Below are 72,089 nucleotides of genomic sequence, written 5' to 3'. Positions count from 1 at the left end.
CTGCCAAAATAAGCTCTCTACTTTATTCTTACTTTGAACTGTCTGCTTTATTTCTGCTACTGTTTACGCATTTATATTTCACTTGAATTTACTGTTCTCTCAGTGCTATTTTGAAAGTAAATGTGTAATTATGTGGGCGCGAAGTCAGTATACAGAACCAGACATCCTGCTTATTGCTTAGTAAAACAGCGAAATTGAGCTTGCATTGTAATTATGAAAATAATTAGAAGCCACCTTAAAGCTGATAGGAAAGGGATTCGAGAAACATTGCTATACCAAATGACCTTTTTTTCTCATGGGCGTCCCAACAAGCCGTTTCAGTCAATTTTTCATAGGCACTAAATATTTTATTGTGTTACATTAACAAGTAAGTTGACGATACCTCATGCTTACTTGACATAGCTATTAGGGCTGCCGCCTGTATCGTGTTTCAATACTTATTCACGATGAATGTTTGGTACAGAACAGATTTTCTATTTTATTTACATATATTTGTTTCCCTCTTTTAGGCCTCCCTAATTTTTTTCTTTTTACTATTACTATTCGCCAGGTAATCGGGCAATAGCGTGAATAGCAGCGGTGTGCTGCGCCGATTTGTGCAACTATACTGCCACGTGCTCTTATTTCTTTATTGTGGTGTGATTGGGTTTAAACTGCAAAAAAAATATTAGCAGTGCTCGACTCAAGCCGCACCGCGATGTTTCGGAATCTTCGCGGTTGTTTCAGATTGCTCCGTTAAGATTACGTGCAAATCCCAGCTGCGGCGGCCACATTTCGATGGAGGCGAAATGCCCTAGGCCCGTGTACTTAGATTTAGGTGCACGTTAAAGAACCCCAAGTGGTCGAAAACCCCAGGTGGTCTAAAACCCCAGGTGGTCTAAAACCCCCATGTGGTCGTTTAGAACCCCGGGTGGCCCTCCACTACGGCATCCATCACAATCATATCGTGGTTTTGTGATGCAAAACCGCAACAATTACTATTAAAATTATGCGCAGGACGCGAGCACTGTAGTTCATTCGGGAGCTTACGCGAGCACCAGCGGTAACGCTGGAAGGTTCGATCGCTGATGTGTTCCGCCGATGATCACAAAACCGAAGGCCAACGACATTTATTGCCGCTATCAGTGTACAGCGTTCTTTTGCTTGTACATTGAGTTACTTATTTTTCTGGGCACAAGCTTGCCCAATGAGCAGTTTCGTTTCTACCAGAGTGACTGCCGCCTTCTTCATCGTCACCACCACGTCATATAATACAATAGGTATTAAGTATTTCTGGGGTGCACATGTTCTCTCGTTGAAGGAAAATTGTTAAAAGATTGCACATTAGTGAGCATATTGATAACGAACGTTTTACGCCAGCACATAAGTAGAACATGAAAAGTCATTGCAGTTTTATGAGCTCTATACGTATACACAATGCGTCACGAAAAATGTAGCGAGCAGCGCTGTCGCTGCTGTACACCGGTGATTCGGTATTGCGTAAACGGCCTTTTAAGCCAAGGTAAAACTCTACACCGGTATTTGCGCCATCGTGCGAAGGCTTCTTATTGAAGTTCTTGTGATTAGATGGCGACCGGCTACCTAGTCGGCAAGCTGAGCAGCGACTCTCATCAATTACAAAAATGACAAGCAAGAGGCGCTGTCAGTGAACAGCTGTCCTGTTAAGCAGCCGAAACAAATCCCAATAAGTTCTGTCGGAAGTAAACTAATGCACTTTGAGCAAGAAGGACAAAACTTTTGAGATACTAACAGACATTTCATTAAAGTGAAACAAAATTGGTCACAATAAAGCAATTTTCAAGCAAACCTTTTTGTGCATAGGCGTTCGCTATCCTACATTATGGTGGTCTATAATAACAAATTTGCGAATGTATCGAAGTATCTTAAGATACATTTGGCAAGTATCGTATCGGATACAATTATTGCAGTAGTATCTTGTATCTGTATCTCCAATACTTCTTGCCTGGGTATCTTGTATCGTATCGCGGTACAATTTCAAAGTATCTTTGCCCAGCCCTGAAGGTAACGATAGGGGCATCGCCTTCCTTCCCGAATTGCTATAAGGGGCACCCATTATAAATAGGACGTAGCAGCTACAACGAAAGTAGCACCGAAGTGCTATAAAAAATCACAGCATATCCACGGAGTGAATGATGATGAGTGGGCGAAGCTGCGGAGGTTCATCGGTAAACCGTGAATCTTCCGTGAATTCTGCCTAGTACATGATCATCGACGTGAGATCGGGCGCGTTTATACTAAAGGTTCGATGAGAGTTATGACGACTTGCAGCTCACTTTAATTTTACATGTACGCTGTGAATTTTCATTGTTTAATCACGCACAGGAGAAATCGCACACACGCACTACCTTGGAGGTCAAAATCCAGTGCCTATATATACGGGGTGGTCAGTGAACGGTTGTGCAGCGCGAGCGGTCGGTTTTTTCAATCAAGACGCTGCCGCGACGCTGCCTGCGTCGGCGCCGCTGCGCCGCGAGGCAAGATAGGGGGGGGGGGGCGGCGTACGAGAGGAGAAAGGGGGGGAAGCGTAGGAGAGGAGAGGGCGATACATATCACGTACTGTCGTAGCGCATTGTCTTTAGGGAGCCTTCATGTGTGCACGCCCCCTCCGTTTTTAAGACTGGTTATGGGAGAGGGGAAGCGGAGAGGGGAATGGGAGAGGGTGAGTAGAGAGGGAAAGGGGAGAGGGGTAGTGGACATGGGGAATGGTGAGGGGGAGTGGAGAGGGTATGCGCATGCGCCGTAAGGGTGGTCACGCCGCACACCACCACCACCACCACCGGACAGATACTGCCGGCTGCCGGGAGATACGCCAGACAACGGAGACGTAACAAGGTTAGAATAAGAGGAGCTACGCCCCTAAAAAGGAAGGAGCAGCGCGTGCACACCCAAAGAAAGGTTTACCGTCGTCGTTAGTTCCAAATCACTGACAAATAGGTAATTAATGCGTTGCGAGCAACACCTGTTCACGGTAGTATAAAAACTTACCCCAGTTCTACCCAATGTGAAATCTACAGAAACAGCAGAGCTGAGGTTCTCTTGCGTTTCCCTTGCGATTACCGCTTCGTCCGCGACCTAAAGTCTCTGGATATTTTTTAGAAAGTACCGTCTTTCTTTTAACCGAGTCGCCGCGCCGCCGCGCCACGCGCTCTCCTATCCCGCCTCTCGTCTCGGCGCTTTCCGCAGCGCCGCTCAGGCCGTCGCTCGGGAAACGCGCGCGAACCATTTTTTTTCCATAGTGTTTTCATTTCTCGCCGGCGCTAGCAGCTAGCAGGATCGGTATCACCTACCAGCCAACGCACAGGGTCGGCGCCCGTACGCCCGTACGGCGGCCGGTTGGGATAGGATATAGAGGTGGAGCGACCTGTTGGGAGAGGACGCTGGGCCTGTTGGGATAGGATATAGAGGAGGAAAGCGCTGGAGTAGAGGAGAGTGCCGCTACTTTTTACCGTGACCAAGGCCGTTACGCCATCTATAGGTGTACCTGGGAACAGATTTTTGCGGGACGACGTTAGGCCCTATTCACGCTCGAGCCGCGCTTGCCCGTTTCTCTGCGCGGCTACCGCTTCGCGTGCGACCGAGGCAGTCACGCCGTCTACAGGCGTATTTGGGAACCGGAGCGTGACATCCAGCGCGGACGCTCATCTGTCGTCAGGCCCAGCCCTAAAACAGGTCCGTTGTTAAAGATTGCGGCAAATTTTCCTTGGAGAGACCATTGTAATGTGCGAGACATTTATTAGAAGGAGGCAGAAACACAGTAGCACTTGAGCCTCCCAATTAACGGGCTCTTGTAAAACAAATGTAACCCTTTATTACACTTTTATATGAGCGGATAGTCAGCACTCACAGCTAGAGAACAATAGCTACTGCTGGCTCTATGCGAGTAAACATAGCACGCTTCGCACGAATTACGTTTTTTTTAAATTTACGCATTGTTCTAGTGCATATTCATTTCGTCATACTTGTTTCCACTTTGGTATAGTAGTTTGTACATCCTATTTTGCACTGCAAGGAAGCTTGCTCCGCTATTTTAGCGCGAAAAATATTTATAATGCTGATCGAAAACAGTCTTCTGAACCCCTGTTCACTTCCTATAAAATGTTTTGTATTATTCTTTCTACTATTATTGTGACTGTTCCCAGACAATGTTGGTGTGTCGTACTTGGACGGTGCCATAGTCATGACTCTGTACTGTCATCATAGGCCATTCTTCTTCTCTTTCATTCTTTTAGATCCGTTTTCCAATTGCCAAGTACAGGGTAGCAAACCGGAGATAGCCTCCGGTTAACCTCTCTGACATTTCTTCATCTTTCCCCCTGTCTCTCTTTTCCTACTTCTGTTAGAACATAGACAGCTTTCATCATATGATATCAACGGCAGGCTAGCCCCGAACTGAAGTTGTCATCTTCCTGTCTACGTTCAAGGGATAAAAAATTCGTCAACAGAGGGCGTCGCCGAAGCAGACGTTTCATCAAGTGGACTTGTCTTTTTCAAGGTGTCGAAACGACGGCTCCGGCGGCACCCCGTGCTGATGAATTTTTCATCCCTTCAAGATTCCATCTTCCACTAAACTTCCGCCTTTCTGGATATCTACGTTCAATAAACTCTGACCAACACATGACACAGAGGCGCCCGCTAGAATACAGTGTTGTCTGCAGGAGATAAAGGCGGGTTCGTAAATTGTCTTGCGAAATATACTGCACTAAGGAACAATCGGTCGTAAGTTGTTAGGACAGCGTCAAGAATATATTGATAAGAAAGTATTCGCGATTAATACTTCCTGTTTTGTTTACTGATCTTATATTGCTTAGCATTGCTTACCTACGTTAAGGAAGGTGGGTCGCGTATACATCCGCGGCACGAACGGCATTTCCATGTGGTGCGCTATAACGCTGCCCCGCATGTCGTTTCGCTTATCTATGGCATGTGCGGCGGTAATAAACTGTACCCTAATGTCATCTCGTTGAATTTCAGATCGATATACGTGGCGCATGCAATACCGAAGTAGGTCACATATGGCAGCACGGGTAGTAGCGGGGAGACCCGGATTCATTTTCACAAGCAGCTCGATAGACACGAATTATGCATCAGCCACTGTGTGCCAGAATGGTGCGCGTCTCGCTTCACTTAATCTGTATTTCTCTTGCATTGCAGTCGAACGGGGCACTCATTCTTCTTGCTTTTCAACCTATCCTTCCAGCAAGTCATATTACCCCCTACTTTTGTTAGTGGATCGCAGTACATAGTATTCTTTTTATGCGCGTCTTACGAGGTTTGCCTAAAGGTTGAGCTTGTTGAAAACCGATATCGTGAAGCCTGAAATACATGTTGGAAGTAGAGAACATCCTATGCATTCTCAAGATGCAGTCTGACATTGTGTTCACTGGTTGTTTATTTTGAGGGAGAGAAAATATTGTTGTGAAAGCAGGACGCGCTTGTTGGCGGCCCGTGTAGCAGACTGCAATGGGCACGATCATGACAAATGCAGAGAGAGAAAACGAGAGAGAAAAGTAAAGAGAGGAAGGTTAACCAGAGGATATCTTCAACTGGCTGCGGTGTACCTGCGAAGAAAAATAGGTCCTGGAAGAACGAAGGGCTTGAAAGAACGAAACAGGAGAAGAGTGTAAGATGACACGTGAAAGTACTTTAAACTATGGGAATATCCAAATACTGCCCAAAGCCATTGTGAATTGAGAGTCACAGTCTGTCGTTAGGTCGCGCTCCTCTTAGAAACCGCAGCAACGCTCTCTTTCTTATTCTCTCTCTCCCGTTGGAGAGAAAGCGAAATAGACAAAGGACGCGGGAAAGAAAGTGAGGTTTTATGGCTTACACTGAGGGATAGAAGAAGGGCAAATAAATGTGTAAGAGTAGAGATAATGACAAAGAAAATGAAGGGAGATTGACCAGTTTGCATGGGTTTGGTGTCCTACAAAGGGGTCTGAAATAGAAGCTGAAACAGAATAAGAAAAGAAAGAACGTAAATGGGCTACAATAACAGGGGTGTGGGATCCGTGTGGGAGAATAATAAGCCTTGTAAAAGAAAGCGAACTGTGTTATCGCAGTTCGCGTAGTATGACGAAAGCAAAACAGAGTTCGGGGTATAAGCATCAGAGAGAGAGAGAAGAAATAGTAGAGAAGGAAAGGCAGGGAGGTTAACCAGTATAGGACAACCGGTTTGCTACCCTACACATGGGGACAGGGTGGGGGAGATTTAAAGATGGAGAGGAAAGAGAGAGAGAGAAAGAGAGAAAGATAGCACATGACACAGCACACATAGAATCAGTCGGTCACTCTTGCGTGGTAGTTCGTCACTTCTGCGTGGTACGCGACATTTCTGTCACAGGCGCTTGGCCAAGTTCGTCGCTCTCAAAAACCTCAGCAGTGCCTTCGTCGCCTTCAGTTGTGATGTCTTCCGTTGACAACATGCAAGTATTGTTTGAACAGACATTGGTCTACTATCAAGGCGCGCTAGAACGGACGCCAATGACTGTCTCTGAGCATTATATACCGGACAGTCGCACAGGACGTGGTGTAGCGTCAGAAATTTCCCCAACACTTGGCGCATGCACGCATGCCAAATCTGGAAAATGAGTAAATGTTGAGCTCAGAAAGCCTACAATAATTCAGCCCCGCCACAGTGGTCTAGTGGTTATGGCGCTCGACTGCTGACCCGAAGGTCGCGGGATTGAATACCGGCCGCGACGGCTGCATTTTCGATGGAGGCGAAAATGTTTGAGGCCCGTGTACTTAAATTTAGGTGCACGTTAAAGAACCCCAGGTGGTCGAAATTTCTGGAGCCCTCCACTATGGCGTCCCCTCATAATCATATTGTGGTTTTCGGATGTTAAACCCCAAATATTATTATTATGAATCCCACTGCATGCTTTGAACCCTTTAATGTCTTTTTTGTTGTTTACAGAATTCAAACCAGTTTTTGCAAGCAGTGGAGGAAACAGGATCAATCACGCGAGAAATTTCCGGAGCCCTTCACTACGGCGTCTCTCATAATCATATCGTGGTTTTGGGACGTTAAACCTCAAATATTATTATTATTACAATAATTCAATTTGCTCGGAACGTAGCTGCTATAATGCACGCTATCACGAAAAGTACGGACAGGATTGGGGACGCCGATGCCGGCTCTTGCCAACCTGTCATTTATGTCATTCGTAAACAATCCCCTACGGCTAGAACTTTCCGAAATACTTCTCCGGACAAAAAAAATTGCGGCAGTAAACATGGTGATATCTAAGCGAGACGCCTAGACAATTTTCTTTGGTACCCTTTGCTAGTGTCCCTGTTTAAATTGCAACAAAAAACAAACACAGATAGACGTACAAGCATCTCGAAGTTACGCTTGAAGGTGAGAAACGGCGGAACAATCTCTCTAAAGCGTCGAAGGCTCGGGGCAACACCCAATTTATTTCGCCCGTGTCATTTGAGCTCCCGCTGGAGCGTTGTCGAACGCGACTGGAATCTCGTTCGTGCGAAAGGGGGACGACGACTAAAAGGGCAGAGCCGACGAAAGTGGCACCCGTGTGTGCAGCGGCTTGCTGGCAAGGCGTCGCAGCCAACTGGGGCGAGGATTGCGTGGGCAAAACGCCTAGGCGTGTCATCGTTAATTTGCATATTATTCCAAGTTATTTGTGCAGACCCGCTGCGGGGCTCTGCACGCCAGCTGAATTCAAATGACCACATTCGCCAATGTGCTCCCCTCACCACTTTCTCCTCTCCTCTCCGCGCTTACCCCCTCTTTTTTCTCTCAATAAAGCTTCCTTCGTTTCGTAGCCCGCGCGTGCGAAGCGTTTTCATCTGCTTACGGGCTTTGAATGACCTCCGCCATCGATTTGGTGGAACTGGGCAAGTCGCAAACAAGATGTAGGTTGCGTTTATTTTTTTAAAATGCGCAGTCGAAGTTACCATTCGTCTAATGTGGCGAACACACACGCACCAAAAGAAAAGTAAAAAGGCAAACTGTGTAAGTGTACATGCCCCACATATCCTGGAATTCGGCTCACGTACAAGCATATCCTTCGCTACTGGAGAAAAGCAACAGAAAGAGAAAAATCACGAAGCCGCTGTAAGGAAATCGTGTTGTCCTTTGTTTTTTCTTAGCACATTTCTTGTTTCTTTCGACTGGTTCACTCATGTGTACCAGTCAAGAAACAAAAAAAAGCGTTGCTGTACAATAAATGCTGTAAACCGATTGGTCGCCTCGTGTATAATACAGAACCAGGAGCACGCAGTTTTCTGTTATTGCGATAGCAATTATATGGACACTCTCGGCTGATTTTTGCCGTCACCGTCGCCGTCATTCGCCGGATATGTACATGTATGCATATATATAAAGAAGGCACAGACAAAAATAAAGGAGAAGAAAAAAATCCGAAGGACCCGACCGTGGATTCGAACCATCGTTCCCTCGCTCCCCAGCCCGCTGCATTAGACAACTCAACCATGCCCTATGCATGCGCCGGCGAAATAACGGCGAGCTATTTATATACACCATTTACCGCTGGGGGTAAGCAAATCTCGGAGGAGCTTGAGCGTGTTTTCTATCACGCAACGCTCCTAATTTTCTTTCAATTTGAAAACTGCCCTTGAGACGCGCACGACACCGTGGCCCTATTCTGTACCCACTCGTCATATGGAAGAACAAAAAAAAAAACAAAGAACACTGGGCCGGCAGGCTTGGTCTGACGGTCCCGACGTAGGAGTCGCCCGCTGCGCGCTGACGCGCGCCTTGCAGGACCCAAATAAAGTTTTTCAACCAACCAACCAACTTGGCACACCTTGCATCAGACGCCCCCGTGTGGCAAGAAACGCAGGAGGTCACTCTACGCGCCGCAGTTTAAAAGAAAAAGAAATATCTAAGAGCATCTGATTCTCCATTGGCGACACTTGCAGACGCAACGCTTCTAATTTTCTTTCAATTTGAAAACTGCCCTTGAGGCCAAGGAGCTTGAGGCGCGCACGACAAAGTGGCCCTAAAAGTAGCTGTCCGACGCTCGCCTGGCTGTTGACCGCGTTGCCCGCTTTCCCTGTGAGAATTAACGGCCAGGCTAGAGGGAAGACACGACTCGCGTAGCGTTCCCCTTCGCGTTTCACGACGCTTTGAATGGATGGATGCAGGTTACGGCGCGGGATTTCGCCCCAGCTTAAGAAGCCGGCGAGCAAGCTCTTAAAAGAAATATCTAAGAGCATCTGATTCTCCACTGTCGACACTTGCAGCGTGTTGCTCGAGCACAAAGCTATAATAACTGTGACAGGCGCTGCAAGTATCGAGCTTCTCCTCGTTCTTCGTGTGACATTCCAATTTATTGCTATCGCATCCATTGCTTCGCCCTTGCGGCGAAACTGTGACTTTTTATGTTGATCGTCCGCTTTCAAATCTAACTTTCTGTTTCTTCTACATAGAATAGTAATGAAAGCGCATGAATAGTCATGCTTTTTTAAAGCCTATCTGGCAAAGCTAACTGCTTGTAGATGTCCCGGTATCAATATCACTGGAGCAACTGCAAAGGCTGTATTATTATTATTATTATTATTATTATTATTATTATTATTATTATTATTATTATTATTATTATTATTATTATTATTATTATTATTTGCGTTCGCCAACATAATCAACTTACGGTTGTTCTTGGGCACATTAAATGATTGATTGATTGATTGATTCATTCATTCATTCAATCATTCATTGAAGTAAGCGAGAATGCTAAAGGTGTTTGAGAAAAGAAGCGACCATGTCCCAGATTCTTGGTATAGACTTCGCCTTCAAGTGGTTTTGTCCTCCTGGCGCACGGCGTAATTGTGGCAAAGTATGCTTTAAAGGCGCACACACACACACACACACACACACACATATATATATATATATATATATATATATATATAGAGAGAGAGAGAGAGAGAGAGAGAGAGAGAGAGGCGCAGCGTTTCCGCGGATGGTGCGAAGATAGCAATGCATCTGCGCACGCATCCTCATGCTTTTGTAGCGTTAGCCACACTGGCCGAGGCAAAGCAGTTTCGCTTGGCAGTTGGAGAGCCGTGCTGCGCATGCGCGAGGAGCAGTGACGTGACACGGCGCACAGCTGGCGCACCGGAGCCGCCACCGCCGCGCGCGCTTCGCCGGTCTGCGCATTCTAGAGGAGTGATGTCATAGCCGTGGCAGACGCATTGGCGCCGGCGCTCACCCAACTGTACGCCTCCGTTGCGCAGTGGCCGTCTGACGCTGCACCGGAGCCGCTTGATAGCGCCTCCCATTTTGCACGCATACGCAGACGTATCAGTGGGGGTATATATATAGCACGGAGGAGGATGAGGAAAAGAGAAACGGAAGGACAGGGAGGTTAGTCATTTGTCAGACCGGCTGGCTGGCGTTTGCAAGTGTGGTATTGCCATGGAGAAGGAGAGCGCGAATGATGCTAAGCGGCGCAGAAGAGCGGAGAAGCTTGACAACCAGGAAAGTTAAGAATAATCAGCTGAACCTTAGCTACCGCTACGTATATCCTGTCATAGCCGAGATGAGCCAATGCAAATTTTTTATACTTCGGTTCCACGTTACGTGATTTATACGCTCTGAGCGATGCCAGAAATGGATTTACCCTAGACACTAGAGTTGAACAGAACAAGATCACCAGAAAACACCTGCAAAATGATTCTGAGTTCATCTAGAGTGATTTTTGGTTGTTGGAAGAGTAAAGCTCCACTACCGGTATTTATTGCCACGCCCACTTCTTGTCTTGTTTTGATGTATTCGGGTTTGACCGGCAGGGACGGTTATCAACGCTCGACGCTGTCCGCGAAGCATTGTTCGAGAAGCTTCACGTCTATAGTAGATCGTTCTGTTAAGATTGCGCCCCGCACGCGAATGTTCCAGCTTTGTCTAGAGATAGCGCCGCCACCAGCGATATTGCTGGAAAGTTCGATACCGCCTGTATAAAAGCCGACGCGATTGACCGCTTGTCAGTTGATCGACGGACGACGCCCTGTTCGCCGCTATCATTGTACAGCGTGTATTGCTGTAGTTCTAGTTCTCAGTTTCTCGGCCACAAGTTCGGCCAAATAAACAGTTTCATCTCGGACGTGCTGACTGTTGTCTTCGTCGACGTCACGACCACGTGACATCTGGTGGAGGAGCTGCTTCTTCCATGATCCGGACGCCCCCGCGAAGCGCTGACCCAAGTCCAAGCCGCGAGGAGGACGACAGCAAAGAATACCCGGATCGTCGAATAAGCCGCAGGCAGAAGGGACTGCAGCCAGAGCACGGGCTCCTTCCCGAACAAACCAGGCAGCCCAAGGTCCCAACATCCACCGCAGCGACGATGACCGACCCCGTGCAGCCTGCGCCGATCCTACTCCGGCAGCCCAAGGAGCCGCCAACCTTCCGCGGGTCGTCATTCGAAGACCCGGACACCTGGCTCGAGACTTTCGAAAGGGTCTCAACATTCAACAACTGGGACTCCGAGGACAAGCTGCGTCACGTTTACTTTTACCTCGAAGACGCAGCAAGGACCTGGTTCGAGAATCGGGAGTCCACTCTTCGAACATGGGACGCCTTTCGCAGCGCTTTTCTGCAGACGTTTGCAAGCGTCGTCAGAAAAGAAAGGGCCGCAGCCTTGCTAGAGACGCGGGTCCAACTTCCAAATGAAAGTGTTGCCATCTTTGGAGAGGAAATGACCAGACTGTTCCGCCACGTTGACCCAGCCATGCCCGAGGACAAGAAAGTCAGGTTGCTCATGCGAGGGGTAAAGCAAGAGCTCTTCGCTGGGCTGATGCGGAACCCACCCTCGACAGTCCAAGAATTCATCTCAGAGGCGACGACGATTGAGAAGACCCTGGAAATGCGCAACCGCCAGTACAATCGCCGATCGATTCAAGACAGCCCAGCTGTTCATGCCGTCGGCTCCGACGACCTGCGTGAAACGATCCGAGCGATCGTGCAGGAAGAACTGCGCAAGCTTTTACCCTTACCACAGCCTGAAGTTGCCTCGATCGCTGATATCGTCCGAGAGGAAATACAGCAGTCTCTGGGCACCCCCGAGTCAGCGCAGCCACAGCCGCAAGCAGTGAGCTATGCCGCTGCAGCCCGACGCAACGCCCCCCCTCCTCGTCCACGTCAAGACGCAGCGCCACCCCAGCAGTTCCGCCGCCAGGCGCCACCGCCGCCGCCACCGACGTCATACCGCCCGCCAGCCGGCCAGCTATACACGCCGAGAAAGACCGACGTTTGGCGCACCCCCGACCACCGCCCACTCTGCTACCATTGCGGGGAAGCTGGCCACACTTACCGCCGCTGCCAGTACCGACAGATGGGACTGCGTGGGTTCGCCATCGACGCGCCGCGTCCACAGCGAGGGGAAAGACCACACGACATCGCCGACTACCTCGCGGGAACGCAATGGACGCCCCGACAACCTTCCCGTTCGCCGTCGCCAGGCCGCTACGTCTCCCCCCAACGCCGACCATACACTGGCCCAACGCGAGGCCGGTCACCCAGCCCGTATCCGGAAAACTAAGGGCAGCAACCGATGGAGGTGCGGTTGCTGTACGACGAAATACCGAAGATCCTCCGCCGCCGTCGACAACGCCGCAACGACATCTAAAGAACACGCCGCAAGCCAAACGAAGCCCTGACGTCGAAACTTCACGGCCCGAAGAAGACCTGATGACACAACGACGAAGCAGCGGGACAAACCGACGTAGCCGTGATCCGACGCCGCGACCAAATCGAAACGGTAGGCGACGAACGAGTGACCTCGACGTTCTCATCGACGGCCACAACGTCACCGCTCTCGTCGATACTGGAGCCGACTATTCTGTCATCAGTGGACCGTTCGCGACGAAGCTGAAGAAAGTCAAGACCGCCTGGGAAGGCCCCGAAATCCGCACAGCGGGAGGTCACCTAGTAACGCCGGCAGGAATCTGCACAGCGAGGGTCTCCATCAACAACCGGATTTATCCCGCAAGCTTCGTAGTCCTTCAGCATTGCTCCCGAGATGTCATCCTTGGTATGGACTTCTTAGGCCTTCATGGTGCAGTCATCGACCTCAGATCGAAGTCGATAACACTATCTACAGAAAAAGCATTACCGCGGTACACGCCGCCAGGGAAGCATGCCTTGAATGTGCTGGAAGACCAAGTCACCATTCCCCCTCGCTCCAGCGTCATCATTTCCGTCGGCTCTCAGAAAGTAGCAGACCTGGAAGGCGTCATTGAATGCGACCAGCACCAGTTGATTAACCGCGAGATTTGCGTCGCAAGAGGAATAGCAGAGTTGCGGGGAGGCAAAGCAACAGTGATGCTCACAAATTTTAGCAACGAGTATAAGCACGTAAACAAAGACACGACAGTCGCCTACATCGAAGAAATCACGGCTACGTCGATGGCTTTCGCCATCGCCGATTCTTCCGAGCCAACACCGACGAACCAAGCTTCTCAACCAGTTTTCGACGTTAATCCTAGCCTTCCGAAGCATAAACAAGAACAGCTCAAAACCCTGCTCTTGAAATACAGGGACTGCTTTTCGTCATCGTCAAGAATCCGCCAGACCCCAGTCGCAAAACATCGCATCATAACAGAGGAAAATGCCAGGTCACTCCGGCAGAGCCCGTACAGAGTTTCAACGCGAGAACGCGAATCCATAAAGAAACAAGTCGACGAAATGCTACGCGACGACATCATCCAGCCGTCGAAGAGTCCATGGGCGTCACCCGTGGTGTTAGTGAAGAAGAAAGACGGAACCCTACGCTTCTGCGTCGATTATCGCCGCCTGAACAAAATCACGAAGAAGGACGTCTACCCTCTCCCACGGATAGACGACACCCTGGATCGACTCTACAACGCGAGGTACTTTTCGTCGATGGACCTCAAGACCGGCTATTGGCAAATCGAAGTCGACGAGAGAGACCGAGAGAAGACTGCCTTTATAACACCAGACGGCCTCTTCGAGTTCAAGGTTATGCCCTTTGGTCTTTGCTCGGCACCTGCGACGTTCCAGCGCGTTATGGACACCGTGCTGGCTGGATTGAAGTGGCAGACTTGCCTTGTGTACTTGGACGACGTCATTGTGTTTGCCTCAAGCTTCGACGAACACCTCCGGCGCCTTGACACTGTACTACAAGCAATCAAGACTTCTGGCCTCACCTTGAAGCCTGAAAAGTGCCGCTTTGCATACGAGGAGCTGCTGTTTTTGGGTCACGTGATCAGCAAGGGTGGTGTTCGCCCAGACCCACGGAAAACAGCTGCCATCGCTGCCTTCCCGCCCCCCACCGACACGAAAGCCGTGCGCCGTTTTCTCGGCTTGTGCGCCTACTACAGGCGCTTTGTCAAGGAATTTTCACGAATCGCCGAACCGCTGACTCACCTCACGAAGACCGACGTGCCATTCAAGTGGGAAACGGCGCAAATCGAAGCATTTGAAGAACTGAAACGACGCCTTCAGATGCCTCCGATACTAGCACATTTCGACGAATACGCCGATACGGAAATCCACACCGACGCAAGCAGCGTAGGACTCGGGGCCGTCCTTGTGCAGAAGACTGACGGGCAGGAAAGGGTCATCAGTTATGCTAGCCGGTCGCTATCAAAGGCAGAAACGAACTATTCCACAACAGAAAAGGAGTGCCTAGCGATCATCTGGGCTGCATCCAAGTTTCGCCCCTACCTCTACGGCAGGCCCTTCAAAGTTGTGAGCGACCACCACGCATTGTGTTGGCTAGCTAACTTGAAGGACCCTTCAGGTCGCCTCGCACGGTGGAGCCTACGACTTCAAGAATTCGACATTACCGTCGTTTACAAGTCCGGAAGGAAACACTCCGACGCTGACTGCCTGTCTCGCACCCCCGTCGACCCACCGCCGCAGGACGACAAGGAGGACGACTCCTTCTTGGGAATCCTAAGTGCCGACGACTTCGCCGAACGACAGCGAACGGATCCAGAACTCAGGGGCCTTGTGGAATACCTCGAGGGCAGGACCACCGTTGTTCCGAAGGTATTCACGCGGGGACTGGCGTCATTTTTCTTGCGCAACGGTGTTCTCCTAAAGAAGAACTTCTCACCGCTTCGAGCCGATTGCCTTCTCGTGGTACCCTCGACATTGCGGCCAGAGGTCCTCCAGGCTCTGCACGACGACCCGACGGCTGGACACCTGGGTGTTTCTCGCACGCTAGCAAGAATACAGGAGAAGTACTACTGGCCGCGCCTTTCCGCCGACGTCACTCGTTACGTGAAGACCTGCCGGGACTGTCAGCGACGCAAGACACCGCCCACTAGGCCAGCCGGACTTCTGCAGCCTATCGAGCCACCTCGACGGCCGTTCCAGCAAATCGGGATGGACTTACTGGGGCCGTTCCCGACGTCCAATACCGGAAACAAATGGATCGTCGTAGCTACAGACTACCTCACCCGCTACGCCGAGACGAGGGCCCTGCCTAGAGGCAGTGCCGCCGAGGTAGCGAAGTTCTTCGTTGAGAACATCGTCCTGCGTCATGGCGCCCCAGAAGTTCTCATCACCGACAGAGGTACGGCGTTTACTGCTGGCCTAACTCAGGCAATACTGAGATACAGCCAAACAAACCACCGCCGGACCACAGCGTACCACCCACAGACAAATGGCCTGACCGAGCGGCTAAACAAGACCATCGCCGACATGTTAGCCATGTATGTCGACGTCGAACACAAGACGTGGGATGCCATCCTTCCGTATGTGACCTTCGCATACAACACGGCCGTCCAAGAAACGACGCAGATGACGCCGTACAAGTTGGTCTACGGAAGGAGCCCGGCGACGACGCTCGACGCCATGCTACCCAACATCACCGACGAAGAAAACCTCGATGCCGCCGCTTACTTACAACGTGCCGAAGAAGCTCGACAGCTCGCCCGCCTGCGCATCAAGACCCAGCAGCACACCGACAGCCGTCGCTACAATCTTCGACGACGCTTCGCGGAATACCAGCCCGGCGACCGTGTTTGGGTCTGGACGCCGATACGCCGACGTGGGCTTTGCGAAAAACTCCTTCGGCGATACTTCGGGCCATACAAGGTTCTTCGACGCCTCGGCGATCTTGACTACGAGGTGATCCCGGACGGCATTACGAACTCCCAGCGACGCCGCGCACGACCTGAAGTCGTCCATGTCGTGCGCCTTAAGCCGTTTTTTGCGCGTTAGCGAACCTGGGGACTCTATTTTTCTTCCTTTGTTATCGTAATTTATTTTTGTATGCACTTGTTTTTTCTCTCTCTTATATGTTCTTTCACAAGCATCGGGACGATGCTTTTTCAGAGGGGGGGCAATGCCACGCCCACTTCTTGTCTTGTTTTGATGTATTCGGGTTTGACCGGCAGGGACGGTTATCAACGCTCGACGCTGTCCGCGAAGCATTGTTCGAGAAGCTTCACGTCTATAGTAGATCGTTCTGTTAAGATTGCGCCCCGCACGCGAATGTTCCAGCTTTGTCTAGAGATAACGCCGCCACCAGCGATATTGCTGGAAAGTTCGATACCGCCTGTATAAAAGCCGAGGCGATTGACCGCTTGTCAGTTGATCGACGGACGACGCCCTGTTCGCCGCTATCATTGTACAGCGTGTATTGCTGTAGTTCTAGTTCTCAGTTTCTCGGCCACAAGTTCGGCCAAATAAACAGTTTCATCTCGGACGTGCTGACTGTTGTCTTCGTCGACGTCACGACCACGTGACATTATTCTAAGTTAAGACATGTCTCGTTTTGGTAATGTAATCAGATATAATATCATAAAGGCTTGAATATTATGTAATCAAACATAGCTTTGGTTTAGTTATGACAGTAATAAATTAGTGTGAAAATTAAAAAAGAAAAAGACGTCGCTACATGTATCGAACCTGAGGCCTTGCCCCCTTAAAATTGACGTCCCACTAAACTTGACGGCGACTACTTAAACTAAACAGGAATAATCAATTTATCAACGGTATTTAGAAGTATATATCGTCGCTTGCCTCACTGGGTATTAGCTCTACCTAAATATGAAACAGCAACTACACGATAGAAACGAACAAAAAATAATACGTGATAATCACAAAGCAATGACGCAGTTGCTGAAAGGTCTGACTTGACACGGTAGTGGCTCGTATTGATTATGCATACATTACAGTGACTATGCTGCACTCGGACTCTGCAGGTAATGAGAAAACTTCAGTTAATGCAAAACTAAGTTCGCACGAGGGTGTAATGCGCTGGAGCACGTGATACGTAGGATAGCTTAGCTGGTAATTGTTAGAGTTACACTTTTTTGTGTCAAAGGAAGATATTTGTATTCGACAGTAGCAAAGGACGGAATAAGGGGAGGATAAGGGGAGGGATAATATATCTAGGCATGGCTGATGACTGGTTGTCTGTGTAACCACATCTGCTTTGGAATGACGTCTCCCTTTAATAGTGAAGCTATGCAATGTTTCTGCTGACGTAGATAATGACGGCTATGCCTGTTGCAATGTCTCCGTTGCCCTCTGGAAAGGCAAAAAAAGGACAATCAATGTTTCCAACCAAACATTGGTTCAACCACAGATAGGCTTTTTGTCATGTAACATTTACGTTTGCTGTTCCGACCATTTATTATCCCAGTTGCTTATGTTCTGAGCATAGGACCGCGTAATCATTCAGTGTTCTAAATACTAGGGCAATAAATCATCCGGTAATGTTTTCCGTGAAAGCCTCTCAGCTAGTTGTCAGATCTTCGTCTGGAAACTCTTCCATCGCATGGATGTCGGAATGGTTCATTACCGCTTCTGCGTTTCTTGCTGCAACAAACTGGCAGATTCTCGCAAGTACACAGTCCACAACAAGGATGCCAGTCATTTCAATTGTACTTAAAAAACAAAACAAAGAAACCTCAGAGGGTCCCTTATGCTGCTGATGATGATGATGATGTCCTCGACTTGATGGCGCTCACCCACAAAGGGGGATGGGCCAAGAACCGGGCGGCAGGATGCTTAAGGTAATCACCAATTATACTAAACAAATCTTTAATTTAGGTTAAAAAATGTAATTGTATGCATTCGCTTGAGACGACTCTTCTTTTTCTTCTTAGTCGATGTATTGAACGTTCCCCGACTCACTTCGAAAGCTTTCTGCACCTAAAGTGGGTTTTCCTTGCGTCCAGGATCGGAGGCATTACGAGCTTTATGCCACTAGGATTTTGCATTGCCTCCGTGATCAGACCACCTTTGACCAAGCGATTGTCATGATATGACGTCATCATGTGACGTCACGTGAATTGACGTCAGTCACTGATGACGTCACAAATTTTGACGATCTGTGATGTCATAATTGACGTCATCCTGTGGTGATAATTTTTTGCATCACTTGTGTTGGTGCCGATGCCGCGGGACGCCGACAGTCGATTTTCGCGTTTGAAGAGGCAGCTAAGGCTGCTGCCGTAAAGGGCTACAGTAGAGGCAAATAACTGCTGCTATAATTTTAATTAGCCTTTGATGATGCTAATTTAATTAGTGCTTGATAGATACGCTACCATCGCTTCAACGTGATACAAAGAAGAAAGAAAAAAGGCCTTAAGACAGCAGTGCTCTTGCGTACAACGGAATAGAGTCAGCAGTAAAATAGAAAGAAAAAGAAACAAGAGGCTCCTATTTCAAGCTCCGGTGGGCGATCTGGGAAGAGTTCAAAGTTCTCGCATATGAACCCGCCGGCCACGGTTGGGTGGCTTCTTGCGAGAACGGGACGGAGATCGGGCGTACGGCAAAGCGTGCGCGTAATTTGCCGGCGCGGAGAAGACGAGACCTTGGCAGCGCGCACCTTCCTTTGGCGCGCAGCTGGGGCCCGCGCTCTAAAATGGACGAAGGCGAGGCAGGAGAAGAAGGAAGAGAGAGCACTGTCGGGAGCCTTGAGCTCGTTAGCATATTCAAATGAGCAAGACACTGGCGCGCTCTTTTTTACAGCTAAGGAAGCGTGGCATACAAAGTTTCCAATTAGCGCCCCCTCCTTGGTTTGCTGTGGACGAGCGACGCCACTGCCGTCTTTCCTTGGTTCAACCAGATTTCCCGCGTTTTCTTATGTCGCCTTCCTTGAATAAACACGGACGGATGAACCGCGGCGTTCTGCCGCTCGACGCCGGTTTGAATAGAAGAGAAGCACTCTATGGCATAGGTCGGCAAACTCACTCATGAGTCGACTCACTCAGACTCACTCATACTCAGATCGGGCCGCGAGTCTGAGTCTGTGTCAATAATATTTTCGTGAGTTTGAGACTGAGTGACTCCGGTTGATGAAAATTTTAGTGAGTCTGAGTTACAGTGAATCCGGCTGAGGAACATATGGGTGAGTGTGAGTCCGAGTGAGCCCTAAACGCAAAATATATTTCTGGAGTGAGTCTGAGTGAGCTCCACGTTTCATTGCCGACCTATGGTCCTATCTACTCATCTTCAGCATTACTATCAGCCTTATATCGGCTTACGTTTAAATTCAAGTCTACTGACACATATATCAATGCACTTGCGTTCATGCGCGACCTCAATATTTATAGATCAGAGGCCTGAGTTAGGGGGGAGGGAGCCATGACCTCCCCCGCAAGCTCTTTCACGAGAAGTTTTTAATAAAAATATCTCGTGTGAGTCGCGTATTTCATAAAAATGTCCTTACTGAATATAAACCACTGATCACTCGTATTTGAAGGTACAAGATCAAAAGGCGTATCGTGGAGCACCGATTATGTGAGATATTGGCGTTAAAGAGCATTGACACCTTGATCGAAAAAGCAAATTTTACGCTAACGGACTCATGAGCCGACTCACTCAGGCTCACTAAGACTCAGGTCAAGCCGTGAGTCTGAGTTAGTCCGACGGAGTTTTATGGTGGTGAGTTTGAGTCCGAGTGAGTCCGGTTGAAAAAACGTTTAGTGAGTCTTGAGTCCGAGTGAGTCCGGTTGAGGAGAATTTTGGTGAGTCTGAGTCCGAGTGAGCCCTTAGAACAAAATATATTTCGTGAGTCTGAGTGAGCTCGAATTTATTTGCCAGGACTCTATGGACACGTCATTTGGATGTCACCTCATAGCTCCTCGGCGTTCTAGCTTAAGAGTTGGATTAGCATGCAAGCCAAAGTTCCTTAGCGAGTCCAGAATAAGCGGGTCTTGCAGGCGGACGTAAAGTACCCCATTTTTCTAATATACAGAAGCTGGTTTGCTCTGAAGTGTGATAGGATGTTCCAGCGACATGCGTACGTGAGGAAAGGTGAGATAAGAATCAAAATTAGGGTCAGAACTTTATTTCCAACAATTAGTTACAATTTGCTGGGTATCCTTCAAGTGAAAAGCTATTGCAAACATCCTAAAGTGCCGGAAGGTCCTTTCTAACAGCACAGCAGTCAGCGTACAGGAAAATAAACTGAGTATATATGTGGGCATTGTATGTCTTAAGTTTTTTGTGACTGCCCGAGTTTCTGCTGACCAAAAGTATTATATTAAAGGACAACGGTATTGAAGGAAACAGGACAGAGGAGACAGGCAGGGAGGTTAACCAGATCAGAATTACCGGTATGCTACATGGGAAAAGGAAAGGGGGAGTTCAAACGTTAAGGGTGTAAACTAGAGGAACAAAGGGAGCACATACACAACGTCAAAGTCAGTCACTCTCGTGCGGTGCGCGACATCACTCGTTAGTCACGATAAATACAATGTACAGACGCTTGCGTGAAAAGCTGCCGGTAGCGCCCAGTAGCGTGCTGCTGTATACGCTAAAATCAATTGTCATTCTCCTGTGATGTTTCTTACACTGCTATGATCGCCAGATCAAGGGGGTCTTTTAACGTGAAACGGAAAGTTCTTTGTCCAGTGTTACAGAAGTATCACAAAAGATAACACTCGTGATATGCGAGTCAGTAGGTAGTCTGAGTGTGCGGGTGTGAATGTGCTAACTCTGTACAGCAGCAGGGGCCGCCTAGCAACACCAGTACGGTGTGGTCTCGTTGAAGCGTTAGTTTCCACGTCCCAACAATGTTGTGCGCTTGTCTGGTACAATTTGCGTGGTAATATCGTTAACGAATATTTTGTAAAAAACTGTATTTTCTTGCGTTCGTGCGTTTATTGCCAGTATTTATCGATTAATAAACTCCATGTACATAAGTAATTCCTGAAGTCCTGCCACGGAGGACACCGATGTATCGGTAGGTATACACCAAGAGGCCTTTGTCAGCAAGCTTCCACAGCATTCCGTGCAAACTCGTATACAAAACAGAGATAAATATTAAAGCGGATTGTCTAGCTTCGTGTGATATATCGCCCACCTACGCACTACACAAGACGTACGCAAATACCAGCACAACCAAGCAACAACTAATAACGAGCCACTTTAATTGCCGAGTCGCAACATGCAACAATCCATTATGAGAGTAAGTCGGCGTATAAGCGGGCCACGCCAAAGAACAGCGTAGGGATAATAGCACCGAACCTCGCGTCACAGTCATTATTAGGCGCTATTCCTGTATCAGCGATGCAGCTCGCGCGCTGTTGCTTTTAGCAAGGCGCAGGTAAGATCACTTCGCTCTGTGAGGTATAGAAGCATAGCCGGGACACTGGAAAGGAGCAAGCGGCACGGCTGGGCAAATGAGCGATCGCAGCGAAGTGTGGGTTAACATAAGAAGGTAAGGCATCTCTGCACATACGCACTCACACACAGCGGGCGTCTAGGCGCAACAAAGTCGTCGTACATCGCCTCGGCTCAGCACGAAACAGGGCGGAACAGACGGGGGGGGGGGGGGGTGTAAGCGCCGAAAGTCCGCACGTGGCGAGCGAGTTAGCGGCACCGAATCAAGATTCATTCTGCCTCGCGGGATTTCTTAATGGAAACAGGCTCCTGGGGTAACATGCATAATAAATCTCGGCGGCACCCCAACCACCCGCACCAGAGGTGGTTCCACGCGCGCAGCAAAGGCACCTGCTATTTCTGCCACCAGCTCCTCTGCCGACTTATGCGTCCGCCTTCTCCCTGCTGCTCTGAAGATCCTTTTGTTTACGCCTTGAATTTCCGTTCGTTTTTTTAGCGCTAACTTTGGCTCCAGACGCACTTTCGCTCCTACATATATTCGAGCTAAGAAGCGCCGAAAGAAAACTGAATGCTCGTCTCTGATTTCTTTTCATTTGCTTTTCAATCCTCAGTACTCGCGCTTTCAACTTTCCGAGGTAAACCTGGCTCTCCATTCTTCACTCCGTTCGCTTGAGGAACTGGAACTTTTAGTAATGCTCTGATGTTCCCAAAAAAAAAAAAGAAAAGAAAAAAGGAGGTGTGCTGGAGCTGGAAAGTAAAACGAGAAGATCGAAAAGAATATTTTTTTCTTCCTTCGCCTTGGCTAGACAGAGCCACTTCGCACTCAGGGAAAATTACCTCCCTCGGAGATTGCATTAATGCACACCCGAAGTACATCAGAGCAACATTGTTCTGGCCCTTTTGTACGCTCTTACCTTTCAAGAAGCAACGACAACCGTAATCATTCAACGTTATGTCCGTGCAAGAGAGTTTTCACTTATTCATGCAAAAACTTTTTTTTTAATGTGAACTGAGCTTATTCCTTCGTATATGCGCAGGAAGACGATGAAATGAAAACATATATATTGCAGGACCGGTTTTTTTTAAATTCCTACAACCCCCGGGTGAGGATGGGCGAGGGGCCAACGTTTTGGGAAAATAGCTGTCGCGGCAGGCCAGTAGACGACTACGAAACAAGAAGTACAGGAGGGTGTGACGTGATCTTGTTAGTTTTGTCTCGTTTTGTTTTTTGCTTGCGAAACATCTTTTTTACCACGACAGAAGTAATAGCAAGTGTAAAGGCGTTTATTGACGGCTGGATTGCCGGCGACGATGCACAACAGACACGACGGAGCGCAGACTCTCACGAGCACGAGCACGAGGGGCGTGCTCTCCGAGAAGAGGCGAAGAGGGCGACCCACTAGAAGGCGCTCGAGAGGACGGCCCATTACAGCGTTCTAATGCTTCTCTACAATTAACCCGGGTACGAAAAGGGAGCCGTCTGGCGACCTAGGAGCTGGTCACTATGAGCGGCTCATGGTAGGACTTGAGGCGCTCCACGTTGACAATGTCGCGCCCTCGACGGCGCATGTCCGAAGATGGGTCGATGGGTTCAATCAGGTAGTTGACCGGGGATGTGCGTTCGACGACACGGTAGGGGCCTTCGTATTTGGGCAGCAGTTTGGAAGAGAGGCCACTTGCAGTGGTAGGGAGCCATACGAGCGCTCCAGGTAAGAACGTGGGCGCAGAAGTGTTGGTGGCATTGCTAATGCTCTTCTGCCGCTCTTGGTCCTGCGTAGTAAAGGTCCTGGCAAGCTCGCGACACTCCTCAGCAAGTCTTGCTGCGGCAGAAATAGGGGCACACTCAGATCGATCCGGCTTGTATGGAAGGATTGTGTCGATTGTGTGCGACGTGTGCCTGCCGTACAATAAGAAAAATGGTGAGAAACCAGTGGTGCTTTGAGGGGCGGTATTGTAGGCGTACGTGACGAAAGGCAGAATGGAATCCCAATTTGTGTGATCGGCGGCGACGTACATCGAGAGCATGTCGCCGAGCGTGCGGTTAAAGCGTTCGGTGAGCCCATTCGTCTGCGGGTGGTAAGCAGTAGTTTTGCGGTGAACAACGTTGCACTCTTTGAGGATGGCTTCGACGACTTCCGACAGGAAGATAGGGCCTCGATCGCTGAGCAGCTCCTGGGGTGGACCGTGGCGCAGCATGAACCGGCGGAGCAGGAAGGAGGCTACATCGCGCGCTGTAGCCGCTGGGAGGGCGGTAGTTTCGGCGTTTCGGCGGGCCCAGATGATCGCCAGGCATTCCTTTCCGGTGACGGTGTAATTGGTTTCGGCTTAGTTGAGCGTACGACTTGCATATGCCACGACATATTCAGGGAACCCTGGTTTGCGCTGCGCAAGGACAGCGCCAAGGCCAACACCGCTGGCGTCTGTGTGTACCTCTGCAGAGGCCATGGGGTCGTAGTGGCGTAGTATGGGAGGCGACGTCAACAAACGACGGAGCTTGGCGAAAGCGTCGTCGCACTCTGACGACCACGTATTGAGGGGCCCGTTGCTGCCAAGGAGCTTCGGCAGCGGCGATATGATAGTCGCGAAGTTTCGTATGAAGCGCCGAAAGTAGGAGCATAGTCCTACAAAACTGCGCAGTTCTTTGACGGACGTAGGTTTTGGGGAGCTACCGCGCATGCGCGACTTGGCCATGTGGTGCGGTATCTGGTCGCGATGCTTGCTTCCTCTTTCTATCTTATTTTTTCTCTCTTTCGTTGATCTCCTGTCTTTCTCTTTTTGTGCATTTCTTTCTCTATATATATTCCTCTTTCTTTCTGTGCTACGCTTTATTCTCTCCCTTCCTCCTTTCCCTCCTCCTCACGCCACTTCCATTTCCCACCCCCTTGCTGCACTATACTATAAAAGGCTACGCTATGCTCTGCTAGCGTGCCTGCATAGCCGAGTGATTAGGATGCTGGTCTTCGGATCGAGGGTTCGCAGGCTCGAATCCCGCCTCGTGAGGAACGTTTTTTTCGGCAAGAATTTCTCTCGTTTTCTTTCCTTATATCTTTCTTTCTCTCTCTTTCTGTTTGTTTATTTCTCTCTCTCTCTCTCTGTACTCGTTCTCTCACCCATTGGGGTTATTACAGCCACGCCTGAGCAGTGAGCAGTGGGATTTACACAACTTCTGCGGCACATACACGTTCATGATGATGATAAATTTCTGCAACACCACTGCCGTCTTTATGGTTTGACTAACAGCTTCGCTGTTAAAAGGGAAAGGAAGGCAGCACCAGAGAAGAGAAAATTCAAGGTGATTCATCAATTTAAAGCGAAAACAGGGGTGATGGAAGCATAGTCGTGGACACTTGGCAGAATCTGTCAGCACTAAAGCCGATTGCACAGGTTCATTACTATTAAGAAACACAATGATACCTTCGTTACCATTTGCTTCACACAATGAATTGATTGGTACTCCTGGGCGGTCTTTCCCGACTATCGTATACCATTATTGTGAGCAAGCGTTGTCGCTACCAATTGGCTCTGTACTTCAGTACAATTACAAAGATTGCGCTCTATGGTCTGTCTGTTAAAGGAGCTAACGTTGCCATAATTATTCCGGCGTTTCTCATAATCAGCTCGTGGATCTGGCGAGTAAAATCCGAAAAATAACAACAACAAAATCCAGCCAGTTCCACCTTGTGAAAACCATCGCACAGTGAAGCTGCGATGATGACGACAATGACTTTCGGTACAAAAAGTCATCATCATTCATAAGTCATCAGCATGATCATGATCACCATCGTTTTGTCTATTTCTTTATTCACTCTCTCCTCTGGCCACGTGAGCTGCGTGACGCTTACTATTATTGCTACTATTACTACTATTACTACTACGACGACGACGCCACAAGGTAGAGTAAGATAGCTTCGCTGTAATACTAATAAAGCAGTTCATTTTCTGTTCATCTGCGCTTCACCATTCACTATTTACCTTCCTTTCTCTCATTAGAGAGGCTGGCCGTGCATTATAAGGCAGAGGAAAATTCCCAATTCCCACAGAAGTTGCGCACCGATGAGGCTTAATTGCTGCGCACGTACGACGTTTCGGGGGCAGTCCATGGGAGCTACTGTTAGGAAGTCGCGGCCAGGCTTCGTGGGTCCTATGTCATACTCTTTCCTCCCATACCACTTTCGCGTTTTGTGTTCAATCTTTTTTTTCCCGTAAACACTGACGTGCGATGCGCGCTGCCGGGAAAGACAAACTGCTGCTGATGCCTACGGAGCAACCGCGACTCCGCGCGTTACTGGCGGTATTGACTTTCGCGGCGTCGCCCCCCCCCCCCTTCCTCGCTCGTTCGCTACTGCCAGCAGTTTTGCGAAAACCACCGGCGTTCAAAAACAAACAAGCCGATGAACTTCAATCTCGCGCGTAGGCAGCGAAATACAAAAAAAAGAGGAAGAACAGGATTTCTAGAGTGACGTCAGGGAGCCTGATATGCTCGCATGGTCGGGAGGACAGGAACGAGTCGCGACACCAGGGCCTCGCTTTACTGCCGGCTATCTATTCGCAGTTTGCACCGTCGCAAAGAAGATTGGGTGCAGATATGAAACGGGCTGCCTGACAAATGACGGGATCATCAGGGCTGTCGGAGTTCTCGATCAACCGACAGGATGTGACTGCCTCGTCTGATGTTACAAAGTTCCTACCTCTTAATGAGAGTGAAACGAGTGTTCTTAAAGAGAAAACGGAGAGAAAGAAATGCAATGCCACTAAGAGAACTAGCTGCAATTGAAGTAACGGTAATGCTTTCCTTGCGTAAAATGTCTCCATAGCGAGTTATTGACCAGTAAGCGTTGCGTTATTACGTCGAATATTCGATTGAGCCGCGTATGCTTGAAAAAAGGTAATAATAAATAAAGCGATGTGGCTGAATCGAACGCATTACACTGACATTGCTTCAGGAGCTTGAGAGGAAATACTTTTATCAGACACTCGCATCAGAAGTGGCAAATTCATCCTGTACTCGCCATCACGTACGTTAAGCGACAAGCTGCAACCGAAATTTTCGACATCCCATCTTTCACGTCCCAGTAGCAGCCGACATCGCATGACAATCTTGAACACTTGAACGCTTATCGAATGCGCTTGTTCTATATTTTATTAAGTCTATATAAAGAATTACTGGCGCCTCTACACGTACATATTGTCCAGTGCAATGGCTTAGGCGCTAGAGCGCTGCGCTACTAAACACGAGGGCGCGCATTCGATCCCTTGCCACGGTGGGGTGGCATTTTGCTGAAAGTGGCGTCCAAAAACTCCCGAGCACTTAAACGTATTATGACGTCTTGGTTGAAACGACGTTTATTAGGCTCAAGGCCTCGGAAGAGAACGGGCAGAGCGCGCACACAACCGATGATGATGATGACAATGACACACGGTGACGATGAGGACAGAGAGACAAACGGATCATGAAGATCATGATAATGGACAGATGAGAAAGAAGCACATAACTAGTGCCCACAATATGTACAAAGGAAAGAATTCCAGTTGGGGAGTCCACTGCTGTGGTGCTCCTCCCAATCATTCAGTCGCCGTGTCATGTTGAACCCCTGAAAGCGACAGCTCTGTTCCTCCCAGTAAAAGCCTAGAAAACGCCTTTGTGTGCGCGCTTACTCTTCAAGCTCCAGCGAAGGTCATTTGCTAAATACCTTCAGCCTAAACTAATGTGGCACGTTTGATGAAGCGAACAGCAGCTCAAGGTGAGTGTTTCGTGGCGCCACCGGCAGAGGCGCTGGATGCATCCAAATTTACCCTGGATGCATTCAGGTTAGAGTATTGGTGGCAGAAAAGTATAGAGAATGGACAAAAAAGAATTGGGAAAATAAGTTCATTCTGCCGTAAGGGGCAGAAAGCTGGACAGTGATTTTTTTTTGTATGGTATGACGATTTAATCGAAGTAGACAAGGGATTAGGCTAACTTAAATATTTTTTCTTTTTCTTTTTTGTCCAGCCTGGTGGCACACATGTCACCGCCCGATTATACAGGGGACGCTCATAGCATGCATACATCCATCCATTCACTGAGCGTTCTTGCCGAGAGCACCGACGGCGCCGGGCCGCGTGTCTGTGTTGTCTTGTGGTGCAACACATTGACTCCCTTGTCGCGGAGAGTAATGGAAGCCTGTAGACTTCTCGCCGTCCTTACTTAAACCAGGACATGCGATAAAGTTAAATATCTGCGGACCAATGGCTTCGTCCTTTCCGAAGGCAAACAAAACCGAGATGTCGCTCGACAAACCTGGTTTAACCGCGTTCAACCACGGCAATTTTTTTTTCTTCACTACATCCTCGCGCTTCAAGCGTTGTTTCATTTTATTCACATGCTTTGTACAGAAGAAGAAACATTAGGCTTGCCTGTTGCTCTTTTTCTCTAATCACTGTCAGTGCAACGTTTACTCACTTCTAATAATAATTTCTAGGGTTTCACAAGCCAAGAAAACGATAGAGTTATGAGGCTGGTTGGTTGGTTTAAGGCGTTTAACGTCCCGAAGCAACTTCGGCTATGAGAGACGCCATAGTGGAGGGCTCCGAAATTTCGACTGTCTGGCGTTCTTTAACGTGCGCTCACATCGCATAGTAGACGGGCCTCTGGCATTTCTCCTCCACCGAAATGCGAGTGCCGAGGCCGGAATCAAACCCGCGACTTCCAGGTCAGCAGCCGAGCACCGTAACCAATGTAGTTTGCTAGTTTCATTTTGTCGTAAGCTTTTAAACTCGTGCACGTCTACTTGACTATCTCTAAAGGTAAGAACCAAAACTGCTATCCAGTGCTTCTGCAGCTTCTAGCATGAGTGCCTGTGAAAGTAATTTTCTCTCGAAATCTACGTTTATTTTTTTCTTTCCTGCCCTGGCTTCTTCTCCAGCGCCGTAGATGAGGCAGAGAAAGAAAACGGCAATGTCCCGGGGACCGCCGGCAAATCTATTTATTTTGAAGATTTCAAGACAGCGCGCGTAGATGGCGTAAAACTCCGCATCAAAATCGCCTCACGGACACGAGGCAAAAGCCATTAGCCGACGGCACTTCTGACGCCAGACGCCCTGCAAGGCATCGTTACGACGCCGGTGGATTGAAGTATTTGCTGGCTTCGGCGTGCGCCACATACGCTGCTCGTGTGGCTTTATTTGCGAAGCCCTCCAGTGGGCTCACGCTATGGCTTCGTTGGAAGGCGCATTAATGATTCTGAAAGGCGAGAGTGCAGCGCCTCGGACGCTTTCGTATTACACTATATATACTGCGTTCTCTCATTCAGGACTCATTCCTGATCGTGATATGTAAGTAAAACGATCTGTGAGCTACGCGATAGCACGATAGTCTACAAATGGCGCCAGAGGCGGCGAAGACCACTGGAGAAATATGCGATCACGTAACCTAACTGTCCATTCACTCAATGCGGTCCCGCATTTGGTATGGGAGACCTGGGCAGAAGCACCGTACATACCGTTATGACTGACCGTCGCTGGCGACGCGACGTGCTATGACAATAGACGGTGTGATGCGTTCTCACACTACTGGGGCACTTGCATCCATCCCAGAACGCCGACTCGCCGCGACGAGAAGCGCCCCACAATGGGAAGAGCCTCGTACGAGCTCCGTTGGGCGGCAGAGATAAAATGAACTAGAAGAAACGTCAAAGTCGGCGACGTCTTCACAATGGGCCATTTTGACATGATTCGGTGTGCTGCGTTGCCGATCGGTACTGTATGTTTCGACAAGAGCCATTAAGTCGCCGTAAACCCTTTCACTGATCCCGTTAATGGGGATTGGCAATCGCCGGGCGGATTCCGAGGGCGGACGTATCGGCCCCACGAAACGCACCACGAAAGCGCGGACAATTTAGAGTTGGTCCTTTTATTGCCCTAGCGAACGCCCAGTTGTGGTCCAAAGACCGAGTCAGAGCCGAGGGTCGATGACACAGGCGAAATATATTCTTAGTTAAGGGAGTACAAACACGAACACACGCACACTCGGCTGGCACCACTTACAACTTCACAATATAACTCAGATGGTGTTAACACAACGGGAACTAAACAAACAGATCACGCGCTACAATGCAATCTCATGCATTACAACTATTCAAGAACAGTTGAAGTCCTCAATATTCAACAGCGTATCCAGTCCACAATTCTTGGACGGTACTTGAATTCTTCTCTTCCAGGAAACACTCACGCTTACTCCAGCGCGCATCGTCGTTGTTTCTTCCGTCGTCGTAGCTTGTCACGGCTCACACGGCGTCGTCAGCCGATTCTTCCAGATCGACAATCGAGTGACAGCACAACATCACAAACACGTCTTCTTTGGCTGACGGAGGCACCCTCAGCATAACTTCATCTCTGGACCGACTGACTCACTCCGTCGTCCGTGCACGCTTTTATCTCCTCTTCCCCGGGTTCCAGAAGCGTCGGGAGTGTTTTCCCGGCATGCAGCACAGCCAAGGGTAGAAAAAGATCGAGATTTCTTTCGCCGCTTCTACTCGCGGCGGTGTCACTCGGCGTCGCGTCATGCTTTCCTTCGAGATGGTTCCAGGCTTTACCGGGCGTTTGATCTGGTGTCTGCGTCTGGCTCGAGTGGTGAGAGGAGAGCGCCGCGCCGGCGTCTTTAATACTTGTTTTTTTCTTCGTTGTTCGCGCTTCTTGGGCGAGCGGCTGGCGCCGTGCTATCCCGCTGCCGTTTGAAAGTGGCCGCGCGCGCGCTTTATTGACGCGCTCGTTTGTGACCCTGCCCTTCCGGGGAGAGGCAGATGAACTTGTCCGAGTATCCTGTTCTCCCGACTGAACCCACACGCGTGTCGTTGACCGCAGGTACTATGCTGCTTCAATGAGTGCAACAACCCCTCAGCGACAGTGTTATTGACTGGTGCCATGGTGGGTGGTGTCGTGTGTGTGATTGATTACAATCAAGAAGGAGGAGCCAGCCTGAAGTGTTATAACGACGGTGCGGAGTGAGACGAGGGGCTCTGAGCTCTGGGTAAAAGGCTCATCCAGTTCGCTCATCGCTGCAACTCTTACCTTTTCACTATGTAAGGAAGTATACCAAAAAGTACCAGTAAACTTTGTAATGTAGATGCGCTGAGGGAAATGCACAAACGGGTAACGGAATAAGTGGACAGGACGAGTGATGCGCAAACTCGTCCTGTCCACTTACTCCGTTACCCGTTTGTGCATTTTGCTCAGCGCATCTAAATTACAATGCCGTACCAACTAGCCCAAATCGAAGCTTTGCCAGTAAACTTGTTTGTTTTCGTTCTCCCAACTTGCTAGCACCAGTTCCTCAACACGCACACTGTCACGCCACCAAATGGAGTCCGGGTACGACGCAACCCTAACGTCGCAACAACTGGTTGCAGCGGTGGGAAGGATCTAAACCCCGGTCGCAACAATACCAATGAGAAAGTCATGCCAGATTTATCCCTCTAGGCTATAATGCTTTGTAAGAATACGCTTATTCAATAAAGATATCGAAAAGTTCTTCGATCTAAAAAAAATTTTGAATGTCCGGGCCCAAAATCCTTCATCTATTGCAATTCGTGCATGCTGAAGCATTAGAGTAGCACGGCAGGATCACGACCAAGCATCGAGATTTGTGGCGATGCCCTTTCTGATCTCGTCTTTTCGTGCTTTCCGCGCTTCATCTCTTGTATAGGCTACCCTAAGCTCGTCTTATCAATGAGATCAGTCGACCATGAACCTTCGGTGATAAACATAGCCCTGGATGGAGCGGAAACAATAATAACAATACTTTTCTTCGCTTCTCATGTTTCTGTATATTGCTGAAGAAAAAAAAAATAAGACCATTCTAAACAAAACCTAACTACGGTTACACATTTCGCGAGGCTGTCAAACCAACTATAACAAAACCAGAATCATTTCGCCCAAAAGCGCTTCCCTGCTTGAGAATGATGACTCCATTTCCTTATCAGAGCAAATACATTATTGAGTGAACTGTAGTAGCGTCATAACATCTTGGAAAGCCGAGTTGTACGCTAACAGCCAACACACTAGCGTCACGGGTACGTTTGCCGATAAGGCCCTGACGTCGGAGGGTATCATATCAGATAGATAGTGTGAGATATTCGGAATACAAACAGTGCAATGGGGGCCACTGGTAAAAAAAACAGAAAAGACCAGACTTCCTTCCCATATGGCAAAAAAAGGTCGGTTATTTTGCCGCTTAGAGCGTTACTAAGAGATAAAATCAGTCCCCACTAACGAATAAGCTTTGACTGTTGTATAGATATAATGTCTTATAGCTAAGTAAGTTTTTATTTTTATCATGGCATAATATATTGTAAGCACTATTAACGTATTTCATCGTTCTCATTTGCGTATGGCCATGATCATCTCATCTTCTTCGTGACTGAGCCTGCGAAGTGCCTGTGAAATGAAAGAATCTCCTATGGGGTCATCCAGTGTGGTTGACTTCCGTATTACAGCATGTCTACGGGTTAAACGTTGCAGCTCCATCTTCGTTTCCTAGTCCGATCCACAGTATACACTGGCTAAACTCGGGCTGAAGTCTCTGCGACAGAGAACTTAGAAATATGCTGGCACTGACCCGTTTTTTTTAAGTTACTCTCGCTAAGCACTCTTAATTATCATAAATTTTTGCGTCGGGCAACCTAAATGTATATCTAACTGGAGACAAAAAAAGAAGATGTTAGGCGAGAGGAAACGGTAAGACTTCAGGCTACTTCTGACTGAGACGGACTCTAAACGTGACACGCAGATAAATGAACTAGATCGAAGAATATTCGTCGCTGATGGCCTCTTTAATTGGACTCTCTCGTGGCATCGCTTAAAGCCAGTGATCCGAGACTAGATTGTTCCTCTCGGAGGAGTGCGCCTTCGTCTCAGTTCGGCGGATCGAGTCGCACCGCGGCGCAGAAATAACGGCGAGAATTCAAGTTCCTTCGGATCCGTTCACTTTTGAAAAGTATTTTAGTGCCGCCGCTATCGTTGAAACACAGGGAAAGCACCTTTGTTCATTGTCATACCCATGGACTTTCTTGCGAGACTTAAGCTATTTTGTTACTCGCTATTTTAGTTGTTTCGTTTTACATGTAACACTCTCAACTGACATTTTTACAAAATAGTGAGCACCACCTAGCGTCCACTTCGCAACATCTGCAAGTTCGCTTTCCTGCAATAATATTTTCCACACGAAAACTCTCGTTCCCAGATGGCTTTTCTCACTCTAAGCGCGTTCGCCCCCTCCGCATTCCACCGAATGTGCGCGAGCATCACAGAGCCTTTACAAAATTACTGCCCTTCATGTCGCGCCTCACTGTAGGCTCTCTAGTGGGCACAAAGAAAGGGAGAAACGGAATTAAAGAAATGCGGGGAAGTGCTGAATGAAAAAAAAATAGCGTTTTATACCTAGTTCATTGGTGGAGGCTGTGTTGTTTGAAAAACATACTTGCTGGCGCATGCGCAGTAGCTCATTTTGCAAAGTGCTTCATTGCCGGCTGAAACGCCACAGCGGTTGAACAATCAATAAATGAATAGTTCTCAAAGCCCTTGGCGTTCGGCGCACGTTCAAGGATACATCCGAACGGTACTATGAAATTTTTATACACAATGAATCGACTAATTGGAGCGAACGACAGTTCGGGAAACACAAAAACCTATCCTCTTTATACTCGCTCCTGTTCTCCTGAATTGTCAGTAACGCAATATGCTAGAGCTGGCGCCGACACGACTTGCACGGCGCGATTCATCTTCTTGTGGAAATCCAATGATTTCCCCACGATCAAATGTCGCTTGAACTACGCAACCGCGAACGTCGACGAGTTCGCGTAAACGACTGGAACAAAATGGCGACCAGTCAAAATTTCGTAGTCCACATCTTACGACTACCCGCCGATATCCGACACCAGTCACTGCCCGAAAGTCCGCTTAGTTACGTAGGTTTGTTAAAGTTCACCCCTTCTGCACCTCGGGACAGACTCCTGAGTTTTGTGATATTCGTGTTTTGCTCACCTTATGTCCTCCTTTCTCCCCGAAGCAAAGACTCTCCGCTGTCCCACCCGCCAAAACAATAGCGCCCTGTTTCCAGCGAGGCTTAGAGAAACTCCGCGCGCAGCCACGACCTCAGCTTCTCCAAACAGGGAACTTCAATGCCGTACCTCGTTAAAACTTGACTCAGACCTTCCACTGTTTACGCTACGGTGTCGCATTTCTGAGACCCTCTCGCGCGTGGTTGTGATCCTCCTCACCTCTCCGAACCATTCGCTGTTCTCTCCCCCAGGCGGTGTCCGATAATCGCCTTTCCGGAGATTATTAGTTCGCGAGAAGGACGCTGTACCTCGACCGCCGCTACCACGAGGCACTGCGGGTAACGAATGCATCGCGATGGTTAGGAGGAACGCGCTCGCTCGCGCAGCCCGCACAAATTGGAGCTGGACGCTTCTATCCTGTGAGTCTTGGGTTGCAGGGCTCAGTTATTTCACGAAGCATAAAAGCCGTGACGGGAGTGGAGGAGTGTGATGGGAGAAAGCAAAATAGAGAGAGAGAGAGAACTTCTAGGTTGTCCGGTGCGAATGGCCCGCAGCATCCAAAACCCCACCGCTTCTAGGTGGTTTGAGAACCGGCGGTTCCTTACTAATTGGCGATGCTAATCTCGGACGCAGGAATACGTCGCTAACTGCCTGTGGCTTAATGAAGTTGTCTGGGGCCCGCAGTGACTAGGCGATCGTGTCATATTTAAAGCGACTTTGATACTGTTTTTGAGTCCTGCCTTGTTGAGACCGGAGGCACAGGTTTCAATATACCGTTCGATGAGAGCGTGTTTGGAAGTACGAAAGTTTTTATGGCGTATCATTTTCCTATAGAGTACGTGGCAAGGGCTAAAGGTCTGTGCCGGTATTCACTAAAGCATCTTACGCTAAAATTGTCCGCAAGAAAATATTTCAGCCGATCATGAAGAGGAATATATCATTGGCGAAGCCGGCTTGACCAATGGACAAACGCACTTACGAAAGAGACGCTTTGCGAATTCGGCCCCAGATGCTTTAAGACACAACCGTACAAAGAATACGGCTACAGAAACCAGCCATAGGTGGCGCTAATACTAGGTTTTGTTAGTCATTGTGATGTAATCGTGACGTCTTCGGGCAAAAAAAAATGCTTCACATACGCATCCGTGGCCACGAGAAGGGCTGGTTAGCACTCCCAAGAAAGTATACGTGTGAAGAGCCACTGACGTAGCACAATGGTAATGCACTACAACGTATTGTGGAGGTTATAGGTTCTGTACCCACCAGCGGCGTGCATTCTGTTTTTTTTTTCATCATCCACTTTCATTCTACTTTACCTGACAATTACAAATCTTTACATGAAATCTATAAATAAGGTCCCCAATGCATGCTTTCCTTAGCTTCATATCTTGGCTTCATATGGCTTTGGCTAACAAAAACAGGCTCGCCGTCCATATCCCTTCAGCTCGTTTACATGTTGAGGGACGCTTTTGCGGCTTGCCTGTGGTGCTATTTTTACAGGACGCCGCAATACCGGGCTCTACGCCCATTGTGGCGTTAGCCTTTTTTTCCCTCCCTATTTCATTTGATGACTACAACACGTACTTCTCAAGTACTGCTCAATATACAATCGGAATGTCCTAAGCAAAAGAATATGAGCGTCGCATAAATAGAAAAGAAATAAGAAGTAGGTACGAATTCAACGAATACTGAAAAGTGGGAGCGCTGCTTTTTTCTTCGCTCCTCTTTCCATATTTAATTTCTCCTTCCCTGTCCCCTAGTTATCAGTATAGGGTAGCAAACAGGATGTTTCAATCCTGGTCAACCTTCCCGCCTTTCCCCAATTTGTATATCTCTCAATCAATAGTATTACAAATGAGTTAACAGCAACCCTGAGAAAACAAGTAAGCAAACCTGGAAACCAGCGATTCTGCCTTCTCCTTCAACTCGATTCCTATGTAGGTCGTGGCTCTGCTAACCAATAATACAACGTTGCGAGCCCGTAACATCCGCACAGCTACAATGACCCTAGCAGCAACGAGCCGGGCGCGACGATGGCAAAATTATCGGGAAAACCAAACAAAATTGGGCGAGAAGCGCAGTTCCACATCCCGCCTGCGTGTGCGTACGGTCGCAAAACGGTGGCTCCACACCCGGGGAGTCGTTATAGGCTCGTTTGCCTAAGGGCCAGCGAAGGAAGCAAACGAAACGTAAGAAGTCAGGGACTAAAAAAAACAAAACACAGTCTTCGCAGAAGCGAGCACTCGGAATACGATTCACAATTATCGTTACCTTATTCTGGACCAGCGTCCCGTAAGGGGTCTTATTCGCCGACATAGTTCGATTGCGTATTTGGAGTCTGGCACAAGTATTCCCTTCAGACAATAATAAAACTATCTGCCTCGGTAACCATACCGTGGTTCTGGCACGCAAACCCCAATATTATTATTATTATTATTATTATTATTATTATTATTATTATTATTATTATTATTATTATTATTATTATTATTATTATTATTATTATTGTTGTTGTTGTTGTTGTTGTGTTGGTGACAAAATATGTCATTTTAAACTTCAAGAAACAGATAAAGCAACACCGTTTGGAAGAGCGCTGCCATCGAGATAATAGCTAACAATGCTGCAGGAGCGATATTTCTTGGTCATTAGAAAAAACGCCATTGGTCATATGTTTTTTTTTTTTAAGATTAGATGTGAAAACATGGGGAGTTAGGCTTAGAGACATAATGGACGACAGAATGAAACACATGCTGGAAGAGCAGACAAGTAAAAAAATTAGATGATGGCGCCGATTATATGCATGTGCACATACATCTGCATTTCTTTTTTACAACGCCTTCCACATGTCCGTGAACTGAGATTCCACAACTGCAATAGAGAAAGTGGAACAAATTCTGCAACACATACAATACGACATTTATTTATCTCTCTATACATTTTTAGGGAACCCCATTTCTTTCTTTCTTTCATGCTCTCACTCATTAGTCGACTCACTCAGATTCACTCAAACTCAGATCGGGCCGTGAGTCTGAGTCTGAGTAAGTCCACGTGAATAATACTTGGTGAGTTTGAGTCCGAGTGAGTCCCGTTGAGGAAAATATTGATGAGTCTGAGTCCGAGTGAGCCCTAAGCTCAAAATATATATTTGAGTGAGTCCGAGTGAGCTCCACCTTTTGTTGCCGACTTATGGCCCGATGCACTCATCTTCAGCATTACTATTAGCCTTATATCGGCTTATGTTTATACTCAAGTCTATAGACACATATATCAGCACATTATACTCGGGGACAACTTTCTGTGGCAATGAAGGGAAAGCTACAGAGCCACAATGCACGTATCCTGAATGTAGTCCCACAATTGTGTTCGTATTTTCTGCGTGAGATATATAAAATACTCCTTCATTTCTACACGTAGCTTTTTGAGACGGAACGCAGCGCACACAAGCGAGATATTTGTATTTCTTTTACTTTATACGCTGTCACTGCGTTTTTGCATGCTTGAAAAAGTCGCACCTTTTACCCGTACCTTAGACGCTAAGCAGCGTTTGCGTCGAAATGCAACGCTAGCTATCACTTTCCACGGCGTTACGAGACGCGCGCCAAACCGGACTACTTCGCGTAGCAGTACATGTGCAGACGCTCCGCCCCCGTAGCTTTCCCTTCATTGCCACAGAAGGTTGTCGCCGGGTATATCATTCATGCGCCACCTCAATATTTATCGATCAAAGGCGTGAGTTAGGAGGAGGCGTGCCATGACCTTCACCCACAAACACTTTCCTGAGAAGTTCCTGATATTAATATCTCGTGTGAGTCGCGTATTTCATACAAATGTCCCCACTGGATTGATATATGATAATGATGACATATATGATATATGATGGTAACTCGTACTTGAAGGTACAAGATCAAAGCGCGTATCGTAGAGTACGGATTATGTGAGATACTGGCGTTAAAGAGGATTGACACCAAGATCGAAAAAGCTAATTTTACCCCAACGAACTCATGAGTCGACTCACTCAGGCTCACTCAGACTCAGGTGAAGCCGTGAGTCTGAGTCTGAGTGAGTCCGGCTGAGTAAGATACTGAGGCGCCGGACTGAAGCAAGTTAGCTGGATGCCCACGAAACGTGAAGATGGTTCTACACGCTGATTACTATTTTTTATTGCGATAGCAATTATGTGGACAGTCTCGGCCGAGCTTTTGCCGTCGCCGTCATGTTGCGAGTAAAGTTCAAATCAATAACATCGCCCCGCGCATCGCATGCTCTACGCGTTAGTGAAAACGCGCGAGCGCTGGGGACGAACGCGGCTTACGCATCGATAAAACGAGCCGGCTGTCTCCGTCGCACGAAGGGCGCATACGATAAGATCGCCTCGCGTGCGAAGCCTGCCAACGATGTCTACCCAAGCAGGGAGGAAACGCCCCGCCTGTCTTTCGTCGGGGGAAGGAGACTGGAGGGGCTCCTTTTGGGCTTCGCTCGAACAGCAACTGCAAACTTTGATCATAAAGGCAGGCGCGCTCGCCATCTCGCCAGCCATCATCAGACGGCACATACAGATGCTGCGCTTTTACGCTTCACGTTGAGACGACAGAGAGCACGAAAACCGCTTGGCTCCCTGGAGCGGCCGTATTCGTTTAAACCACTGTTTTGTAGAGTTACGCGAGATCAGATCCAATAGAGTTAGCGGCTAGCCTCACTTCGTATAACACTCCAATTTGTTGCTATCGCATTCATAGCTTCGCCCTTGTGGCACAACTGTGTTCTTTATTATCTTTATCTATGCCTGCTAATTCATCACGGCTATAGTAAATTAAAGGATTGCGTCTCCATTAACCCATCCGCTCGGTTTACCATTAGCTTGCCATGATTGCCGATGCACGCCACTCGTTCGTATGCTGATGCAATGGCCACAGAGTTTACACACAAAAAAAAGAGGATTTGCGAGACTTTCTAAAAGCAATAGAATGCGCAGACACGAAACAAAAAATGAAACAGAATGAAAAAACGAAACTTGGCCGAGAAAAAATGGAGCTTCTGGCTACGCAAACTTCAGCACAACAAAGATTCTTTGTGCTCCTGGTTAGTTCTGGCTCGCATCTGCTTTATAGTGATTTTTTTCCCGGGGCTCAAGCCATTCGTTTCTCTACTTGCGGCGCACTCGAGTCATTATAGAATCGTTCGGGCACGCTCGGTAGTCTGGAATAATGCGATAGGTCTTCCTGCCTTGGCTAATGTAATGGAAGCACTACATACCACGGGAAACGCCACGCGGAAGGCTTTCTTTACTTTGCTATATTTTATGAGCTCCGCCTCGTTGATTGGGACGAACAACCATTACAATGGGGCTGCCAAAGCTTATACCGAAGGCGAAAGCCATAAGCCGAAAAAAAATTTAATGGGTCTGGTTGCGCCAGAACATCCAGCTCCGCGTTAGGCACCGAGCCGAACGTCTTAGTACGCATGTGAAACTTTTCTAAAGCCCAATTTTGAATGGATACGCGTTGCTTTGCGAAATGACCTTAACCCTTTCAGACGCCACCTATGAAGAACTCTCTGTAAATGCGGTAAATTGTCCGTGACATCCGAGATCAGCTCCGGCAACGCGTTGTCTGAGCTAATCGCGGAGGCCACGAAATGACACAACGTTTTCTCAAGGCACTTGATATTCTATTGCAACAAAAATATTGTCATAATATGTTGATTCGTGCGTTTTATGTAATTAATCCATAAAATATAATTTAAAGCCTTTATCCTGAAATCATCGATGCTCTGTATGGTATAAATAAAATCAAGTCTAAAGCTAGAAATATACTGCAAGTTCGTGTTCGGGTATGCTCATTTTGATGAAAGAAAAAAATATTCTCTTGATGTGGCTCCCGCAGAGCTGCACGTCGAACGAATCGCCGAACTTGGTAGTGCCTTCAGAAGCAACAGTACACTGCAAAATGAAGTTATATGCGTGCACATTTATTATGCAGGAGGTTCACTTCATCCAAATCTCAATGTATCTTAGTCTTTCTTAGCCACTAATCGCAAGTACAAGTGGTGAAACGTAGCTGGCATGAGTGGCAGAAAAGGTTACGTGACTCGTCCTGATAAGCAAGAGTAGGACACGTGCAAACAGTAGTGCTCCTGTTCTACATCAGCACGCGTACTTGACAATACTGCAAGTGGTGCACACACTTGCGTACAAAACGTCTCCAGGGCGATAATCTAAAGAGTAAAGATCTCGCACAGAGACAAAAGCTTAAGAAACCGACTAGTATACGCCTAAGCCAAATCCGCAGCTCACAAGACCGAAAGCTCACGAGAACAAAAAAGAAACGATTCCTCGCAGTCTGTACCAGCCGTCTTGAACGAGAGGGGACAAGCCGCGCCAGTTTATCACATGCGGACCTCTATATCTTTACGCTCTTCGTTATATGAGTAAACTGGCAGGTCAGAAAGTGCAGGAAGCTGAATGCGAGAACAACTGCTATACGACGCGGAGCAGGCAACTCGCGCGCATGCGCACGTCCGGTTAGCTGGGATGAGAAATACCACCGTACCATAATTGTCCACCCACATCTCTCAGGCTTCAAACGCATCTATCTTAGTTAGATTAAAGCGCTGTCACGGGCTTGAGAATGCCAGCAGCGCCCTTCGTAATATCGCCAGAAGTGCCGTGCACCCGAGACGCTGAAACACCGCATATTTTTATTTTTACTGCTTGAAAAAGAAGGTTCACACTGGGACGGCCGAGCTAGGTCGTCACTCTTTCACTTGAGTAAAAGTGAGGTTTGTGCGCACGTATTTATCAAATAACATACGCCAGTAGAGAAACGAGGAATGATCAAAACGATCAGTCGCTACTGTGCAACGGATGGACACGTTATATATAGTTATTGGTCGCTTCAATTCTGTATGCCTGGCTGATGACGAAATGAGCTACTTATGATGCCGGGATCATGACGAGTGATGCAAAAGGTCGTCATTATGCGATGACGTTACAGGCTGCCAAATCTTGTTACGTCATGATGACGTCACTACAACGTCACATAATGTGACGTTCACAAGATGACGTCCTCACGTCTTTGCTTGGACAAAGATCACGGAAGCAGTGAAAAAACTACCTTAGGGGCAGAAACTTTTCAGAGGGGGCAGGATCAATACAATCGACTGAAAAGGGAAAATGCTGCAGTGGCTTAGCTCGGCTATGCCGGGAATAACGTAGCTTTAGCAAAGGTTCGGCTGACTGTTCTTAGCTTTCCTGATTGTCTAGGATTAGCTTAATTATCATGCTTATTGCTACTCCAATGACACACACATGGTATACATATTATGTGGCACATGTATATTCATTTTGCCAGCCAACTACTTCGGATCCGATGAGTTAACTTATCCGCTCTTCCGCGCCGTTGAGCAGCATTTGCACTCTCCTTCTCCCTGGCTAAAAGACACTGGCAAACGCCAGTCAGAGGCGTTATCAAGCGGCTCCAGCGCAGTGTCAGACAGCGACTGCACAGCGAAGGCGAATAGCTGCGCGCACGCCGGCGCCAGTACGTCTACCTCGGCTACGACGTCACTCCTCTGGAAAGCGCAGACCGGCGGCAGCGAGTCGCACGCGGCAGCGGCGGAGTGCGCGGGAGGTGCCGGCTCCGATGCGCCAGCGGTGTGACATCACTGATCCTCGCGCATGCGCAGCACGGCTCTTGAGGAGCCACGCGAAACTGGCTCGGCTAGGCCAGTGTAGCTAACGCTACAAAAGGAGGTCGCTTTCCCTTTAAAGTCGTCTTATGCTAATGACTGGAGGACCTTGTGAGCTTTTTTGCTGTGAAGATGACCGGACTTCACTTCGCCGTATATATTAAGCGACCTCAACGTTCTGAGTTTGTGTAGTGTGCGGTATGAGCACGCCGGATGATATACTTAAGGTAGGTCTTATATAAATCTATATTAGTTTACCTTAGCTTCACCCTCTTACCTTAGCAGTCCTAAATCTTAAACACCAAGCTAACACTGGGAGCTCCAAGTATTCTATTGAAGCAAGGTAACAAACAGGGGACGCGTTTGTCTGCATGCATTCCACCTCTTTTTTCTATTCAGGCCAATTGTTTGGCTCTTGAGGTTTAAGTACATAATTGTCCAATTCTTATTAATATTATTTCTTTAATTAATTACCTGGAGTAATTATTGAAGATAAGTCTTCGCGGTAAAATCGAGCGGCATGTACTAACTTTGTGATCTGGTTTTATCTTCATTTGGAGAAATTTCGTATACATTTCGTAAATACCCGGTACTTAGCGTTAATGGCGCCATGATGCTCCATAGTCGTATTTATTCAGACGCACAGCATGCCATAAGCAAAACACGCCGGCAAAGTATTTTGTATAATTAAATTAAGTAATCCTACTCGCTGCAATATTACGAGGTGGATTGCCTTAGGTGCACAAATGACCTTTGCCAACGGCCAGAAGATAAGCAAGGAACGAAAGACTGCATGGAAAGTGTTAAAAACTTGAGATGGATCAGTTACCAATATCTCAATTCGTGGCATTCGTACGGCATAATTTTTTTTCTCTCTTCAAAGACCAGCAAAACGTATACGATATGAATGAGAAAAGCTTTGCGATAAAAGAAAAAAAAAATAAGATAAAAAAGAGTTATTGCATCAACCCGCACCATGCAGCCAAGTTGTAAGCTGCATCCTATTATGGTCCTTGATGGCAGGTTCATTTCCCGGCGGGAACTGCTGCCGTCAATATGCAAACGAGCACTGCGCGTTCCTTATTACACGTGCGCCACCGCCATCATAGAGAGGCATTACTTTGCCGCCGACATAGCTGTTTGGCAACTGCTGTGCTCTTCTGGCGCATGAGGAGATTCGTTGAAGCAGCGAGCCGTTTTTTCCAGGGATGGGAGTAATTTTTGTTCGGCTGGGGCATCTGTTTGCACGAAATCGCAATGCGTGACCGGATCCTCGCAGCCGGTGCCGATCTCGCCAGACGAATCACGAAGAAGAAGAAGACGTTACCGTTTTCCGCAGTGAATGACGAAGAATTCAAGACGAAGAATAGAAAGAAGAGAAGTCGGAACGTGAACGTAACATTGTGTTTCAAGCGGCGCGGTGTGCGAGGGGGTTTTCAGGGAAAAACAAATGGCGCGCCGCGCATTGTCTCGATTTGCATGCGCCTAATTACCGGCTCGAATATTTGATTGTCTGAGGGGAAACAATTCAGACCAGAAGGCGTTCGCTACAAAGTGGGCGTCGCCCGGGCGCGAATTCACAGTCGGCCGGAGAAGAAATTATGTTTCTTCTTTTTTTCTTTTTTTTTGTCTCCCGTTTGTGGCAACGGGAAACTTGTTGCGTCCGTAGTTTTGCGAGTCGGAATAAGTCGCTATACTCGCGGACAACTTTTCTTGGCAATGAAGCGAAGGCTACAGAGCCACAATGCACGTATCCTACCGCTGATGAATGTAGTCCCACAATTGCGTCCTTATTTCTGCATGAGATATATAAAATATTCCTTCATTTACTACATGTAGCTTTTGAGACGGAACGCAGCGCACACAAGCGAGATATTTGTACTTCTTTTACTTTATACGTTGTCACTTTGCGTTTTTGCGTGCGTGAAAAAGTCGCGCCTTTTATCCGTACCTTAGACGCTGAGCAGCGTTTGCGTCGAAATGCAACGCTAGCCATCACTTTCCACGGCGTTACGAGACGCGCGCCAAACCGGACTACTTCGCGTAGCAGTACATGTGCAGACGCTCCACCCCCGTAGCTTTCCCTTCATTGCCAAGAAAAGTTGTCCGCGAGTATAGTCGCTGCTGGTTGCCATCACATGCTGAAAATAAAGGAAATCTCTTAGGTACATCGTCAGCATAGTTTTGTTGTTAACAATGATTGCGTGTTCTCCTCAATGCTATATCATGTTCTACCATAGAACCTCAAGTTAGTGATGATACTCTTTGTAACTCGCGTATCACAGAACGAGAAAGATGCGTTAGAGAATTTTCCACAGCTCGTAAGCATTTACCATGCATGAAAATTCAAAATGTAGGAAACACTAAGGGCAGGTGTTTCCGACGGCAACCGATATTGCCGTTGAATATTCTATCTATTTGCTGGTGGAAATGCACTCAGTATCGTGCAGTGCATAATAAAGTGGAACTTTCTTTACATATCCTCCCTGTGAGCTTACGTAGTGGTAACGAAATAAAAAGGGTAAGATATCGTGCGAGTGCTGCGTTACACCATTTTTGCTCATGTACTCGTCCTCTTACATCTATTTTACACTGTTTCCATTTTGGAACAGTCTCTTCCGTGAACGAATTCCGCAGATACTCCGTTCTTCAAAGAGAAATGGTCAGCAGTAATCTCCGTGCAAGAACTCGTCGATGCAATCACTGTCATTGTACACGTGGCGGGAAATGATTTCAGAAAAATATAAACCAGCGCGACTCAGTACAAGGAAGGAGCCACCTGTCGCACTGTAGGCTATAGCGCTGATGTATGTTATTCTTAAGATGTACCAACCAGCGCCAGTGCACACGTCGTGAAATGATTTAGTTGACTTTTTTACACGCTGTCAAAAAGTTTCACGAACTCCATAAACCATCTGCAGGGTGAACTATGTTGTGTGCACTAAACGACGAGCTCGACACATTCAGTTGGTAGAAAAAGAGTGAATTTTTCACCAAAATCACCGCATGATGATGTGTAGTGAGCCACGTCGACCTTTGAGCTCCACGGCTGTGTATGCCATAAATGCGAAGTCATCAGCTGTGGTGTTACAGTGCTACTGTACGTGCAAATACAACGCCACCGGGGCTGGTTGCTGTAACAAAGACGTTATTGAATATATTTGAGTGCTCTCACTCGCTTTTCATAAAAGAAAAGCGAATAACATTGGACAAGTTTCTACACCCAGCGCCTTCTACGCACAGTACAGATTTTAAGCAAACAACTATAGCATTATTCTGTTTTTCGTTGTCGCAGTAGGAGCTGCTTCAGAAATTGACGCCAGAAGTTGCGCATATACGTAAAACGTAAAGGCCTGTACGTATTCTTGGCATATATCGACATGCACGCGATATGCATGGAACAAGAAACTAAAAAAGGCGTGCAAGTACTCGACTACACGTTCGTGACCGGCGGTTCTTGGTGGTCGAGGTGTTGAGAAACGCAGCTTACGAAACAGCGGGCAAGATTATTCAGTACAGCGTGGACGGGGGCCAATATCGGACCACACGTGACTGACGCGGCCGGGCGTGGATGGCGTGCGTCATCGCGCCGAGTCCGTATCTAAATAGGACGCCTTTTTACCACAACGACCGAGTGAAAGAGCGAGAAAGTCGAGAAGAACACCGCTTGTCCCTGGAGCACGGCAAGCAGTTCGCCAAAAGTGGCCCCTTGTCTGTCTGTTTATGCCGTACGTGTCATTTTTACGTGCAGGCCGGCCAGCAGAATCGATTGGATCGCAGCAGCTGTTTTTTCTTGGCAGGTCCGCGGGGCCATTCCGCAAGCAGCACGATATGGTTATCCGACACAACGTGACCGCACAGCAGCCGAATGCGCTCGCGGAGTAACGTCGTTACTGCAGCGCCCTTGCGACGATTTACACAAAAGATCTCTGGTTTGTGTGGGCGAGCAATGGGTTCGTAAATAAATATTTTAAGGTGAAAGCCTTCGATGCCTCATCAAACGCGAAATGTGACCGTCGACGTTGACGTCAACACGAGTGATGCAAAAAAACATCATGATATGATGACGTACCGCTAAAACGTCATCATGACGTCACAGGTCGCCAAAATTTCTCACGCCGTCACCATGATGTCACTATGACCTTGCATAACATGAGGTCACGTAAAGACGTGATCACATCACCACTTGTTCAAAGGCGGCCCGATCTTGGAGGCACTGCAAAACCACGTAAGGTGCCATGCATCCGATCCCCGTGGTAGTGCAAAGCCACATGGGTGCGAAAGCCTTTGAAGAGGGGGGGGGGGGGGGGGGGGGGGGGCGGGAGTATCAATACAATCGAGTGAGACGAAAAAGAAGATAGCTTTCGCTTTCGAGTCGTCCGAGGCAAATGCATAAGGGAGCGTGTGCCTTTTGTCTTAAGAAACGTCGTTACATACTGCCTGTTTACTACCCTTACACCACCACCGCTAAAGCTATCTGTAGTGAAGGGAACAAGTGGAAACATTAAGAAGCAGAACTGAAACAAAAAAGTATAAGATGGCTCTCTGTACAGTTAGTACCACGACTTCTCTTGCCCACATAGAATTTTCTTTCTTTAACAACTGCGTTACGTGAGTGGTTCACAAATCATCAAATTTCTCTGACCCATTTCAGCATTTCACGCGCAAGCTCCCTGTGGTTAACGCAAAGCCGCAATAGTGGTGTCAGCATGTGAATTCACTACAGCTATTTGCTACTAAGGCGCTGGGTCTTTAGTTAATGCTAAAATACTTCGAATGCAAGCAAGAACACAAGTGTTTTCATGTTCGGATCTTAAGAGTCGACATCCGGTCCGGGTGCTGCGCTTCTACTACAACTCTAGCAACAGCCCTGCTGCGCCGTGAGCGGTTTCGAAAAGCAGTCGTGACTGTGTGCTCGGCTACAAGGGATCCGCACATCCATACCCTATAGCAGGTGCGTTAAGCGTCGACGTTGCGGACGTGCTGGTATAAGTACTATGGCCGCGTGAAAACTAACACAAAGTCGCGCACATCGACAGGACGTACGTCGTGATGATCATCGTCCACCACGATAGTACAAGTACAACGCCGCAATGCAAAACCAAGCATCTGCTACAGCGTTCGTTTCTAACATTGCGCACATAACTTAGTTCAGATGAGTTAACAATAAGCATTACCCAAACAGTTTGGTGCTTGAACACGATGATAATAATCAGAATTGTTGGGATTTTACATTCCAAAACGACGATATGATTATGAGAGAAGCCGTATGCTTCGGATCAACTCGCCGTATGCTTCGGATCAATTCGGATCAACAGGGGTTCCTTAACGTGCACCTAAATCTAAGCACGCGGGCCTCTAGTATTTCGCCTCCATCTGAATGCGGCCGCTGCGGCGGGGATTCGATCCCGCGGCCTTCGGGGAAGCAGTCGAGCGCCATAATCACTACACCAATGAATCGTTTGCTTCAACAGAAGAGTGTGCATGCACACATAGCTCAGGTGGAAGAAAATAGTCGGCGATGAGGGGAAAATGAAGGAGGTTAATCAGATGAGCGGCATGTTGGCTATACCTACTCCTGGGTTAAAGTAAAGAGATAATTAAGGGAGGAAAAAAAAAGAAACAGTGAGCACTGTGCACACAAAGGAGGGCGCCCAGAAAGCCGATATGGCCACCACAAGGCTGCGCGTCTAAAGAATTGTGGGTATTTCGCTATGTTCCTGCACGCGAAGCTCATTACTGATGGCACTGACTAGGGCCAACGGTGCAGCGAGAGTCAGTCATTGCCATCGGATAGCACAGGCTGGCACTTGCTGCGCGTCATTCTATAAGCGAGGAAATACACCTTAAAATAGGATTAACGCATCCAACTTCTATTCACAGCCGCGTTAAGACATATAAGGAGAGACAGAGAATGCCAACGGTGAGAAAGCAACCTACGAAAAAAGGTCATATTTAAATGTTTATTGAACGTGAAAGCCGTAATCATCCCCAAATAGAAGGCAGCCATAGTACTAACCCAACGTAATCCAACAACGTTATCGTGGCAAGTAATTTTTTTACGCAGACATATTACCAAGTATCGCAGCACGCACGCACGCACGCACGCACGCGCGCATGCACGCACACACACACACACACACACACACACACACACACACACACACACACACACACACACACACACACACACACACACACACACACACACACACAAACGTTCTGATATAAATTTTATTTAGAAGCCCCAAACAAGAAAACAACGACATCAGCATTATTTAGAGCGAAGAAAACGATTGACTGAGTAACCTTTCACTCTGCGCAAAATCTCGGCAGTTGCACAACGAAGCCTCCATTCTGCAACAAAAATCACTCATACAACTTACACGCACACGACCGCAAACACCCACGTAAAAATAAAACGTGTCCACTTATTCGGCAATCGTTTCTTCTTTTTTCTGTGAGCTATAGGTAGGTCAGTAAGAAAAGTTGGTCAGCAAAATATAATCTATGCCGGCACATCGATCACATTTGGTTTCTTCAATTTCTAGAAGGCCTATACGTTCCTTTAAGAACGATGACAGTTGACTGAGTTTTTTAAAGCGAACAAGCGACTTTCACCGGTGGTCCTCTCCTTTTGAAAGGTCCTTGCCTTTTTCCATAATGCAGAAAAGCCTCCATAGACGTGAAAAATTTTGTCATCCACAGACGCGGGGGGGGGGGGGTGCTTTAGGGGGTGAACGAAATTAATATTTATGAGCATGCTTTTGTAACACGTATGAAGATTTCATCGATGAAGACTAATGGGACACCGTGGAATGTCTGGACAAAATATTTCGGGTGCCCGCGGAATAGCGTGCGGCGAAGATATAGCGTGCCTTCTTCGCCGCCATCGCGATGAAAATGAAATTATTAATGGCACGCTCCTGCCTCGCTAACGAAGTCGAGGTTTCTCTCTCGGGCTTGTGGCTTACTTTTCTTCGAGGTGGAACAAGGTTAAAGAATACCGGCCGAGATGGGTATTGGCAAACACTGCGGCACTCTCTTTCACCGGAAGCGCTTGAGATTCAGAAAAAAAAACTACGCAAAGTATTCGAGAAATATTAGCAATGTAGTAGTCAAAATATATTCAAAAAATGAACTTTAATAGCTCGCTACTGAGCACCTTCATTTTTGATTGAGTATTCTTGTTTTGTTTGTGCACTGATTTGTGGCCACACATATTGGGAAACCACTCAAGACAAAGGAAAGCAGAAAACTCACAGGGTCCCTTATGCATTCAGCTAAGATGACTCGAAGGCGAAAGCCATCTTCTTTTCCTTCTCAGCCGATGTGTTGATCTATGTATCCTCCTTGGTTGACCCTGCCCCACCACCCTCTGAAAGCTTTCTGCACCTAACGTGGTTTTACAGTGCCTCCAGGATCGGAGGCACCTTGGCTGGTTTTGCACTGCTTTCGTGATCAGGCCATCTTTGACCAAACAATGATATAATGCCATGACGTCATCACGTGACGTCACGTGATGTGACGTCACAGCGACGTCATGACGGCTCAATAAATTTTGGCGATCTGTGACACGTCACGATGTCGTTAATGCATTAAGCTGGGTTAGTTGGTATTGATTGTAGGGTTTGCGAGGGTTGTATCCCAGCATATGACGCCACTTCTGTGATGTACGTTGTCGGGCAACAGAGAAAGAGGGAGATAGTAGGAGGCTGTCCAAATTCACAGGGCGGGTGACACATGTGTCAGCGCTCCCTTCATCGCGTTGTCGAAAAAAGAATTGGACTATCTGTGTAAGAAGAAACCACGTGCGAACTGGCGGTACCGATGGGAGGCGCAGAATTTCTCTTTCTTATTGCGATAGCAATTATATGGACAGTCTCGGCTGGATAATGTCCGTCCCCGTCGCCGTCATTCACCGTATGTGTATAAGTATGTATATATACAGAAAAGCCACAAAGAAAAGTAATTCAGAAATACTTTCCGACGCGCGAAATCGAACGGGCGACCTCTCGCTTTGCAGCCCGCCGCGTTAGACGTTAGGCCACGACACCACCGTCTTTCAGCCTGCTAACGGCGAGCTATTTATATACACCACGTACTTCAGCATGCTTTCTAGTGGCCACATAGATGGCGCGATGTGCGCGCGTGTGGTAGAGTGCCTCGATGCCCGCGCCCCCGCTTAGAGTGGTGTCAGCTTTTGAAAGGGCAGTTGCCGCCTCCTCGGCCTTGGCGGCAGCGTGGCCGCCATTTTGAATCCCCCGCCCGGTCACTTGTGCGTGGCGCGCGTGCTGTTATTAGGTCGGTGGTCGTTTCCCACCAGTTTTATGCGCTCGCTACCGTCACCATAGCCGGGTGTTGCGTGCCGCAGTGCACCAATCATTCTAGGAACGTTGGGAGCTGTATCGTTTTAGAAGATACGAGGTTTCTTTGGACAGCAAAAATCAAACGTGACAAGCGGCATCCGAAGGACACATTATGCACTTGCAGCGTAAGTTTCCGGCCGGTATTTCGAATGCACATGCAAGGATAACTTCTGCCGGTGTTAACCTTGCGTAATAAATGGACACACTGATATCAGCTACATGCTTGATATGCTTTGGTTCACGTGTGCATGAATCCTGCATTTTTATTCGCAAACATTCTTTACTGCACTTGGTTGGTCCTGTATCTGCTTTGATTTTTGCTTTCGCTATTTTTGTGATTTGAAATGTATCATGGAATATGTTATGCGTGTTTGTCTGCAGATCAGATCCTTCTTTTTTCCTAATAATAATTATTTGTGAGAATTTTACGTCCGAAGAAGCCCGATATGATTATGAGAGGCGCCGTATATAGCGGAAGGCTCCCGAAATTTTTACCATCTGTTGTTCTTTAACGTACACCTAAATCTAAGTACGCGGGCTTCTTTCATTTCACCTCCATCGAAATGGGGCCGCTGCGGCCGGGATTCGATCCCGCAACCTTCGCGTCACCAGTCAAGCACCATAACTAAAACCACGGCGGGTTCTTGTTTATTATATTCCTTTCCGTGTTTCAAGTACGCCTTCTGTGCTGGTCGGATGCCCACGTATGTATGTGTGCAGTTATATGTTTTCTATCCTTCCCTGTTTCTGTGTTTCAAGGTTGCATTTTCATCCTGTCTTAAATAATTACGCAGTTCCTGTTTTTTTAATCATTTACGATCACTGTGAAGCGACTAGTGGCAGTTGTGTTTTATTGTATAATTTGCGTTTTATTTGTGTAATTGCTTCTGTCAGCGAAGCATTAATGCGCACAAATAAATGGACTGCAAGCTGGATATAAACGCACACACAAACACACAGATCCAGTATTTTATTTCTTTGAGCAAGAATAATTTATTTATTCATTATTAATGTAAGCCCTGAAGGTTCATACAGGAATGCGCATACAAACAGTTCTCGCGAAGCGTCTATACAAAGAGGACGCATGAAAACAACAAGAAGACGGGGAAGCATTGTGTACAGTAGACACGCAATGCCAGTAAAAAAATACAAGAAACAAAGTCAAGTTGTACAATGAGTATGTCATGAAAAAACAGTTAATGAAGTTAAGACGACTCGAAGGCGAAAGCCATATTCTTCTTCTCAGTTTTTTGCGCACCTAACGCGGTTTTGCATTGCCTCCAAGATCGGAGGCACGTCACCTGGTTTTGCACTGCCTCCGTGATCTGCCAACTTTTGACCAAGCTACCATGTCATGTGATAACGGCATCATATGACGTCCCGCCAAAATTTGTGAAGTCATGATGACGTCATATGGTGACGTCCTTACGTGACGATTATTTTTTGCATCTCTCGTCCCTCACGTCGTGTTACGCTGACACCGTAGACGCAGGACGCCGACGGTCAAATTTCGCGTTTGATGAGGCATTTAAGGCTTTCGCCTTAAAAATACGTCCGCCACGGTGGTATAGTGGTGACGGAGCTCGGCTGCTGACCCGAAAGTCACGGGTTCGATCCCGGCCGCGGCGGTCGCATTTAGGTGGAGGCGAAACGCTAGAGGCCCATGTACTATGCGATGTCAGTGCATGTTAAAGAACACCAGAGGGTCAAAATTCATGGAGCCCTCCACTACGGCGTGCCTCATAATCATATCATGGTTCTGGCAAGTAAAACCTCAAGATTATTATTAATAAAAGAGACAAATAAATAACGCCGTGCATTTGCCGCACAAAGTATAAAACAGTATTGGAAACACTCAATAATATGTGCATGCAATTGGGCATGCAAGAAAACCTGCAGGTACAAAAAGAAGGAAAAAAACTGACACAATCTCCCGCTAAAGGGGATCATGAGGCGATGCGAAGCAGCGTTTCGGCATGGCGAGCCCGCGTTTCAGAGGGGGGAGAGGGGGAATGGGAAATGGGTGGAGAGGGAGAAAGGGGAGAGGAGGTGTGGGGAGAGGGTCTGCGCATGCGCAGTAAGGTTGGTCACGCCGCACACCACCACCACCGGATTGAACTCCGCTATAAGATGCTTCACATCTAAAACGCACTTATACTGCGCGCACGCAAGGTTTTACGGCGCACTACTCAACAACGTATTCATTGTTTTGATAAGAATTTAAGGTGCAACTCGAGTGCCGATACAGTAGCGGCTAGATTGTGAGCAAGAAATGGCAGCAGTAATAATGATAAAGAAGGTTTCATTTCATTTTACACGATATTCGCACCATACTTCCCCTCGGCCCTCTATATACAATATATATGATGCCATTTATATTAAACGAGTAAATTGTTTGCAAACTTAGCAAAATGAGCCACCTTAATCGCGCTTAGGTAGCTTCGCAGCACTAAATTGCGTGTGTTCAGATACATATACTGCTGCTACTGCTTACATGTATACAAATATTTAAACGATTATTTGTGTATTTGGAACGCAGAGCTTACGAGAAAATTAAGTAAGGCTTTAGAGTTTGTCGTTTCCGGCGTAAGGAAGAGGATTCGTTTTCAACATCACAGAGTCTACGTCTACCTCTAGCGCATAACACATGCACAGGCCGTCAGCTTACATGAATTACATGCTACAATTTAGGCAACAACAGCAATAAAAGCTGCCCAAGCTTCAAAAAAAGAAAAGAAAAAGAGAAAGATCACTATCGTGCACTTATTTCCGGACGTATCCGCGCACCGCAAGCGCTTTGTGTAGCGCATTTCGCATGCTGCCGAGCTGCGGCGGGATTCGCAATGGCGGCCGTTGTAGCAGACGACGCGCCTGTCCTCACCCTCAGCGGAGCGCGCGGGCATCAAGGCACCCTAGCGTGTGGTAGAGAATCGTGTGGGGCGCTTTAAAGATCGTCGCCCCGCTCCTTCGAATGCCGTTGCTCTTCGTCCTACATGGCGTGGTCGCTTTCGTGCGCTTATCTCGAGGAAAGAAGGGGCGGCCGGTGGGGCGCTTCGCTTCGCTCGCTGCAGCGGCCGCGTTTGCGATAGGAGCGCGCTGTTCAAACAGAAATAAGTAACAAGTGTGACAATTAGTTCGCGCTCGTCTTGTGTGTACCTGTTCGTTCGTTTCGTACTTCCTGCTTTATGTCTGAGCAGTGCGCTTCAAGTGTCGAGCTGTGACGCATTAGTTCGCGCTCGTCCTGTGTGCGTTCTTTTCGTACGTCCTTTGGGCTCGAGCGACGCGCTGGCAATTTCGAGCTGCTTTCCTTTCTTCGCGTTACATTCCGATTTATTGCTATCGCATTCATTGCTTCACCGTCGCGGCGAAACTGTGACTTTTTCTTTTTCTTTTTCTTCTGGGAGAAAAAACTTTTTCTGTGATGTAGCACCTGCGTGTGCGTAAAGAAATATTTTGTGCCCTTCATGTCGATTAAAAATCATTTGAAGTCTAGCGGTTGTCCTGTCTCTTCCTCTGTCGTCCTTGATGCGTGTTCGCTAGCAATATGGAAGCATACAGTCATGATGTCATATGATGATGTCATCACGTGTTGATATTTTGCTCCACTCGGGTTGACGCCGCCAACGGGGGACGCCGATGTGGGACGCTGGTCAATTTCCGCGTTTGATGAGGCATTTAAGGCTTTCCCCTTTTCTTTCTTTTCCTTTTTTGTTGAAATGATGAACAGGTGAGGTTGGTGCCATTATGGTTACCGGCTACTCCTTCTCGCTTAGCAGACAAATTATGTAGTAAAGACGCATTCTCTAATTTTTAAATAGTCACACCACGTATATTATGACGAACCTCTCACCAATACATGCTTGCATTATTGGTGATTCTCGCTCATGAGTTCTGCGACCCGCCTTGGCACACCGGGCCTGTGCCGCCCCCCCCCCCCCCCCCCAACACACCGATGTTTTTTTTTTTTTTTGCTGTCATAGCATACAGAGCACAAAATGACGCTCGACCACATATGCCTGCCAGGTCCCCACTTAAGATCAAGGAGGTGCCCCCCCCCCCTACCCCCGCCGAAAAAAATTGCCTACGCCCCTGGCCTTGGTGGTATAGAGGTAATGGTGCTGCACTGCTGACCCGAAGGTCGTGGAATCAAATCCCGGCCGTGGCAGTCGCATTTCGATGGAAGCGAACTGCGATAGGCCCGTGTGATTAGATTTTTTTTGTACGTTAAAGAATCCGAGATGGTCGAAATTTCCGGAGACATCCGCTACGGACCTCATAATCATATCCTGTTTTTTAAACGTAAAACCCCAACAATTATTAATAATTATTGTGAGCTCTGTGGGTACCAACAAGACGAAGGAAGGTTGATGAAGAAACTTGCCAACCTGTATACGCATACTCACAATATACGACGCCCTGTGCTGTATAGCTCGAAGCTATAAGGAAAACCGTAGTGATATATATTTTTGGCTTTCGAAGTATTTGCGCTCACCTGAATACACCTTACTCCTAACGTCTAGACGCATACATGTAAGCTGCGCACATCGCTATTCAACCAGAACTTGGTACGCATTACACGAGACACGTGACAACAGCGCTGAATAACGTGGAGTTCAAAACAGGGCCTTGAGTAGCGCTACAATGCGTGTAGTATTGAGATGTAGCCTCCGAGATCGTCCCCTGGAAGAGACACAATCTCAAGGGCCCTGACTGGAACTGCGGAGCACAGCTAATTTTCTTTCGACTGCGAAAATTTCACACTGAGAAAGCTTTACAAGTTTCGTCTGTAGCTTTTCGGCACTGTTGGGTGAATGACAAGCTCATATTTCGGTGCGCACGTGTGCGGTTTTCTATTCGATTGTACGCGTACGCCTGTGCTTGTGCGTTTGCACGTCAAAGACAGTCTTGAAGCACGTTTCTTTCTTAAGCTCATGCCCTCTACGTTGATCCAATGCTCGGAATTTGACACTAACACCCTAACCATCAGGAGCGTAATCCCTTGGCCGAGAGCCAGTGCTCGCTTGGATGCCCCGACGCCATAAACCACGCTGCGCATATATATCGAAGCGCATGACAGATACTCCAACTTCGCGAATCAATTTTGCGCAACTTGACCCCGCCGGTGTCGAAAACCAGGAAGGGATGAAAAGGGAACGCCGTTACTATTCCGTCGTGCTGAGACTTACCGGCAAGAAAAGGCAACAACCTCAGAAAAGCCGAGTCATTCTTTAGGCGCCGTCCGAAAACAGCAGCGGGTCAGAAACCGGCAGCGTCTGCAAACATCGATCGCTACTGATATGCCGCCAAGCCCTGCAAACAGTAACACCTCACCCCCAGCCCCTCTCGCATTTCTTTTTCTCTCCCTCGTCCTCTTTGCGTATTCGATACCAACTTTTGCTCGGTGCTCTCCTGGACGTGAAAGAAACACCGGAAAGCAGGAGAAACCGGAAGAAGGGAGCTCAAGCCCGGAGTCCAGACCACGAGATTTTGCTCGCGAAAGTACGTCCCCCTCCAGTGACTCATGACCTCCCGTTGGGCTTCTCCTCGGAGCCCGATACGCGTTAAGGGGGCCAAGCCCGTCAGCATGATCGTGCAGGCCTGTACCCCACTGTGTCGCTTGAACCCCGAGGAGACAGCATATTGGCCTGGGTCGCCGAATTTTTAAAGGCACTTCCGCTGGTGTTGGATCGCTTTCACTCGTTCTTTGTGTCGCTTTTCAAGGATCGGCTATAACTCGACCCGGCAGCTCCGCACGTCCACTCCTGAGAGAGTTTTTTTTTTACTTTTTCGCGTGTTTTTTTTTTTTTTTTCGTACGCATGACGTTGTGGGCGACAGTTCAAAGAGGCTTCCCTCTCGCGAATTTGTCGCTGATAATTCTTAAGTACAGCACTAGAGATGCTTGTGGTAGGGCCAAAATTCCTTGTCGACGATGATGCATCCAACCTGTGACGTGTTAAGTATATCTCAGAAGAAGGTAAAATATGCAAACTACATTTTCTGTAAGTTTTTTAGCAGTAAGGACTAAACTTTCCTGCCACAGCGATTACTGAATCGTAACTTTCCTTGTGCTTTTTTCTTATCGCACGACCTGCTCAATGGCGCGATATGATTATTTAAATGAGCAGTTATCACCAACAACACTACTACTACTACTACTACTACTACTACTACTACGACGACGACGACGACGACGACGACGACGACGACGACGACGACAACAACAACGGCGGCGGAGGCACAGGCTAGACTAAGACATTTTCGCGGCAAGATACTAAGGCGAGTGACTAAACCGCATTAAACAAACGAGAAATCCTAGTTAGAGGTAAGAACATAGAGCTAACGGGACGCTTCGTAGCCGGCAGAGAAAAGGACGAATGCCTGGACTTGCGAATACAGCCGCGGGGCCTGACAGCGTGGACCGCTGCTCGGGGAAGCAGGGAAGTTGGGAGTGAACAGAAGGGGGACACGCCGGTGTGCCTGCCGCAGCCTAAACGTGCGTAACTAAAGGATTGCCCGGCATGGGAGTCGCACGGCACGGCGACGTCATCACGGGGGAACGACGAGGAGGCTGATCGCCGAGCAACGGAGTCATCCAGAGGAAAGTCTCTCCAGCAACTCGCGTCACGTTCGAGTTTCGGACCAATTTGTCACGCGTTGCGCGCATCGACCACACCACCCATACCAGCGCCACCACAACGCCTATCCCCGGAAAGGCGCAAGCGCTATACTCCTATATAGACCCGCTAGTCTTCGCGGCATTGCAAGGAAGCCAACAGCCCCACTTTGCTTTCCTGTCGTTTTCCTTCCCGACTACTTGGCGCAAGCCTCGCTGTTCGGCGCTAGCAACATGAACGGAAGTGAATAGTGCGTCGCAGCCACGGAGGAGTCAGGTAAGAAAAAGAAATGCGAGAAAAGAAATGTGCAAGCTTCGAGGTTCATTTAGCCACTCGAAACGCAGGGGTTTTCCAATAAAGCGCGCAGCCTTCTACTGCCTTAGTCGCCACGCGAGCAATACAATGGAGCCCTTAGGAGGGGGGAGAGATAGAGAGAGAAGACAGAGAGAGGGAGGAGACAGAGAGACTGCCGCGCCAAGGTAGCGAGACCGAACCGCGTCTCGCGTGTATGGCTACGGGCCTGAATGCAGCCTGCTCGGAGCAATTAGGCTACTTTAATTACCGTGCAAGCCAGCTGGTTCCACAAATGGGGCTCGTTGCTTCGGCCTAGTTGGGTTGGTATAGAAATGAGCTTGTTCCCCGACAGCAAGAGTAACGTGGCTGCTGCACGTCATTGTTTTTTTTTTTTTTTTCTATGCAAAGTTGGTAAACCCTCATTTTTCCCGTACACGTGTGTTCGTAAGAAAAGGCCATATATGGATACACTTCTCGAGCTTCGTGTAGCTTTCTTTTCCCCTCCAGGCGCAACGTGCACGCTGAATCGGGAATAACTTGGCTTCGCTGAGACTGCCAGTTTCGTGGCTTAATGACTCGCAAACACTGTAACTAGCGCTATATTCGTTACAACCGCTGTCTGCGGAGATATTTGTTTTGCTGAATTACTTATGGGGCTCGCCGTCCTATAGCAAAACAAGGGCCATGGGAGATGCCACAGCGAAAGCCTTCACATTAAATTTAGTGGCACGAGTACTCTTTGCTATCTTCGAGACCCCATTATAAAGCGCAGATGCGAGTTGCCCGAAAACCCCGATAAAAATACAAAAAAAATTACACCATCTCCCACTAAAGAGAACCATGTGCGGATGCGAAGCAGCACATGGGTCGACTTAAAGTTCCGTTCATCACGGGCACCTTGCCCGATGTAAACGCGTCCTTGCAAGGGGAGCACACCATGAATTCACTGTAGTTGCTGTTGCTAATACTCGTCCTGAACTGTTGTTAGAGCACGCCACGTGGGTTCATTGCGCATCTGCAGAATCTCGTTCCCCGACGCCATCACGTGATTGCTGAGAGAGTGTAACGGGGAGAGGCCACAGCATCTTACCCAGCCCCTTACACAGGCCCGAACGCGCTAGTGCGTGCCGTACACATGGTGTTGTCTGCGTTACGCCAATCTAGGACAGCATACGGCAGCCCGGGCCCCTAAAGTGCTCTGCACGTATCATCATCAAGGCGGTCGAAGAACAAGAGGAAGAAGACTTCTCTTTGGCGCGAGCGCGCGCTCAGATGGCTATGCTAGGTGGTAGAAAACGGACGGTCACCAATGGAACTACGGACACAGCCTAGCGCAAAAGCTGCTTCACATCTTATATAAAATGGATGAAATGGGTTAAGCTAACAGCCGCATACGATAGAGAGGACATTAAGGTGTGTAATAAGTTAAAATTGGAGTCATGGAGCCATATAATTAGTAGAAATTAGTATAACCGCCTTGTCAAGCTGGCACGATACTGATGGTTGTGGTTCAACCGAAGAATTATATTTTAAAGCGAGAGCCATAGATGCCTCATCAAAGAAGAAAAGTGACCGCCAATGTCGGCAGCGGCGTCAACACGAACGGCGCAAAGACTCACGTGATCAGAGATTAGGACTTGATGACGTCATCATGTGATATTATCATGACGTCACCGATCGACAAAATTAATGACATCACTATGATTTCCAATAATGACGTCATCACACGAAATCATCGCATGGTCAAGGGTGTGCCGATCCCGAAGGCTGCGCAATAGCAGGTGTACTGCAGAAACATGGAGGAAAAAAAAACCAGGAGGGAGCGTCACGTGACATTTTTGAAGCCCAGCCAAAACAAATAAAACAGGAGCATGCTGGGAAATGAGCACCCTCACGTGATAGGCAAGCAGTGAGAGGGGTGGGGGGGCGGTGTCCGAGGAGGTTGGCTTGTGGACGCTAGACGCACGCTCGTCAATTTTTGTTTTTTGTTCATGAGCCTACCAAAAAAGGAAATGAAACGGGAGCATCATGGGAAATGAGCCTCGAACTCGAGGAGCAAGCGGCTTCAGAGGAGGTTGGCGCGGTTTCAAAGGAGGATGGCGCGGCTTCAGAGGAGGTTGGCTTGTGAACGCTAGGCGTGCTCCCTCCTATATTTTTTTTCTTTCCTCCATGTGCAGAAAGCTTGCGCTGCTTCCGATACTGAAGGCAGTGTGAAACCACGTTAGGTACAGAAAGCTTTCGAAGAAAAAGAAGAAGATGGCTCACAGTTAATCACAAGTTTACCAACGCAGTCAGTGCCTGTGCCCCTCTCAGACCCCAAATTCATTCATTAAGGTCACCTTACGTCTACCGCCCGGATTTATCTGATGTGTAAATGAAGTTGAGTCGCAACGCTTTTACATTCCATCCACATCGCAATGCGGATTCCGCGAACAGGAGTCTAGCCCCCGAGCTCGCGCTTAGCGGCGGATTACCACTAATAAATCATGGCGTCTACTGAAATATGTGTATACATAACACATATCTCACAGAATTCAAGCAAACACATAATATTGAAGTTTACATATCCTTACTGAAATTAGTCCTTGCACTTAATTACCATGATTTTGATTCGACCTAGTACCCATGATATTTTGGCACAATATGGGGACCCCTTTTTCACCAACGGCACGGCCAACGTTTCTATGTTGGCGTACGTTGGTGAAAAATCGATCTTATAGGTCATACAAGTTTATATCCCACTCCCTCTCTGCCTCTCCCTCTCGAAGCATAACGGTAACAAATAAACGATCAGCCCTCCGTGTCCCTTTTGTTAGAAGCCAAGCTCGCAGCCGTTCCTCCAACCAGGGACAAGAAGAAGTTCCTCAGTTTAATAAAATCAATGCCGCGCCTTTTCGCCGGCACAGAAATAAAGACGAAAGTAGCCTTGGAGCAAGGGTGGCCAGCGAAAGAACGGGACCTGTTTCCTGACAAGACCGCAACGGAAGATCCCGGCCGGCGCACCAGGGCTTTTCTTTGGGCTGGGCGTGCCCGCGTCCACGCCGGTGCAGCCCTCGGCGAGCCGGCAGCCAGAGATGATGGAGCGTTCGCAATTCCTAATGCGGGCTAATCGATCTTGCGAGCGCCGAGACCTCGCCTTCTCGGGCCAGCCTTCCGATGTGACGTCTTTCTCCTCGGTCGCACTGCTCCGCGGCGAAAGATGCGGGGGGAGTGAAAGGGGAGTCATGGGGGGGGGGGGGAGGAAGGGTGTATCTTTCTTGCCGCAGGGCTCACACACTTCAACCAACACGTGCCACGTATCCATCATAACGCGCGCGCGCTCTAGGATTCTGCGCAAACAAAGGCCGCCGTCACTCTTGCCATTTTTTTCCTTCCTCGACGGACCTCGTCACTCGGCTCACTCTGACCTAGAAACGCTGTGTCGCCTTCACTGGAAACGTAGACTAAGCTGGTCGACATGAGCACCACATGAGTGACAAGAAGGAGCAAGCTAAATAGTAGTGGAACGCGAATGGAACAGATTCTACGCTTGATGCACGACACACTGTCCTTGCGAGTTCCGCAGGCTTCATTTTTCTGCCCGTACGTGTTTTCTATGTATGTCCCAGAGAAAGAGGGGCTCGCGTAGGTCACTGTCGTGTCCACGGTGACGTTTTCGCGACCGTCACTGTCGTGGTAAGCTCGGCAGCGCATGAAATATAAGCTCCGTTTTATGCTCCTCAGAGAAACTTCATGCAACATATACTCGCTAGGGATTGCGAATATGTGCTCCATGAAGAATAACAAAGCACTTAGGAGGAGTTTCGTATTACCCAGTAGCGCACAAACTCTAGTCAATTTAGGCCTCACGTGAAGGCTACACTGGGCCCTATTCATAAGCTATGCTTGGATCAATTTCCAGAGCTACGATAGCTGCCGCACCGGTCTGAGGTATAGACTATGCTGCTCATTATATTTAATGCAAATATAGAATAGTGGGAAGAAGGCTCATGGTAATGTTGCGTTATTTGTTGGCTTCAAGCGAGGAGTACCGTGTAATCTCACGTGCATACAGTATCATCAATAACAATTTATTGCTGTTATTAGGGAGCACTCGTCTAATCAATCAATCAATCAATCAATCAATCAATCAATCAATCAATCAATCAATCAATCAATCAATCAATCAATCAATCAATCAATCAATCAATCAATCAATCGCACGTAATGTAGCTTGAATGTGTACGTGCGATAATAGAAGTGCTAGGATGTTACGCGCCAAACCTAAGATATGATTATGAGGCACGCCGTAGTGGAAGACTACCAGAAATTTCGACCACCTGGGGTTCTTTAACGGGCTCCTAAAGCCAAGTACACTAGCCTTTAGCATTACACCTCCATCGATCGCAACGGCGCCTGCTAAGGGAAGTTTAAAAGTTCACTGCAAGTAAATGATACCAACCAACATATATATATATGTGGCGTTTTTTTTCGAAATGGGCTAAATCCAGAAACCGAAACTAGCTCAAATATTGCTCCATTGGTAAGTACATTCTCTCAACTTTCCTCTAAAAGAGAGATCTGAACGAAATGAGTCAAATACCAACAGCTACGTGTGCTCACAGATCCCGTTTCAAAACGAAATTGAGCCAGATCCATGCGCTGTATGGATCGAAATGAGTCAAATCCAGTATGCCGATAGTAGAGCGCTTCGGCGATAACGTGATTCGGCGAACCTGGAAGCCTCCGTGTGATTTCCCGCCTAGCCTGACTACTCTGCCTGTTTTCTGGGTGTTTGTGCAAGTTTTTTTTTTTTTTTTTGCCCTTTCGGAGCTGGATTATCATGGATTCTGGGAAGTGAAGAGATCGGCGAGAGACCGGTCCCGAGACGTCGACGACATCGTGAACAGAAGCAATGTCGACGCCGACGAAGCAAGAATGTGCCACTGCCCGAATTTCAATAAAGTTTTTTCGAGAATACCGCATTGAATTCCATGTCTCAATTCGAAATGAGCCAATCCAAAGTTATCATGCTAATAATGGTGAAATCCGCTGCATATTTTTTAATTGATTGTGGCCAGAAACTTCCCCTAGTCGACATGTAAACATATCATAGAATAGCTTTGACAGCGTGTATTTAGTTTGCATAGCAAATTTTGCCGTTTTCTCAAATTCTCTTTGGATGGATTTGACCCATTTCGAAAAAAAACGCCTCATATATATATATATATATATATATATATATATATATATATATATATATATATATATATATATTGTAAGGGAAGAGAACAGAGACAAGCCCGTACGCTAGGCCAGCTGTTCTATTCTGTTCTGTGCCGCGTGAGCCCGTGACCCACAACCCAGTTCGGCTTCAATCATCACATTCGGCCACACTGCGTCGGTTCATTTCTTTAAAAAAAAAAAAAAAAACACCCACGAAACGCGACTTGTCAGTTCTGCCGAAGCTCTCTTTTCTTGAGAAGAGACACGTGCACAGAAAAATTGTTTTTCCTGCGTTTGTCCGCACTCGTTTCACAGGACGGATAACATACACGCCACGTGTTCTCACCCAGCCTTTCAGTGATGACGAAAGGTCCTTCATACTTCGGGTCAAGCTTTTTGCCCGGCGATTGCGCGCATCGTTGTACCCACACCTCGTCTCCGACCTTGTACTGCGGCCCTGGGCGGTGACGGCGGTCATAGTACCGTTTCTGGGCCTCTTGCGCGTTTGCAGCTGTCTTGCGTGCCCTAGCCCGGATGACGCGGCAGGCGGTCTGTCGTGAAGCGGTGCGCCCGACTTTTAAGGGGGTGCTCAAATTCTTGACGGCCGTCAGCTTCGGAATCTGTCCGTAGACAACTTCATAAGGTGAAGTTCCAATGGAAACCTGGAACGCCGTGTTAATCGCGTACGCGGCTGCCTGCAGGTGCTCATCCCAGTCTGCTTCATTTGGTTTCTTGTTGTTGCAGTAAGGAGTGAGTCGAGCCAATAGGGTCTGGTTGTACCTCTCCGTTAGGCCATTCGCTTGTGGATGGTATGCTGAAGTGAACTGATGATCGACACCTGCATTTCGGAGGTACGATCGGAGTTCACGACTTCGGTAAGTGGTTGCTCTGTCTGAAATGATCTTCTTAGGTAGGCCGTGCTTCCATTCAAAGCGGTCCTGTAGAAATTTTATTACAAAGCCAGCGGCGAGAGAGGGCACCGCAGCAACTTCCACAAACTTCGACAAGTGGTCCACTGCCACTACAATGTATCTGTTCCCTGCGGCTGTAGTTGGTAATGGACCGACGTGATCAATCCCGATGGTGTTGAAAATAGTGTCAGGGAGTGGAATAGGTGTTAGTAGTCCATGTTGGCATCCCGGGTGACGCTTATGCTTTTGGCAGACCTCGCAGCTTGCGACGTACAATTGAACGCTTCTCTCCATCCTCGGCCACCAGAAACGTTCCTGGATCTTCCGCAGAGTAGCTCGTCGGCCTACGTGTCCACCTTCAGGGCCTTGGTGGATGGCGTGCAGGATTTCAGAACGCATGGTCGATGGAATCACTAAGAGGTGGCGTTCTTCTTGGTTGCTGGTCCAATGACGTCGATACAATGTTCTTCCGCGGAGGACAAACTTTGAATTCATCTGCGTGTCTTCGAGCGACGTTATGATTGCTGCCAAATCTGAATCGTACCGCTGAGAGTTCGAAACATCCTGCTGCGAGAACCAAATCCAGCCTTCTTTAGGTTGTGGTAAGCTTTCCTCGCAAGGGTTCCGCGATAGCGCATCGGCAACCTGGTTTAGCGCCCCTGCTCGATGCTTCACGTCGTAAGTGTAGTCTTGCAGTCGGATGATCCAGCGGGCGAACTTGTGCTTCAGGTGTTGCTTGGCAAACATCCACGCAATCGCAGCGTTGTCCGTCACCACCGTGAACTTGCGGCCGAACAAGTAGTGACGAAACTTCTCGTCCACGCTCCAGACAACAGCCAGGCACTCCAACTCGTTCGAGTGGTAATGGCGTTCCGTGTCCGATAACTTGCGGCTGGCGTAAGCTACAACATGTTCAACTCCGTCTGGGTCGCGCTGAACGAGGACCGCTCCTAGACCCACCTGGCTTGCGTCAGTGTGAACCTCAGTGTCCCATTTGTCCTGGAAATGACTCAAAACGGGGCACTGTGTCAGACGGTGCTTGAGGGTTTGAAAGGCGGCATCTTGTGAAGGGCCCCACACAAAAGTCGACGCTTTCTTAAGCATATTTGTGAGTGGAGCTGCTGTCTATGCGAAGTTGGGAACAAACTTGCGCAAGTACGAGGCGAGACCTAAAAATGCCTGCAGCTGTTTCAAAGACGTTGGAGTAGGAAAGTTTGCTACCGCTGCTACTCTTTCAGGCAAAGGTTGAATACCGTCTGCAGAAATGGTGTGTCCTAAGTATGGGATGGTGGCCGAAAGAAATTGGCATTTTTCTCTGTTCAGTCGGAATCCGGCATCGAACAGCCTTTGGAGAACTTCATCCAAGTTCCGAAGGTGTTCTCTCTCCGTTGTGCCCACGACCAATATGTCGTCCAGATACACGACACACGCATGATCTTTCAATGTGCCGAGGGCAATATTCATGGCGCGCTGAAATGTACTTGGTGCTGTTCGCAGCCCAAAAGGCATGCGGTTAAACTCGTAGAGACCGGAAGGTGTCCGGAACGCTGTTTTGCACTTGTCTTCTTGAGCAACGTTAATTTGCCAATATCCCGCACGAAGATCAAGTGATGAAAAGAATTTAGAGTGCCGTACCGTGTCAATGGCGTCGTCGATGCGGGGCAGTGGGTAGGAATCGGGAATGGTGTGCTTGTTTAATTCCCGATAATCGACACAAAACCTGAGGCTCCCATTCTTCTTCCGGACAAGGACGACGGGTGCGGCCCAGGGACTAGACGATGGTCTAATTACGTTAGCTGCCAGCATTTCCTGCACTTGTTCGGCAATGACGGCTCGTTCGCGTTCGGCGTAGCGTCGTAGTGGTATAGAGATGGGCGCATGGCCATCTGTGGGTATGCGATGTTCAAGTAAGCTTGTCCCTGGGAGCTGCGATGTACTTTCCGCGAAGATCCGTCTATGTCGTTCTAGCAGTGAGGAAAGGGTAGTAGGTCCGTCAAGCTCACCTGCAGTGACTGCAGTAGTTGCGGAACCCGCGCCTAATGGACGTAGAAAAACTCCACCACCCTTGATGACAAGCTGTACGTCGCCAGACAGAAGATAATCCGCTCCCAGGACCATATCGGCGGGTAGGTCCTCGAAGACGGGAACGGCAGCAAGTAACTTGCTCCCGGCTTCGGTGTGGAGCTGCAGGTCCACCGCACCTACAGGGAGTACGCTGCCGCCTAGGCCCCGTAGGGGCAGCTCGGTCCAAGGCTGGAGGGTGACTGGGGCGTGACGGCGAAGCAGCGCCGTTCGCTGGGCTCCAGTATCCACGAGTGCCGTGAGCTCACCGATGCCGTCGACGCGGATCCGAACTGTTGGAAGCGGCCGGGCTTGGAACTGGATGGCTTGGCGCGGCGCTTGTGGGCAGGCCTCGTATCCATGCCCAAAGCACCCGCAGGAAAAGCATCCGCGCCGCGTGGTAGCGGGTTCCGGTAGGGAGACTGCAGGAGCGCGGCGTCTTGCAGTTTCCTGCAACTCTGCCGCTTGTCGGATAAAAGCGTCGATGTCATGATGGACTGCCTGCACAGACAGTATGGCCGCATGCGTCGCATCGTATATGCCATCGATGACATACTGTCTGGCTGCCGGAGAGGGCCAGGCAATATCGCAAGCTTGCAGGAGGCATAATTTGTCGCAGATGTATGCGGCAATGTCTTCAGTTCGGGCTTGCCGGCGAGACCGCATCTCCATGAAGCGAGTGTCATAGGCTCCCGGAAGCGGTGCAAATGTGGACGTGAGGGCCGCGCACCAAGTAGTCCATGAGGCATACTTGCTTCCCTGAAGACGATGCCAGGCTTGTGCAGCTCCCCGGAGGCGCCCTTCTGCGACGGATTTCTTCGTAGACTCTGGCCAAGAGTATTTCGTGGCGACAGAGACGACGGTCGAGACCCAGGTGGTAGGATCGTCCTGAAACCCGCGAAATTCCGGAATAGCAGTCTCAGGTAGCGGCCCAGGTGCGGCGCATCCAATGGCGGAAGTGGAGCTACTTGCTATGTTGTTGAGGCGTTGCGTCAACACGCCCAAGAACCGGGTCACTTCGGAGTCGCAACCCTGTGGTTGAGCCGCCGTGGAGGCCTGGACGCCGTCCCCGGAAGGTAGTGGCTGCGAGTCCGAAAGCACTCGTCCGCTTCGAAGGTTGATAGAGGCAGGCGGATTCACGACTTCTAAGGGCTCTGTGTTTTGCGACTGCGCCATTGTAAGGGAAGAGAACAGAGACAACGCCCGTACGCTAGGCCAGCTGTTCTATTCTGTTCTGTGCCGCGTGAGCCCGTGACCCACAACCCAGTTCGGCTTCAATCATCACAATATATATATATATATATATATATATATATATATATATATATATATATATATATATATTGTAGCATGCTAGGGCGCAGAACAAGAGCGCCATCGAAAGCAGAAGACGAGGACGGTTGTTGTTGGTGCTCGCGCTTGCTCGGCTTGGCTTGGATCGCTGATCGCTTCAGCTGTGGCAATCTTCTAATGAACGCGTAACTGCCTCACCGCTAAACACATACCATCAAGTGGTGGAGGTGCTGGTTCTGTTCTCCATCCTGGAACTCCGGACTCTACCTTCCCCTTCAACAATGCCGAACGATGTTACACCGCAGAATGCTACCCCACCCCAAGCTTCCGCTGTCTCGGTGTTCCAAGAGGGCGGGACCCCGTCATTATCAGCAGTATTGATGGCCAAGACGTCGAGGACTGGCTCAATTCCTATGAACGAGTGAGTGTCAACAACAGGTGGGATGACAACGACAAACTTGGCCGCGTCCACTTCTAGCTGAGAGGAGTAGAACTCTGGTTGAACAACCACGAGACTGAGATTACCAAGTGGGCCTCTTTCAAAACGACCTTCGCGCATGTATTCGGCCGACCAACCGTGCGCAATTGGATTGCATAAACTTTTATTTGGTCCTCCAAAACACAGATCAATGTGTCGCGGGCCGCTCCTACGTGGGGACCGAGAGGCCGAGCCCCTCAGCCGCCTCGCGGGCTTGGTGGACAGCCCAGAGTTGTTCTGCCAAGGACGGGCTGCGGATTGCCGCCTCCCATCTGGCAGAGGTGATGTTAGGTAAATGAGCGAATTTGGTACACTGCCAGAACATATGGTCTAGGGTAGCTATTCCCCACAATATGGGCAGAGATTACTTGGGTATAGTTCAGGGTAAATAATGTTTAACATTTTCAAGGTGGGGTACGTCTTGGTTTGCAATAAGTGCGCAAGCTCAGTGCAGAATAACACTTGCGGGATAGCGCCCAACTGGCTGTCGAGTTCTTCACTTCGTATATTGAGGACGTCGTAGGCCTCTGCCGCCGCTTCAACCCTGTCATGTCCGAAGCCGACAAAGTCAAGCACATATTGAAGGGCATCGAGGACGATGCGTTTGCTTGTGGCGAAAAACCCTGAAACAGTCGCAGACGTCAATCAGCGCTGCTAGAGCTACGATGAGTTGCGAAAGCATCACATTTCCACGCGACGTCCTAGTTTGGACACGACCAGCACGTCAGCAGCGACTGCTGGCGCCATATCTTCGGACCCTGTGGTATTGACACCGGATATTCAGCAGTTCATCAGAGGGAAAGTGGCGCGCAGATTGTCTCTTGCGCCCTTTCTCCCAGCCAATACTCATGGGCTCACTTCATCGCTGCGACAAACTATCGAAGAGCAAGTATCCGAGGCACTTCCGCCCACGTACTAGCCACTACCTGTATCCGCACCCCTCACCTACGCAACCATCGCGAGAAGGCATGACATGCGCTGCCACCCATCGCGGACTCTGCTCCCCAAACAAACGCCTTCTACCCAACGCGCGCGCCGGCAGGCCCGCACGTTCATCTTTATCGCCGTCCTGCAACGCCTCCCAATAACCCTTGGCGCACATCGGATAACCGGCCAATATGCTAGTACGCTGTCGAAATCTACAAGGCCTCGTTCTCTGTATACCTGCCAACGAAATACCTGTGTTCGTTGATGGTGTTGCCGTGCAAGGGCATTAGTCGACACTGAAAGCTGCTGTATCTGTGTTGAGTGAAGCATGATATATATATATATATATATATATATATATATATATATATATATATATATATATATATATATATATATATATAGGACGCACTTACGGTTACAGAGACAGCACCCTTGCTGCAGGCCGGCTGTTCTATTATTCTTCGTCTTCCTCCGCTTCTCTAGGCGAGCATGCCTGAGGGCCACTCTGTCTTTACAATATATATATATATATATATATATATATATATATATATATATATATATATATATATATATATATATATATATATATATATATATATCTAAAGGAAAGAAGTGTTAATTTCAAGGGCTCGTTTTCTTTGTTATACACAATATTAATGAGAACTAGTTCTCATTAATATATATATATATATATATATATATATATATATATATATATATATATATATAATTTTTCTTTGAGACAGCACAATACAATCTTAGTATGTGTAAAATTTTTGAACGTAACACGTAACTTCAATGAATGACGTTCACTAAGTTCGTCAAAGGCACCTGGGGCACCAGTTTACACGGTTCCAGAAATCTCTTAGGCAGCTGTTTTTTTAGTTGTTCCTCAAGGCGGCAACAAAAAAGCAACGCGTGGAAAAGCTGACGTCGTGAACGGTGTAAATACTCGGGTTTCGCCGCACAACGGCGGCCCTTCCAACTGCATACAAATGAGAACGCAGCGCGAGGCGGCACATATTTATGCAGACGCCGCTCCAGAGGAAACAATATATTCTTCAGCGCATCGCTTCACCACCGAGAGTCTCGCAGTCCAGATTTTCGTGCCCCCCCAAAATATTTTGTTACCGACGCGACCGGCCATAGCGCCGCCAGCGCCGTCCACTTTTTGGCGTCTTGTTTACATTCGACAAACTTCCGGCCGTGGAGGAAAAAAAAAGCAATACTTTATTCCTGTAGCGCATCCAGCGAATGTAACTCAATGAAATGGGAATCCAGACGCATTCGAGGCGATAAATTGTCTCCTCCTTGAATTCGGCAGCCGCAGCACCATTCATTACGAGAGCAAGCGACGCCAACCGTGTAGAGCGGGTGAAGCTGCCGCCGCAAACGAGAAAACAAGGTTTGCTTCTCCTTTCCCGCAGACGCGCTCCACTCTTTTCCCATTCCTGTCAATTGAATCTTCCCTGCGCAGTCGTGTGGGACAGGGAGATGCCCTTCGCGGCGGCAGCGTCGTAGTTGTAAAAAAAGGCGGCGCGCTGCAAATGCCAGTTTACGCCGCCGCCGCGCTCCGTGGTGGAGATCTACAAGCCGAGATAAAAACACCAGCGGCGACATGAACGGACGATGAACAGCAGCGCCAGGCCGTTGTTAAGAGCGAGGCGTACAAAGAAGGGGCTTATGCGAAAGAAACCCCTGCTTCTTCCCGAATCCGGAGTGCATAAAAGGACGTCGCTGCGAATGGCGAGAGCGTCGTTTTCCTTCCTCTTTTTCTACAAGCAACATATACGAGTTGCTGGAAACGTCCCGACGGCGGGGAGAGAAACCCGCTCGTAAAACAGGACTCGCACGTAAAACAAAATAAGAAAAGAAAGTTCGGCAGGCGCCTTGTCCTCCAGCCATCAGAGCTGTCTTCAACATCGACGACGGGTCAAATCTGCTCGCGTGCCTCTGGCAGCGGGTGAGGGGCGGCTGGAGCTTACGGTTCCCACCATAGGTGCTTGTGTCTCCACCCCACGAATGACATCGGTGCAAAACACGGGCACCTGCCGCGGATAGAGGGCGGAATAAGACCATTTGCAGCTATACAAAACCCCTTTCCTCCTAGCCTCCGTCAACTACTGCTCCACTCGCGTTCTTGGCTGGGAAATGGTCGGAGGGGAGGACGTCTTTCGAAAACTCGTAAATCAAACGGCCGAGCTGCCGATAGCGTTGAAATGTTCCTGCTTTCTCTTTCCGTATATACGCTGCACCTCTGTATTTGTGATGCCGTTGAGTTTAAAGGAAGGTCGCGCGCAATGTAACTTGCGAATTTCTTGCTTTCGGCGTGAACGAAAGAGCTAGGTGTCTTGCACAATTACGATTTTCGAGCCCCGTGGCACACTCTAGCACAACGTGTCATTTTGTCACTCAGCAGTATTCAACTTATTTTCAAATGTCTGCCTTACTTGATAGATTCACTTCGAGAAATATTCACGCTGAAAAAAAAAAGAAAAAGAAAGCACAAGAGGGGGCAAAGAAGACACAGGATAAACGGGAGAGTCCTTAACGTTCCATGTTATTAATTCTCTCATTTGTCACATGCGCACACGATGAACAGCTATAAATATACGACAGACATTCCCTCGCATTAACGCATTAGTACGTCTTTCGAATAGGAGCCAAAATATTTAGTTCACAAGCGAAACGAAACACAAGGAAGGCACGGGGCAGAGTGTTGAACTTGCATCACCAACTAGCCGGCCAGCAAATGTAATTGAAGTTCAGATTTAGTTCTGCAGGCTGTCCGTCCTGTCTCCTGTGTGAACCGCTCCGCATGGTTCCCGGGATCGCCATGGCAAATTTCAAAGCCAGAAAGTTAGCATTTTGTTAAAAAAAAACATGGCTGATCCCTCTGTCATAAGAATCGGTATAACATGAAAGTGAAACGTGTCTTCACAGACGTAGTTGAGCGTTTTGTTGTGAACTCTTTCGCCCCAAGCGCGAAGGAATGAATGCTAAAGCATCAAATTGTAATGTTACGCGAAAAACGGAAAGCCGCTCGAAACTTGCAATGCGCTGCTCAAGCAGAAAGGACGCGCGGAACGAACATACACAGGATGAGCGCGAACTGTCACAGTTGTAACTTATTTCTGTGTGAGCAGCGCGCTCTTTTCGCAAGAGCGGCCGCTGCAGTGAGCGAGCTGACCTTCGTGCTCTCAACGGAAACTTGCAGGCAGAGTGCAAGACGTACAAATCACCGAAATTACGAGATAAGCGCCCGCACGAGCGACCGCGCGCCCTGTCGAGGCGCGCGCTAATCCGCGTGGGGGACGACTTTTAAAGCGCGCTCTTCGAGCCCTTCGCGCCATCTCGCTAGTGATAACGAAAATACGCTGTACCGCCGATCTCTGAGTACCGCCACCGGCAAATGGTGTACATAAATAGCTCGCCGTTAGCCTGGCGGAGGACATGCCGTCTGTGGCGGAGTCGTTGCGCTGCGCGCTGGAGATCGAGAGGACGCAAGTTCGACTCCCGGTGACGGAACTTTTTCTTATAGTTTTTTCCTTGCCATATGTTAGTCTTTATATTTTATAACGTCATATCCGTGACGGAAATGCGTCAGTGGAGCCGTGGTGGACCCCGGCATAAAACACTTTCGTGTTAAAAAAAGTGCCACCTCCCGATTTAGAAGATTGGTTAGGAGGATTCGGACCTACACCTAGTCATGGGATTAGGTTATGCAAGTTACTTCGTTCTGAATGGCAACGACAACGTCGGCTCTACAAGGGCTACTTGTGGCTTTTCCTACGCGCCCAGCCTACTCATCGGAACGTCCCCAACCAGTGGCAATCGTTCTCCAAGATGATCAACCAATCCAAGGAATGTCTTTGGCAACAAGCACTTTCGCTACTTCGGCAGCGTGTTCCGAGAAAGACTTCTACTCAAGGGAACCGGGTTCATGTGCTAGGTGACGTGTCGTTACCCGAGGACGTCAAAGAGGATCTGAGCAACAGACCCAAGTTTGCTACCGAGCCTAGAAATTCTCCGGCTGAACTTCTCGCCATGGTGAGGCTAGTGTCAGCTCGTGCTCCTGAACCAGAAACTGAAAAGTGCATCTCGGAAAGTGTGGACGTTCTCCTACGATACAATAGGTCGCGTGAAAAAATTGCAGTCAAAAGAACTGCAGCGTACTTAAAGGAGAACAAGTTAGCTGTCTTGGCCAGAGATAAAGAAGGTGGTTTCACTGTTTGTTCGGAGAGGCCTTGAAGCTGTTACTTCAAATTTTGACAAGCCTACCAGTGTAAACTTAACAAAACAAAAAGTTGACTTTAGCTATGTTTCTTACTGCAAAGACTCATAAACCTGACTGCACCCTCAGGACAACAGTTTCGGAAAGGGGCACTTGGCAACAGCTCGTTTCCAAGTTCTTACTAAGTTATCCATTCTAAAGATCGACGACCCCTTCAGGGTTAAAAATTCCAAACAAGTGACGAAGTTCTTAGAAACTAGCCAGATCCGTCTCACGTCAGCCTTTTTCAGTTGACATAAAAGATATATGTTATTCTTTAACGGAGGGTGGCTTAATGCAGGGTGTACAGGAATGTATTGAAGCCTATGGTGAAGTTCGGTTTCAAAACGAGACCGGAATGCGCTCGGCAGATTTTCTAG

Source organism: Rhipicephalus sanguineus, chromosome 2 (assembly GCF_013339695.2).
Source record: "Rhipicephalus sanguineus isolate Rsan-2018 chromosome 2, BIME_Rsan_1.4, whole genome shotgun sequence".
Lineage (NCBI taxonomy): Eukaryota > Metazoa > Arthropoda > Arachnida > Ixodida > Ixodidae > Rhipicephalus > Rhipicephalus sanguineus.
The sequence above is the reverse complement of the archived record's forward strand: the minus strand, read 5'-3'. Positions refer to the sequence as shown.